This window comes from Mustela putorius, unplaced genomic scaffold (genome assembly GCF_011764305.1).
Source record: "Mustela putorius furo isolate JIRA1106 unplaced genomic scaffold, ASM1176430v1.1 tig00000145_pilon_pilon_pilon, whole genome shotgun sequence".
Classification (NCBI taxonomy): domain Eukaryota; kingdom Metazoa; phylum Chordata; class Mammalia; order Carnivora; family Mustelidae; genus Mustela; species Mustela putorius.
This window is the reverse complement of record NW_025421294.1, coordinates 16,381,000-16,432,161: the sequence shown is the minus strand read 5'-3', so window position 1 is coordinate 16,432,161 and position 51,162 is coordinate 16,381,000. Positions and strand designations below refer to the sequence as shown.

The 51,162-nt window shown below is 40.9% G+C and overlaps 1 protein-coding gene across 1 annotated transcript; it reads right to left on the bottom strand.

Annotated features, from left to right (window-relative positions):
- Nucleotides 1-20,113: 20,113 nt before the first annotated feature.
- On the bottom strand, nucleotides 20,114-40,411 carry GRXCR2 (glutaredoxin and cysteine rich domain containing 2). The gene is made up of 3 exons (XM_004744706.2): nucleotides 40,076-40,411; nucleotides 33,372-33,599; nucleotides 20,114-21,534 (listed from the first exon to the last, which is right to left on the bottom strand). Exons 1-3 carry the CDS (start codon nucleotides 40,409-40,411, stop codon nucleotides 21,352-21,354), a joined length of 747 nt encoding a protein of 248 aa, XP_004744763.1. The 3' UTR covers nucleotides 20,114-21,351.
- Nucleotides 40,412-51,162: the final 10,751 nt, after the last annotated feature.

The window sequence follows — 51,162 nt, the reverse complement described above, 5'->3', positions numbered from 1 at the left end:
GGCATCACTAAGCCAGACTTTTCTTCCCTCAGTTAAAGATGAGACTGATCAGACAGTTTTAAGAAGTTCAAGAAAGCTCAAGGAAATATTTCAGGGCAAGCAGCTCCTCCTAGGTCATCATACCATCATCCCACATGTTAGAGAGGACTTAGAAGGACTATCGCATGCCAGTGCCTGGTGAGAGAAATACGTAAAACATGGAGTACTACAGCAGTAAGGATGCCAAAGAGGAAAAATAAAGTAGGGAAGAAGCATGGTAAGTGGAAGTGGCGTAGAGGGAAAGACCTCCCTGGCAAGCTGCCATTTGAGAAGAAGAGTTTAAGAAGAGAGAGAGCGAGTCATGCCTGTGTTTAGGGGACTATCATTCCAGGCAGAGGGAGTGGCCAGTTACAAGGCCCTGAGACAGCAGTTCTTGGCCAGGCGAGTTTGAGAAATGGGAGGGAGGCCAGTGCGGGTGGAGCAGCGTCCTAGAAGATAAGCACAGACAAGCAGTAAGAATCTAGGCACACAGTCTTCTAGGTCCCTGGGAAGTTGTTAGCTTTATCTCTGTAATGACATACTGAGAACTTTGAGCTGGGCAGAAACATGATTAGAACTCTGCTTTCACAAACCACTCTGGCTAGTAACAGTGAAGTGACCTTGGGAAGAAAGCAAGGGGAAGAAAGAAACCAACTAGGAGGCCATTGTAATAACGTAGACCGGGGGTGACAAGTGACCATGAATGTGCTAAGGGAGCAGTGTTTAGATTCTGGATCTTTCGTGAAGGTAGAGACGACAAAGTATGCTGAAAGATGAGAAGCTGGGAGTGAGAGAAGAGCCAAGGAAGTCTCAGTGCCATATGGAACACAGCCAAACTGGAAAAGGAAATAAAGCCAGATGTATTCGCTTCCCAGGACTGCCCAAACAAAGTACCAGAAACTGAGAGGCTTATGCAGAAATTTGTCATCTCTGGAGGCTCTGGAGGCTAGAAGTCTGAAATCAAGGTGTCAGCAGAGTTGTTCTTTCTGAGGGCTGAGGGAGAATCTGTTCCAGGCCTCTCTCCTGGATTCTGATGGCCTCCGGCATCCCTTTGCTTATAGATGGTGTGCTGCCTGTCTTCATGTCATCAGTGCTCTATGCTTGTCTGTCTCTGTGTCCCAATTTCCCTTCTTATAAGGACACCAATCAGTGGATTAAGACCCACCCTAATGACTCCATCTGTTATGCACTGAATTATGACCCCCCTCAAAATGTATATGTTAAGCCCTAACCCCCATACCTCAGAATGTGAGTCTATTTGGAAATGCACCTTTAAAGAGATAAATAATGTAAAATGAGGTCATATGGGTGGGCCCTCATCTAGTATGACTAGGGTCACTATAAGGAGAGAAGATGAGGACATGGACCTGAACGGATGGAAGACCATGTGAAGACAGAGAGAAAAGACACCTATCTGTAAGCCAAACAGAGAGGCCTCAGAAGATACACATCTCCTCCCTTTTAACATTGGGAGATGTAGTATATATGATTTTGTATCCCTTTGTCTTCTTCCCTAACAAATTGAGAGCATTAGTGCCAAAAATATGATCTTAATGATATTAATCATATTCAATTATATGAATGAACCATCATCGTAAATTATGCTTTTCTATTATTTTTTATAACTACCGCTTGTGAAAATCCTTACAGATAAATTTTTACCACCATATTGTATTGCTCTTTAAAAACAGAGTCCTAGAAGAGTAGTTCCTGGGTAAAAAGAAAGGACCATTTTGAAGGACCATTTCAACCCTGTCAACACCTTGATTTTAGACTGCTAGGCACCAAAACATTTTGCAAATAAATTTCGGTTGTATAAGCCACCCAGCCTGTGGTACTTTTCAAGCAGGAGAGCTAGGTTCTTGTCTCAAGGAGTTGAAGAATGAACCTCTCAGACAAAGGTGAGTGAGCAAAGCAATAGAGTTTTATACAGAAAAAAGGCTCTCAGGAGTGAGAGGGATCCTGACAGGGTTGCCACTGAGGGCTTTTAGGGCTGGTCTTTTATAGGAAGCTAACCAGAGAGCTTAAATCTTTTTGACTTCTCCACTGACTGCACCATTGATTAAGGACTAGTGATAACATTTTTAATGGCTTACTTCTTTCTAGGATCTAGTTATTTTCTGTTGACCACAGGAAACTGTCATAAATAAGACTTCTCCCTCAGATACCTAGGGCAGGGTATGCCCCCTTATCTCGGGTTTCCTTACACCTCAATATTTTGGGGATTTCTGTGAGCCTGATCCTAAAGCCCTCTATCTATCTCTCCCTTACTCACTTTGTTATGGCAGCCCTAATGAATCTTAATTTAAGCATCTGCTAAAATCCTCTTTCCAAATGAGATAACATTCCCAGGTCCTGGGGGTCAGGACTGGAACATCTTCTGGAGGACATACTTCACCTCACAGCACCAGATGCAAAACAAGCAGAGAAAAAAAGATGAAGACAAAGTCTGGTGGCACCAGATCTCCAGTTCTGGCCTGGGAGCACTGCCGGATGCTTGGTTCATGCAGCTCCTTCTGGAATTTTCTGAGCTTCTCCAGGATCCTTCCAGTCAACCTCCTTTTGTGCTTAACTTTATTTAAGTTGAGCTTTCTATCACCTGCAACACAGACTGCTGACTAATCTGATGTGGAAGACAAATTTAGCCATTATGAGTTGATACACCAGAAGGAAAAGAGAAAGGGAGGGGAAGGGAAGGGACGGGAAAGGAAGAGAAAAGGAAAAAAGGAAAGGGACAGGGGACAGGGGAAGGGACAGGGACAGGGAAGAGAAAAGAAAGGAGAGAAGAGAAAAGAGAAAAAGAAAAAGAAAAAATGAGAAGAAAAAGAAACCCTTTACTGTCAGGTCTTTTTCTATCTCCAAGTCAACCCAACTCCTAAGACCTCTGAGAGGTGAGCTGCCTAAGATATTTATAACTTCAATTCTCTATTTTTATACTTCTCATCTTCATTGTTTAGAAATCCAGTAAGATTTTTATTCATTTTGTTTGTTTGGCAAAATTGTATCCTTAAAGGGCAATTCATCTTACAGTGTTACTACAAAACGGGAAATCTTCTCTGTAACAGCAGTAGCAATTAATGGCACACATTTAAAGTAGTCTATTTAAGATATTTCCTGTCTGAGAATACCAACTTTAAAAGACTGATCTCTTGCCAGACTGAAGACCAGAAATTACTGAAGGGAAGCTGTAGTCATAATACAGAGAATGATGATAATAAAACCAAAGGCATGGGGTGCCTGGGTGGCTCAGTCATTAAATGCCTGCCTTCAGCTCAGGTTATGATCCCAGGGTTATGATCCCACATGGGGCTCCCTGCTCAGCGGGAAGCCTGCTCCGCCCTCTCCCACTTCCCGGGCTTGTGTTCCTGTTCTCGCTGTGTCTCTCTGTCAAATATATAAATAAAATCTTTAAAAAATAAAAAATAAAACCAAAGGCACACAGAAAGAATTTCAGATGAAGTACAACTTAGACAGCTAAGGGGTAACATACTGCACCTCAGTGTAAGTTACCAAATCCTTCTCCTTCCCACAAATTTTCCAGGGGAAGAAGGAAGTATGTGCAGTAGGGTACGGAAGAGTTGGAATGGGTGGAGGGTGTTAAAAAAGAAAAACCACAAGCCAAAAAGGGCATCACTTGGGCCAAATCACCAAACCAGAGCTCAATACCAAACCTAACCTCACCTGATTGCCTTTCAACCTCCCCTTGGAAATGTGAATTATAAAGGGTCAGTCAGAATTTTCTGAGAAGCACAGTTAGGTAATCTGTCCATGGAGCCTCTCTTAGCTCCAAAGGAAGATAAAGTGATTTGGATAACAGAAGCAGCTGCAAAGACATACAAATGGCCAATAGACATATGAAAAAATGCTCAACATCACTAGGCATTAGGGAAATACAAATCAAAGCCACAATAAGATACCACCTCACATGATTCAAAATGGGTAAAACTAACAAACCAGAAAACAACAGATGTTGGCAAGGATGTGGAGAAAGAAAGACCCTCTTATACTGCTGGTGGGAGTGCAAGCTGGTGCAGCCACTCTGGAAAACAGCATGGAGGTTCCTCAAAAAGTTGAAAATAGAGCTACCCTATGACCCAGCAATTGAACTACTGGGTATTTACCCTAAAGATACAAATGTAGTGATCTGAAGGGGCACCCGCACCCCAATGTTTATAGCAGCAATGTCCACAATAGCCAAAATGTGGAAAGAGCCCTGAGGTCCATCAACAGGTGATGGATAAAGAAGATGTGGTGTATATATACAATGGAATACTACTCAGCCATCAAAATTGAAATCTTACCATTTGCAACAATGTCAATGGAACTAGAGGATATTATACTAAGTAAAATATGCCAATCAGAGAAAAGACAATTATCATATGGTTTCACTCATATGTGGAATTTAAGAAACCAAACAGAGGATTATAGTGGAAAGAGGGGAAAAAAAAAAAAAGACAAAACCAGAGAGAGAGAGAGACAAACCATAAGAGACTCTTTTTTTTTTTTTTTAAGATTTTTATTTATTTATTTGAGAGAGAGCATGAGAGGCGGGAAGGTCAGAGGGAGAAGCAGACTCCCCATGGAGCTGGGAGCCCGATGCGGGACTCGATCCCGGGACTCCGAGACCGTGACCTGAGCCGAAGGCGGTTGCTCAACCAACTGAGCCACCCAGGCGCCCCCCATAAGAGACTCTTAATCCTAGGAAACAAACTGAGGGTTGCTCAAGGGGAAGGGGATGGGGGATGGAATAACTGGGTGATGGACATTAAGGAGGGCACGTGATGTAATGAGCACTGGGTATTATATAAGACCGATGAATCACTGAACTCCACCTCTGAAACTAAAGATACATTATATGTTAAATACCAATTTAAATTTTTTAAAAAAATTAATTAAAAAAAAAAAGAAAAAAGTAAAATAAACCCTTATACTTAAAGAAAAAAGAAAGACAGACAGACCAGCTGCTACTCTTCTTCTAAGGGAAAGTGACCTGGCCTGGAACAATCCTTTCTCTTGTTTTTTGTTTTGTTTTTTGTTTGTAACTTCCTTACCATCCCCTTTCTTCCTATAAAACTCTTTTACTTTTGGGGCGCCTGGGTGGCTCAGTGGGTTAAGTCTCTGTCTTCATCTGAGGTCATGATCCCAGGGTCCTGGGACCGAGCCCCGCATCAGGCTCTCTGCTCAGCAGGGAACCTGCTTCTCCCTCTCTCTCTGCCTGCCTCTCTGCCTACTTGTGCTCTCTCTTTGTCAAATAAATACATAAAAATACTTTAAAAAAAATAAACTCTTCTCCTTTGTACAACTCCTCAGAGCTCCCATCTACTTGCTAGACAAGATGCCGCCTGATTCATGAAGCATTTAATAAAGCTGATTAGATCTTCAGATTGGTTGTATTTTGCTGTAATGAGAGCAAGCAGGGAGAAGACAGGTGGTGGAGAAGGAGGCAACCATGAATGTCCCCAGGGCAAAGGAAGAATGGGTGGAGGGACAACAAACAAACACTGCATAACTTTGCCTTGAGCTAGTTATTACATTATTTTTCTCAAAGTACTATCTGATTGATGAGATCAAAAAGAAATGAGAACGTTATCAGTCTATGACATACCACCCAAGAATAATGACAGCTCTCAAATACTGAATCCATTCCCGACCCCAAAGAGATTGCTTCCCAAAGGCTTTATATATTCAATCTTGGCCACGGTCTGAAGAAGTGGCATTTGTCTTAGACTGGGCTCCCTGAAACGGACTTTGAGGCACGAACTTAAATACAAGAAGACTGGGGATGCTTCTGAAGTGCAGAATGCAGTGTTCCAAAATCTGGTTCCAGCTGAGACTTTAGCCAATCGTATAGGAAGCTCTGGTGCTGGGTGCCCCACACCTCCACCCACTGAGGTAAGGGGGCTGGGTGAGCCAGTTCCCTTGCAGTGGAGGACAATTTCTAGTAAGGAGCACTGCTTTGGGATGGGGGTGGTAGGGGAAAACTCTGAAGAAGGGAACTTGGAACACTACCACCACACTGATTACCACTATTAGCCACAGTTTACAGATGAATAAACTGAAACTCAGAGAGGCTAATTAACTCATGTACAGGGAGTAAAATCCAATCCCTCCAAATGTCTATCTAAAAAGGCATAAACTAGTAGATACAAAATCACTGAAGGAAACTGGAATGATATGAAGGCAGAACACACAGGAGTGTCCACATTAAAGGCACTGATGTTTCTGAAAAATGAATAAGCCAACCAAAAGAGGTATTGGTGCCTATAGCCATACCACCCTGAACATATCTGATCTCAAAAGAGGCATGGTGGCTTACGAAAGTAAGCATGGGAAAATAAAATCCAAGAAGTAAACATAGATACTGAAGAAATTGCCCCTTGAAAAGTTGATTCAGGGGCGCCTGGGTGGCTCAGTGGGTTAAAGCCTCTGCCTTTGGCTCAGGTCATGATCCCAGGGTCCTGGGATGGAGCCCTGCATCGGGCTCTCTGCTCAGCGGGGAGCCTGCTCCCCCATCTCTCTCTGCCTGCCTCTCTGCCTACTTGTGATCTCTGTCAATAAATAAATAAAAAATCTTAAAAAAAAAAAAAGTTGATTCATGTAAGGACTTTGAATAATTCTTCCCTCAAGAGAAAAGAATATTCTTTTCCTAAAATAGTTAGATCAAGATTAACCTAAGCCATCAAGCAAGTGCCTCCCATCTTTGCTCATAGAGCAGGCTGACCTCACCAATAAGAGCATTTCTAACTGGTGTGGTAATGATATCTCAAAAGAAATAAAGGGGTTCCTGATTTTAGCTTCCCATTAGCTTAAACGACCACTGCAGATGATATTACACAGTGGTTGTGTATACTTGGTCACCCCATGTCTACCTCGAAGACACCTTACAGATGAAATGAAAACAGAGGCCACACATGCAAGTTAAAGAGTTAATTCCAGGAATTGTAACAAGTTCACATAAACCCTAACATTATCCTTACATATGACCAGGCGTAACAGACTTGGTTTTTCATTATAGTTGCTACCATTTCTGTTACATATGGTGACCAGGAAGCTGGGCCAACCTGCAGTTTTTGCATAAAATATCATTTCAATGATGTTCTCAGACCCTCCCTGGGACAAATGATTAAGCAACTGTTGAAGGATGGGGAGATCATTCTTAGTCCTCCTAAGATACTAATTAGTCCATCAACAGCTGCTTCCCTAACATCAGAGCTGGAATAAAGAGGAAGCTTAGATGCTAATTTCTCTGGGCACAGATCTTAAAAGATTGACTCATCTAACAGGATATATGATACCAACCGTCCAAAGAAGCCCTATGACCTGGGAATGAATGATGAATATCATAGTTTATAATGAATCAAGGAGGGGACTCCAGAAGAAAGGGCCTATCCAGACTACTCCTCTGCTAATCCTGGGCTAGCTGGAGTTCACGGTCATGTTACTAAGAGAGAAGGCAATGAAACCAGAAAAAAATGGTTATGCTAGTTCCAGGTTATGCTAGTTCCAAGCATTTCTAGGACTTTAGAGGCTTATGTAAGGGGAATAAATAATTCTTTGGTAAGTCTATTTATCCATTTTTTTCTACTAGTACTTAGCACCTGGCACAGAACATATGAGAACACGAAGAAAAGTGAGATATGGTTCTTCCTTCAAAGGGCAGACTGGGAATTGCTGATTGTTTACTCTGCATTCATTCTGCCCTTCTGTCTTCAAAATAAAGCCCTATTTTCCTTCAACTTTTCACTCCACCCCGGTTCTGGGAGTGGGCCTTATTGCTCTAGGAATGATCTCCATTGCCAGTGATTGGCAACAGAATGAGCATATGGCCCACTTTGGACCAATGAGACACTGAAGAGAGGTTTACTGGGGCCTTCTGTTAATTAGCTTCCATTCTCTTGGAAACTAACAAGGAAGTGTCCCTAACTCTGGCTAGCAAATACCCTATGGGCAGATAGCCCTGGTTTGACACCATCCCTGTGATGGAGGAATCCATCAGACGGGAAAATTTGAGTATTCAGTGAACACTGTGGAGCCCCAGACCCATCACCACTACATAGCACACTGCTTTCATTGCCCCGTACACGAGCTAACAAATTCACTTTATAGTTTAAAGCCAGCTTAAGTTTGATTCTATTACTTGCAACCTAGAGAATCCTAATGGGTAAAAAGCTAAGAATTTGAACTTAGCTCCCCCAAAGAGGTATTTTCTGGAATCCCAAGCCACAGAATAAAAAGCCTTAGATAGTACACTTCTCAGAGATGGGCCTGGGTCTAATATTTCTTCATATTTCTGGCATCCTTACAAATACCAAATGCTTAATCTCTCATGGAATTCAAATAAGATAATGTATAACTAAATTCTCTGGGAGAGGAAATTCTTTTCAAATTAAATAGTAAATAGTCACTAATACAAGATTTTCATAAAAATAGGTAACGTTTCTTGGGCCCTTAATATGTGCCAGGCACTGTTCTTTGTGTAATTGCTTTGAGTAATTTGCATGTATTAACTAATTTAATCTTCACCATAACAGGCACTGTTATTACCCACAGTTTATTGGTGAAGAAGTTGAGGCATACACATTTGCTCAGATACATATTAAAAAGTTTGCTGCCTGTGTGGCTCAGGTGGTTAAGTGTTGGACTCTTGGTTTCTGCTCAGATCATAATCTCAGTGTCATGGGATAGAGCCCCACATTGGGCTCCCTGTTTGGTGGGGAGCTTGCTTCTCCCTCTCTGTCTACCCCTCCCCATGCTCCCACTCTCTCTAAAATAAATAAATAATCTTAAAAAAAAATTCTGCTTAAGAGGATACTTCTTGGTAGTTGAATTACTAATGACTAATAAAAATAAAATTTTCAGGGGCGCCTGGGTGGCTCAGTGGGTTAAAGCCTCTGCCTTTAGCTCAGGTCATGATCCCAGAGTCCCGGAATAGAGCCCTGAATTGGGCTCTCTGCTCAGCAGGCCTTCTTCCCCCTCTCTCTCTGCCTGCCTCTCTGCCTACTTGTGTTCTGTCAAATAAATAAATAAAATCTTTAAAAAAAAACAATTTTCAGACTCCATGTTTCAACCAGTAGGACTTACCTTGTCAGTTCATAGCAAGATTGAGTTTCATCTTCTAGGCAGGATGAAGGGGTAAAGAATACAGATTTGTCTAGTTTGTTTATGCACTTCACATGCTATGTTCGTTTACAAATTCTTGGAAGCCTGTTCTTTAATTTTGCCGCAGTCTAAAGGTTACTGACACGTCTGAAACTCTCCTCCATGTCTTTAAAATCAATAAAGATCCTAAGGAGGGTGCTTGATGGAATGAGCACTGGATGTTACAGGCAACTGATGAATCACTAAATTCTACCCCGGAAACTAATAATACATTCTATGTAACTAAATTGAATTTAGATTTAAAACATTTTTAAATCAATAAATGTCCAATGTGTACTACATGCGGTTAACTCTTTCATTAAACAATTTTGGGGAACCTACTACATGGTAGGCAGCTTTCTAGATGCTAAAGAAATATCACTCAACAAAACAAATGTACTTGTTGCCCTCAAGGAGCTTAACTTGCAGTGGGGGAAAGGGATGTAATACAAATCATCACACAGATAAATATGAAATCACATACTTTGCCTTGAAAGAAAAGGGGACTGCTGAGAGAGAAAAGGTATATCTCATTTAGTCTGTGTGTGAGCCAAAGAAAGCCCTTCTGAAGAAATGCTATCAAACATGAAGAAAAGAGCAGTAGATATCTTTTATTATTTTCTTACCCAGCATCAATTGACATTCTTCTAGAACCACAGTCAGAGCCTTTCTGGACTTGCACACCCTTCCCACGCACACCGCGCTGGTGACAGATCTGCAGCCCCTGGCTGCTGGGGTGGGGCCAAGATTAAGCTGAGCCAATCAGTGTAAGCCAAGCGCGTGCAGATGAACACAGGGCCTCCCTGAAGCCAATCACAGCAGCAAGGTCCCATCTGGGGGCTTTGTTTGAAGCCGGCCTCACCCACAGCACTGAGGAGATGACCTTGAAATGGGGAAGACTTATTTTGAGGTATTTATTTTTTTTAAAGATTTTATTTATTTATTTGACAGAGAGAAATCACAAGTAGATGGAGAGGCAGGCAGAGAGAGAGAGAGGGAAGCAGGCTCTCTGCTCAGCAGAGAGCCTGATGCGGGACTCGATCCCAGGACTCTGAGATCATGACCTGAGCTGAAGGCAGCGGCTTAACCCACTGAGCCATCCAGGCGCCCATTTTGAGGTATTTAAATGATACCCGCCAGAGGTAGTGTGCATTGGACTATGGAGATGGTATGGAACACGGAAAAGAATGGAAAGATTCAAAATATACTTTAGAGCTAGAGAACGATCCGAAATAATTTATCTCTGCCCAGACCCATTGCTTTCTTATTTTGACTTTGTGTTTCAGAGGCCTAGGGGCGGCATGAAAAAATTAGTAAGCTGAGAACCAGACAGCATTTCTGGGGTTAAGTCAGTTAAGTAGGATGTGACAAGTCCTTTGCTTTCTCAGACCTATAAAAACAAGAGTGAGAGTGCCTTTACTTTTTTCCTTTAAGTGCTGACATTCTAAGCCTGATCACAGGAAGCTACCACATCAAAATATTTGAAAGAGATAAGTGTTCCTGACTTGATTAAGGAAATCAAGAACGAAAGCTTACAAGATGCCAGAGTATAGTCATTTTACGAACGGTGAGGGTAAAATAACCCCCAATGGCCTAAGAAGAGGTAGAAGCTTTTGATTCTGATTTTGTGGTGATAGTTTATTCTATGCAGTTCGCAAAATGGCCAAAATCATATATGTGGCACACTGTCAACATAACCCACACTGATCTGGATTCAGATTCTGCTACATTAAATCTGGTCCTCCAGGGGCACCTGGGTGGCTCAGTTAGTTAAGCCGTCAACTCTTGATTTCAGCTCAGGTTGTGATCTCAGCGTCCTGAGAGTGAGCCCCACATTGGGCTCTTGCACTCAGCGCCGAGTCTGCTTGTCCCTCTCCCTCTCCGGAGTGAGTGTGTGCTCTCTCTCTCTCTCTCAAATAAATAAAATCCTTAAAAAATATATCTGTTCCTCCAAATATAATAAACAGACTGAGATGCAGAAAAGGTACGTGAGCAGTACTGGACACAGCTAACTTCAGGCACTTTTATTGTAACCTATTCACTATAGCAGGATTTCCCAAAAGGTGTACTTACATGTTTTTAAATGGACAAATAGGTATTTCATTTTCCTATTTTTTTTAAGATTTATTTATTTGTAAGAGAGAGAGAGAGAGAACTCATGAGCAGGGAGGAGGAGCACAGCGAGAGGGAGAAGCAGACTTCCCACTGAGCAGGAAGCCCAATGAGGGTCTCAATCCCAGGATCCTACGATCATGACCTGGGCCGAAGGCAGATGCTTATCTGACTGAGCCCCGTAGGCACTCCAAGACTTCATATTTTTCAAGTAACCGCTATACCCAACATGGGACTCAAACTTACAACCCGGAGATCAAGAGTCACACACTCTGCCTACTGAGCCAGCCAGGTGCCCTCAAATATGTATGTTAATGGTTATTTCCCTGGTGTTGTGTTTTCTTTACAGAAATATCCATTACCTTAATGTTCCTGCCCCTCTCTGTTTCCTTACTCATTACTGCCCAATTAGTGGGTTTAGAGGAAAAACTAAGTATGGTAGCTCAGTCTTTCCTTCTCTATCCTTTCTGATTCTGTTTCCTTCAGGGAAGACGACTTCTGTGGCATCCTTGGCTGTGAGGTAAATAGGGCCACCCCGCCGGGAAGGCCTGCAAATGGATGTATCAGTCCAAACCTGAGGTCCACCCCTAGGGAACCCATAATTATCCAGCATCTAAGCAACATCTCCCAGTACAGCTTTTATTAGTAATGAACCTGATGTTTTGAGCTCTATTTTCCTGATTCTTTCTTACCTTTCAGGTGGTCCTAAATTTGAGTGAGGGAAAATGACGTTTATTGAGTCTTCTCAAATTTCAACATCTATGTATCCACCTTGATGGATACTGGAAAAACACATGACCAATTAATTAAATCCTATGATTCCATGAATACTATCGTTTAATATGAATCTAATTCTTTTAAGGGAGGAAGTTTGATGTTGATTAAACAAAAAATATTTTAAAGAACAGTAATACAGGTGGTGCAAAACTGTGAATTTGGCAAATATATTAAATAATTATGAATTATCTGAGTAAAAAAGTTTGAAGATTACTCTACCCAAAAGGAAAATGTGATACAAGGCATGTCTTGGCTCCACCGAGTTTCATCATACCAAAAAGATGGTCAATTCAGAAGAAAGGCTTATAGTTGATGAAACCTTATATAAGAAACGTATTGAATAGCAATATAGTAAGTTAAGTTGGTAATTATCAGTGTAAAAGAATAACCTTAATAAGTATGTTTTCCAATCTCAGGGGCCCAGCAGCCACACCAGTACATTCCTGCTCATCACACATTCTTCTTTTTTTTAAAGATTTTATTTATTTATTTGACAGACAGAGATCACAAGTAGGCAGAGAAGCAGGCAGAGAGAGAGGAGGAAGCAGGCTCCCTGCTGAGCAGAGAGCCTGATCCAGGGCTCGATCCCAGGACCCAAGATCATGACTTGAGCCAAAGGCAGAGGCTTTAATCCACTGAGCCACCCAGGCGCCCCTCATCACATACTCTTCTTCTTTTTTTTCCTAACTTTTTTTTTTTTATTCTTAAGTGCACCCCCAAAGCCCAGCTGCTGGTCTTTAGACCTATTCAAAGAAATAGAATCCCTTGGAAGCTAGCAATTCCATGATTTGGACAGAAAAAAAAATTAAGAACATTTCTCCAATATCCTATTGTTGCCAAAAAGCAAGCATGTGTTAAGAATGTTAGGAGAATTGTCTAAAGGATAAAGAAGCCAACAGAAAGAACAGCCCCCACCCTGACTATAAGGTGAACATTTTTTTAAGTAAAATCTTTATTGTTAAGAATAAAGTGAGTGGGGGGAAGTCAGAGGGGGAGACAAACCATGAGAGACTGTGGACTCTGAGAAAAAAACTGAGGGTTTTGGAGGGGAGTGGGGTGGAGGGTTGGATGAGCTTAGTGGTGGGTATTAGGGAGGGCACGTATTGCATGGAGCACTGGGTGTGGTGCATAAATAATGAGTCTTGGAACACTGAAAAATAAATAAACAAATAAAGGTGCTAATCACACACATACACACACACACACTAACAAATGTATGCCCCTGTTAAAAAGTAGAACTTTTTAACACACTAACAAATGTATGCCCCCGTTAAAAAGTAGAACTTCACCACTCATCCCACAAGCTTCTTTTATGAGCCTCATTCTGATCACACCCCCTTTCCTTTCTGTATATCCTCACTTTTATAATAAAGACTTGGTTGTATTTTTTAATGTTTTATCACCCAAATGTGTAATCCTAGACACTACAGTCTTGTCCATTAAAAAAAAAAAAAAAAAGATCTGTCTCTTAAGACAAAGTTACAATCTGAGCATCAAAATTGCTGTCACCATCTTCGCCACCACCACGATTACCGACGTCAGCATGGCTTACAGGAAATAGGATAAGGCTTGCGAAAGCCATCAATTCAAAATGACTCAAAACAGAAAAGCTAATTTGAAGTGTGCCCCAGAAGTCACTGTAATAGAAAATGGTGTATATAAAAAAAACACATTATTTTTATTGGTTTTAATAATCAGGAGAGTTTGACATTTCTTCTGTTAATCCTGTATGTTTACAAAGCACAGTCACATGCTTATCTCTATCCACTTAAGGAGAATAAACATTAGAAATTGTAAGCCCAGTAATCCCAGAAGAAGTAGATGCCAGGAACAGGAAGGACTATTTAGCTTGGGTGGGCGCCCACAATAGCCAACGAGAAAGGGGACTCCACGGTATTTACCAGTAAAATGTATTGGCCACATGACCTACAAAGGAACACTAACTACACAGACTCAATCTCTCAACTCTTAAGAGATTAAATCTCAAGGCTAATAAGGGAGATACACATTTTTAATGCTAAGAGAGAAAATCAATTTGTGATTATGACAGGTATATAACAATGATGAAATGATAATTTAAAAAAAACAATTTCATAGATACACACTAGGATGGAAAGTTAAACCTTAGGCATAAGAGAAGGCCTGAAATAGTCTCATTGACATAACAGATATCATTTATCCAGAGAAAAGCTTACTACAAAAAAGGTGGTTTGGGTTAGAATCACCTTGGGAAAAACAAGCAAGCCTGACCAAGAATTAATCAGTCAATAAACCAAGTCCTATAATCTAGGTGGTTCTGATAAGGTAATCTTTTCTTTGAGATCTGCTAAGAATTTTGTGGCCCAAGGAAAGGAGTAAAAATAATAATGTTGTAGCCCTCGGGGAGTATCACAACTAGCAGGAAAAAAATAAGAACAGAAATAAGAAAGGTATTAAACCCATGATACTGATGCTTTTAGAGTAGATTTAAGTGAACTACGGCAATAAATTCTGTCATCTTTGTTTTACATGTTTATGAATTAAGGTTTTGAAGTGTTTAAAAGGACCAGCCATTCGAAATATATGCTTGCGGTTAAATTGTTTAAACTTATACGTTTAAAATTATATGATTAATACATTGGTAATCAATGTTTAAAGGCCTCCAGAAAAACTGGTTTTCAGTTTTGAGAATTCTATTCATGAACTTAACAAATGGAGCACTAAAGGAATAAATGATTGTATTTCTCTCCATGGGAAAACCCTTTGGAGATAAAAGGATCTGTTGTTTTACTTAAGTCACTCATCTCTCCCTGTGTTACAAATGGTCCCCAAACTCAACATTTATTATCTCACGTTTATCATCTCGCAGGTCAGGGATCCGGTGGGGCTCAGCTGCCTACTTCTGGCACTGGGTCTCTCAGGCTGGAATTAACATGTCAGCCACCCTGAGTCTCGGGCTCAACTAGGGAAGGGGCAGCTTCCAAGCTCACTCACGTGTTCATTGGCAGGATTCAGTTCCCAGCAGGTTGCCGGACTGAAGGCCTCAGTTCTTCCCTGGCTATTGCTGTGCCACGTGGACCTCTGTTCCTTGCCCTGTGGACCTCTGCATAAGGCAGCTCACAACCTGGCAGCTGGTTTCAGCAAGCAGAGGGCAAGAAAAGCCAAAGAAAGAATCGTAGTTTTTTATAACCTAATCTCAGAGGTGACATCCCATCATCTCTGCCACATCTCATTGTGAGAAGCAAGTCATTAAGTCCGGTTTACACTCAAGGGGATTGTACAAAGGCAGGAATACCAAAAGGTGAGGATCATTGGGAGTCATTTTAGAAGCTATCTGTGAAATTTTCCTTAGACATTGGCTTAGAAGGAAACAATACACTGATGGTCCCATGTGTGCAACCAAATGTCACGTTCCTGCAAACACCAAGTCACCAAATATGTATTGAACACCTTCTATACACCAGGCACTATGGTAGATGCAGGGGATACAATGATAGATGAGGCACACTTTCTGCCCTTAAGGATCTCATAGCTGAATGAAGAAGACCAACAACTAATGGTGAGTTAGCCACTCTATTCTGCCTCTTCCTGTAATACTTATCATTTTATTTTGCAAATATTCATATAAATATCTGGTTCCCTGTGAGACTATAATGTCCCTAAGAGAAGATACTATGTCTCCTTCATCTTCTGGCTCCCTGTTTTTTCACATGGCCTTACTCACAGGAGTTCTTCATTAATGTAACACTTTGAACCTATAAAGCAGACATGGTCAATAATCTATTAGCCATTCACATCTTAGTATGAATTAATGGCTCCAATCTTGTGAGAAATCACCATTAGCAGGGGAAGAAGTACTTGGGAACTGGATAAAAGTGATGTTAAGGGACTGAGCAAAGAGGAAGTTCAAACCATTAAAGAAGATAAACTCTAAATCTAGTTTTTTCAAGACTTGATTTAACTGCCCCATTCCTACCACCTTCCCCAACTCCTCTAACCCTAAACAATGCAGAAGTTATACTGTATTATGGTTTCAGGTCTTTTCTTCTCTGGGTTTTACATGTTCTTTAACACAGGCAGTAATTATATGCCATAACTCCAACACTGACAGAATTCCATTTCTCTCACATAATTGCATGAATGTGAACTCTCTATAATTACTGTGTTTAATTAGAAAATGAGATGCAACTAATTAGGACAGGTGATAAAAACAACTGTGAACATTTCTTTCAAATTTACCTTTATCATAAAATTCACTCAGATTAAGCCCTAGTGAACCATAGAAGCTTTGTATAAATGCCACTGGCACCAGACTAAATGAACATTATTATCAGAGTGAATTATATATGTGGAAGACTTAGAATAAGAACAACACCATCTTTCTTATAAACTTAAGCTTAATTGATGTCTTTGGTCAGTTTAATTTGAAAATTTAAATTATGGGTTACACAGTTAATGTTTAATGTGGACTTCAAAAAAATATTTTCAATGTGCAACTCTCTCTTTAAAAGTAATCTTACCTGGAAGCCAAACACAAACAAATAAAAGCAGAGTTGTTCTAATGGAAAAGGTTTAGGGCAGATGAGTTGCCACCCCTTACCCCACAGAATCAATAGGCAGGGAGGGGAATATAAGAGCCCTTGCAAAGCACAGGTGTCTTTCTAGAAGGGTGGACATGTGAAGGGAAACCTTCTGGCCCTGCAGATCTTTGAAAGAGTAGATAGGTCTTGAGACTAAGCCACATTTAGGAAGACGGGCTGTACAGATGAGTTCTTCTCTTTTAACAGAGTTACAAGAAGAGAGGGTACCCTCTTCTTTCCAAGAAGAGATGGAAAGGTAAAAAAGAAAGTTGGAACCGAAAGGATATGGATGGTTGTTAAGTGGCCAGCACACTGGCAAACAGGTCTTGTTAAATTCAGCTGAGCTGTTACTAAGATAGTCTCTGCCCCTTGGTTACCACCCCCATTTTCAGTACAGACTATTACTTTTTGCAAAAGCCTAGTAAGGCAAGACGTTTGCAAAGACTAGTAGAAGGGCTTGCGGGTTTATGGTCTGGGTGGACATGACGTGGAAAGGAGCAGCATGTGTGGGGCTAACAGATGGCCAAAATCGGGACTCATTCGATTGTTAGGACAATCTGTGGAGTAAGTGTCAAGTGCCTAGAACAGCATCCTGCCCATTTATCATGGCTGATATATGACTGTTCCATAAGTAAGTAAATAAATAAATTCTGTAATAAAGCCCCCGTGGTAAGCTCAGCTAACTTGGCCAAGCAGAAGAACAGAATCCTTGGAGTCAGTACCAAGGGCAGTGGCAGTGTCATCCAGAGTTCTACAACGAGATTCATTTATTATGCCAACTCAGAGGCCCAAGATCATTATCTCATTAATGATAAATACTAAGAGTACTTTCATATTTCAATCCAGATGATTTAGTATAAATACTTTCAACATAGTAGAAATCCAGTGAAAAATTCCTCAACGAAGTAGATGGATAAATATTTTGTCTTCTGAAAACCTGTATATTAATTTAAAAAGTTTAAATTGGAGTCTGGATGACAAAATTAAATATTGGGGAGCATTTAAATTATTTTAATTTATAGCATTGCTAGGATTTTTTTTTAAGATTTTACTTATTTCGGTGCTCCTGGGTGGCTCAGTCACTTTAAGTGTCTGCCTTCGGCTCAGATCATGATCCCAGGGCCCTGGGATTGAGTGCTGCATAGGGCTCCCTGCTTCTCCCCCTGCCCCTCCCGCCTGCTCATGCACACTCTCTGTCTCTGTCTCTCTCTCTCACAAAAATAAAAATCTTTAAAAAAAAAATTTTTTTTTTATTTAGAGTGTGTACACTTGAGCAGGGGAGGTGGGGGGGAAGGGCAGAGGAAGAAGAGCGAATCTCAAGCAGAGTCCTTGCTGAGCATGGAGCCCTGTGCAGTGTTCAATCTCACAACCCTCAGATCATGACTTGAGCCAAAATCAAGAGTCGGACACCTAACTGACACCTAAGTCGGACTCTATCCTCACATGACTAGGATATTTTTTAACCATCATAATTGCCTCTAGTTCCAAAGGAATTCTTGTAGTCTTAGGAGTATCCACTGGCCTTGCTCACGAAAGTAAACTCACCATGGCTCTGCCCAAACCAGCCGCAATGTTTATCGCCAATCTAGAAGTGGATATTTTAATGCAAACTTATCTCCACAGAAAGGGTTTGCATATGGAAGGTCATAAGCAATAGTTCTGGATACAAAGGACAGCAGACAGACTCTACGGTTCTACCCTCAAGATATATCCACAATCCAACCACTTACACCATTTCCACTTGCAGCACACTGGCCCAGGCCACTGTTCACTGTCATCAGAATTACTGCCATGGTCTCCAAACTGAGTTCCCAGTTCCACTTCAGCCCCGTGGTATCTTCTCTCAATACAGCAGCCAGAGAAGCTTGCTAAAATACAATCACACTGTGACCCTCCTCTGCTTAAAATATCTGTATTAGTTGGCATTCCATCAGGAAAGCCAGAAACTACTCTTCTGGGGTATTTCAAAGAGAGGGAATATGTATCAGAGGGAATTGATTACAAAGATTAGTAACTACAACCATCCACCACCACCGCTAGGCTGGAGGAACGTTCCACCGAACCTATAGGCAGAGCCGCTGATGTGACTACAGCTGGAAGCAAGCTTCCTGAGCTAGCATTCCCACATGCCAGCTGCTCGTGGGAACGGCTGTCAGGACCCCCCTCAGAAAGGGGGGATCTTCCACCTTCCAGCTCTGCCAGTACCACCTGTTGGCAGAATTAACAGGAAGCCAGCAGGTAAGATTTCTGGGAAGTGGAGTTTGCAGGTCTCCTGCCGCAGCAGTAAGAGCAGGGTATGGAAGGAAAGGGTATGCAGTTGACGGAAAACAGACCCCATCCAGAGCAGCACTTGACTCAGTAAAACCCAAGTTCTTACAAAGGCTCTGAAGGAAGCCGCCCTCTCATGCCAACACGCCCGCGCCTTCCTTTCTGACCTCATTTCCTGACACCTGTCATCTTGTTCCCTGCGCTCCAGCCACACTCCTTTCTTTACTACTCTCCAAACACATCAGGCATCAGGCTCTCCTTCCTATGAGGCTAGCACTTGCTCTTTCTGCTGTCTGGAATAATCTTACCCCACATACTTTCACAACTCACTCCTCAACGCCTTTAGGCCTTTATTTAAAGGAAACCTCTCAGTGATGCTTCCCTGAAAACTAATCTAAGATTGCAGCCCTCCCGACTCTCTATCCCCTTTATTTTTTATGAAAGCCTTCATCTTCTTCTAACACTCCAAACACCTATACATTATATATGTGCGTGCAATTATAGATTTGAATTCTCTGTTGCATACTTTCCAGTTGTCTCTGAATATATACATCATATATTGAATGCATGCTTTCAGTTGCCAGCATCTACCTATCAAAATGGAAGGTCTATGGGGGCGAGGATTTTCTCTGTTTTGTCTACTGATGTATCTCCAAGGCTCAATAAATACCTGTTGTCTGAACAAACAGATGTAATTATTAGTGGACGTATTTATTATGGGATGAAAAGGATTAAAGGTTCCAGAAAGCATGAAAGAAGGAAAAGAAGCAACATTGCTTACACTTCTTCCTCTGGGAAGCCCCTCAAACCCCACTCAGGCTATATGAGATGTCCCTTCTCTGTGCTTCAAACGCTCCTTGTAATTCCCCTGTCCCAGAACATGTCACACAACACTGTAATTATCCGTTTGTAGATCTGTCTCTCCTCCACTGAAACTGTAAGCCCCATGCCCCCCATGCCCTACCGAAGGGTCATGGTGCCCATATGGGCAACAGTGCACATGCAACAGGCAGGGCTCAAATTATTTATCATCAAACGTTCCTGCCGAAAAAGAGAAGAATATATCGAGATTTCCTGTTATCATTCCTTCCTCTGGTACTCCAGAAGAAGAGAAGTGCCCAAAGCTGCGAGAAAACAGACACCAAGTCAGAGAGAACAGTTAAGTGTCGAAGCAAAGAAAGCCGGTGAACCACCATTCTATCATTCTGGCTAAGAGAGAACAGGCAACATTTATCACGGCTTCCAAAAATATTTTAATCTTTTTATTAGAGGTGTTCATATTTCCTGAAAAGCATTCTACTGTTGAATTATTTTAACAGCTATTAGAGGATAACAAACAAATCTTGAAAAAAATTAAGTTATGAAAACCAAAATTATCATAGAAAAGCCATGTGTCTCAATAGATAACAGATTTTACAAGTGATATTCTCAAGGGGTAAGGACAGTGGGTGTTAGAGCTACAAAAGTTCATTAACAAAAGAATTTCTCTAATTTTACAACCAACCTTAAGAGGAAAGAATTACCTTTAGCACGTGTATTCACAGGCGGCAGAAAGATAATTCTTAAAAATCTGCCTTGGTGACAGTTTTTCTTTTAGTCAGTTCCAACAGAGAACTACAAAATAGCCAAGCTTTCCTGAAGAGATTGTGGCTTTATCTTAGATTTAATATACATTTATTTATCTACTAATAATTCAGGGGCTGGAAGAAGTCATATCGTACACACATACTTAAGCACCAAATTTCTCATAAATAGCTTTGACTTGGCTTATAACCCCAGGAGTTTAGAGGCACGCAGGAATGTCTTATCTCATCTGGTCTTAAGAAGTAGCAATGCTCATTGCCTGCATGAACCCTACCCAAGCACTTCACACAGGAGATGGTCAGGACATTGAAAGAAAGGCCTTCTCAGCTTGCCTATCTTCAGCATAAAGCACATACATGTTGTTTTGTTTCCAGTGGCCTGCTCATACATTCCACATAGGGGCATCGCTTTTCTCTTCTGCTTAATTAAAAACTCAATCTGATCAATAACGATTTGAAATGCACTATAAGCTACAGGAATTCAGCTCATCAGAAACCTGCCTTTTTTATTCCTTTCTCGAAGCATAATTTTGCAAAATAACTCCCAACCAGAAAATGATTTCAACTTGCTGCCTGAAATGTACATTTATTTGCTCACTAGTGCAAGGGAAAAGCTGAACTAAGTCAAGTAAGATGCACAGACATGTTCCTGGAAGGATAATTTTAGAACCTGTTTCAAAGCGGACTCTAATTCGAAATTGCCTCTGCCGCTTAGAACCACACGGAGATGCTCCTAGCCTTATGAAATGTTATCAAGCGACTGAGTTTTGCCAGTGGTGGAAGTGGTCGCAAGCCACTGTGGCTTCCTTGCTGGGCGAGGGAAGAGAAGGAGGGGGCAGTTTATTAGAAATAGCTTCAGGAAGGATGCGATCACAGCGGACGTACAAAGCCACGGGCTATTGATTGCAAATCTGGCAAGGCTGCAGGCCATTCTCATTGCAGGCAGGACAGCGCAGGGCCCGATAGGACTCCTTAAATCTGTTGGCCAGCATGGAGAACTTGCTGCCGTGGCACAGAGAGCAGGTGGCACTGCCTGACCCTCGGCAGTGAAAACAGTTGTCCTCGGGAAGCTCCCCTTCCTGCAAGAGACAGGTCAGGGTTTAGTGACAGCAGTTCCAGACCACGGTTCCAAAACAGGGTGAAGCAAACAGGCAGAGCACAAAATGCTTCCCAAAAATGCCAGTGCGGAAGCTGGCCAGAGGCACAGAATACTCACTGGAATTTCTTCAGAGAGGATTTCCCCGATGGAATCTCTAAGGCAGCAGCCCCTGCCTTGCCTTTTGTACCTTTCCCTTCCTCGTCGCCCTTATCACCATCTGACCTGTGATTTCCGTATGCTCTACTAGGATGAGGGCTTATTCTTCCTTGTTGCCAAATACTAACAGCGAACACTTGTAGCATACTTAGTAGGGGTAGGGGCCCGGTATGGTTCTAAGAGCTTTCTCTACATCCACCTATCTAATCCATATGCTATCCTGGTGAGACAGTGCAAGTATTAGCATCCTTCCTGCAGACAGGAAAATGAGAGACTGAGAAGTTCAGTTATCTGGCTGTGGTCACACAGCCTGGAAGAGAGGAGGCAGGTTTTGATCCCAGGTGATGGAGCACCAGAGTTCCTGCCCCTCGGGATTATGCACACAGCCCCTCACTGCAGCTGTCCCAACAGTCGGCATTCTTGTGTGACTGACTGAGGGACTGAGGTCAAGAACTGTAAGAGAGGTTACAATCCTCTAAAGCTTAGCTCTGAATTCTTGCAGTACTTTCTTTGTTTTCTTTGAGAACTGTGATAAAGCTTGGGACAGCAATTAGGCACCTTGGACAGTTCCCTTGACTACTCTGAATCTGTTTTTCTCCAAAATGGGACTGGTGATGCTCGCCACTCAGAGTAGCTGCAGTATGAAATGACAGAGTAGATGAAAAGGCCACAATATATTATCTGCCATATTACAGATTCTCCATAAAATTCAGTTCACTTCTTAGCCTTGCCAGTAAGTCTGGACTTACTAGTCCTTGACTCGCATCTTACAGAAAATGCCCCATCTACTGCCATGCTCCTTCCCTAAAACATCTCAAGGAAACCGGCAGGCTTTATACTCTGCAAAGACTGTGCATAGACCACGAACCTTCCAAGAAATAATGGGTGGTACCAGATCGATAACAGGTGAATCCAGCACCAAGGCCTGTCTATTTTACCAGCTAAACATCTCTCAAATCCACCCAGGTCTCTTCATCCCCGACCAAAATCCTAGTCCAGACGTCCACCAGTTCTGGCATGGATCCAGAGTGGAGCCCTGCCTCTCATCTTGTGGGCTGTTCTCCCCAACCCAGTTGACTCCTATTTAGTTTTAGATGTCAGCTTAGCAGTACCTACCCCCCTGGCCCAGGAGGCCTGACCTGCCTATACTGCCCCAAGCATGACAGGTCTCATAATCTACTGGAAGCTTCTGCTGACCACTCTGTGCTAGTCCCTGTCACCATCACACCCAAGCCTTAAAGTGCAGTGCCTGGCACAGTATCTGTCATTCACATGTTTGCTGAATGGATGAACAAAAAGACAGTACCTACAGAACCCTTCCAATTCTTAAATTCTAGGAACTCACAAGATGGCTGGAGTCCACTGGGTGGCTTCACCCAGCCAACACAGTTCTCTTTTATAACTTAAGAATAAAAATAATCTTGAAAAGGGTGGCATAAATTCTGAAAGTGTTTCCATTGTGCTTCAAAGTACCTAAGAAGGCATTAAATTTCATTTATTCTAGATTTAAGGAACAGAAGTGATTACCCAACTGACAAAAACCTAAATGATGCTATGCATCCTTTTGTTAATATTTTATTGATTGCGGCCATATTTTTATATATTAACAATGGGGAAAGTTGTTTTCTTCCCTTAAAATGTTCAAAAGAGATGTATTTGCCAAAATATTCTTTAAGCAAATTGTCACGGTCCTTTTTTTTCAGCCATATCCACCTGTTTTTGTTTTGTACTGGATCCCAGTGAGATTTTAATGTTGCCAAAGGAAGTATAGTAAAATCCTACCATAATGCCATCCATGTCAACCAAAAATTAATTTGCACAGAATGCCAGGTTCAGATATTAAAAGATTAAGGAAACAACCTGGTGAGCCTGCTGCAGGGAAAAAAACAAATCATCGATCAAGTTTTCTCTACTGCATGTGGTTATACAGTGGAGTATTAGAGGTATCACTGGAGTTTCTACTCTTACCCTGGGATACCACCCTCCTTCAAACCCTTGCCCTCGGCGTGCTGATTGGATCTTTCAATGAGTCATTAAATCAAGTGTTACTGAGCCTCAACTCTGTCCATGGCATGTGAGACGTAAACTTCTGTCTTCCATTCCCAGGTTTTTAAATTCTTCTCAGAAAATAGTGAGAGGACTTAGAACATCGCTGTACTGCACAGCTTAGGTTCTAGAACTGACAGACCTAACCCAAACTACCTCTTACTAGCTCCACAAGCAAGGGGCTCAGCTTCCATGGCAGACTCAAAGGCTAGGGTAAGCCTGAAGGAGCTAAGAAGCACCATCTGGAGGCTGCTCAGCAGGCAGGTTAAGACAATATGATTGGTAGTCAGGTGGACTGGGCTTTGACTCCTGGTTCTGATGACCTCTGGCAAGTTACTTAACTTCTCTGTGCCTTGATTTCCCTAGTTACAGAAGAAGACTGCTAACAACACCTCCCTCAGAGTCCTTGTGAGAATGAAGAGCCTAACGCATGGAAAGCACCGGGCATGGTGCCCAGCGGTCAGAGGCCCTCAATAAATGGCAGCTCTTATTATTATTACTTCAAAGGCAAGATCTTTATAAAGCATAAAGAAGCCCAGATGACTTATGGTCTCGGATCCATAGAACACACAGCCAGATTTTCCCCTTCCGTATTTCCCTGTGGCTCAATTCAATCATTCCTCTCCTTTTCTTTTACAGCTAATACAGAGGGTCAGCATGGTCTGGCTTTGAGCCTTGGTCCACTCTTTCATCAAGGCTCTCATTGCTTCCCTGTTCCATCTAACACAACAAAGTGTCTCCTGGTCGGAAGGGGCTCCTTGATGTTCTCCGACCCTCTTTTATACAATAAAACCTGTCTGGGCATTTATTGCATGAGGGATTTGGCAAACAAATAGCAATTTAAAACAGAGTTTAAAAGACAGGCAAGTCGGGGAGGAGTCAAGATGGCGGAGAAGTAGCAAGCTGAGACTGCTTCAGCTAGCCGGAGATCAGCTAGATAGCTTATCTAAAGATTGCAAACACCTGAAAATCCATCGGCAGATCGAAGAGAAGAAGAACAGCAATTCTGGAAACAGAAAAACAACCACTTTCTGAAAGGTAGGACCGGCGGAGAAGTGAATCCAAAGCGACGGGAAGATAGACCCCGGGGGGAGGGGCCGGCTCCCGGCAAGCGGCGGAGCAACCGCGCACAAAATCAGGACTTTGAAAAGTCTGTTCCGCCGAGGGACATCGCGCCAGAGGCTAAACCGGGGCGAAGCCCACGCGGGGTCAGCGTGGCCTCAGGTCCCGCAGGGTCACAGAAGGATCGGGGGTGTCTGAGTGTCGCAGAGCTTGCGGGTATTGGAACGGGAAAGCCGGCTACAGAGACAGAGCCGACAGTAAGCTCGCAGCTCCGTGTTACCTTGAACCGGTCGCAGGCTCGGTGAGCTCGGAGCGCGGCCGGAGGTCAGGCAGCCGGGAGTAACTGGGCGCTGTTCTCTGAGGGCGCACTGAGGAGTGGGGCCCTGGGCTCTCGGCTCCTCCGGGCCGGAGACCAGGAGGCCGCCATTTGTATTCCCGTCCTCTGGAACTCTACGGAAAGCGCTCAGGGAACAAAAGCTCCTGAAAGCAAACCCGAGCCCCGGGTAAGGGCGGTGTAATTCCGCCTGGGCAAAGACACTTGAGAATCAATACAACAGGCCCCTCCCCCAGAAGATCAACAAGAAATCCAGCCGAGACCAAGTTCACCTACCAAGGAGTGCGGTTTCAATACCAAGGAGAGCAGCAGAATTCCAGAGGAGGAGAAAGCCAAGCACGGAACTCATGGCTTTTTTCCTGTGATTTTTTTTTTAGTCTTGCAGTTAATTTAATTTTTTCTTTTTCATTTTTTTTTTTTCTCACCTTCGGGTAAAATATTTTTTTTTAACTGTTACCTTTTTCTTTTTTAACGATTTTTTTACTAGTTTATCTAATATATATATATATATTTTTTACATTTTTCTTAGGTGTTTTCTTTTTTTAAAAATTCTTTTCTTTTTTTCTTTTTTTTTTTTTTTTTTTTTTTTTTTTTTTCTTTTTTTTTTTTTTTTTCTTTCTTTCTTTCTTTTTTTGAACCTCTTTTTATCCCCTTTCTCCCCACTCACGATTTTGGATCTCTTCTAATTTGGTTAAAGCATATTTTCCTGGGGTTGTTGCCACCCTTTTAGTATTTTACTTGCCCCTTCATTTACTCTTATCTGGACAAAATGACAAGACGTAAAAATTCAACACAAAAAAAAAGACAAGAGGCAGTACCCGAAGGCTAGGGACCTAATCAATACAGACATCGGTAATATGTCAGATCTAGAGTTCAGAATGACAATTCTCAAGGTTCTAGCCGGGCTCGAAAAAGGCATGGAAGATATTAGAGAAACCCTCTCGAGAGATATAAAAGCCCTTTCTGGAGAAATAAAAGAACTAAAATCTAACCAAGGTGAAATCAAAAAAGCTATTAATGAGGTGCAATCAAAAATGGAGGCTCTAACTGCTAGGATAAATGAGGCAGAAGAAAGAATTAGTGATATAGAAGACCAAATGACAGAGAATAAAGAAGCTGAGCAAAAGAGGGACAAACAGCTACTGGACCATGAGGGGAGAATTCGAGAGATAAGTGACACCATAAGACGAAACAACATTAGAATAATTGGGATTCCAGAAGAAGAAGAAAGTGAGAGGGGAGCAGAAGGTATACTAGAGAGAATTATTGGGGAGAATTTCCCCAATATGGCAAAGGGAACGAGTATCAAAATTCAGGAGGTTCAGAGAATGCCCCTCAAAATCAATAAGAATAGGCCCACACCCCGTCACCTAATAGTAAAATTTACAAGTCTCAATGACAAAGAGAAAATCCTGAAAGCAGCCCGGGAAAAGAAGTCTGTAACATACAATGGTAAAAATATTAGATTGGCAGCTGACTTATCCACAGAGACCTGGCAGGCCAGAAAGAGCTGGCATGATATTTTCAGAGCACTAAACGAGAAAAACATGCAGCCAAGAATACTATATCCAGCTAGGCTATCATTGAAAATAGAAGGAGAGATTAAAAGCTTCCAGGACAAACAACAACTGAAAGAATTTGCAAATACCAAACCAGCTCTACAGGAAATATTGAAAGGGGTCCTCTAAGCTAAGAGAGAGCCTACAAGTGGTAGATCAGAAAGGAACAGAGACCATATACAGTAACAGTCACCTTACAGGCAATACAATGGCACTAAATTCATATCTCTCAATAGTTACCCTGAATGTGAATGGGCTAAATGCCCCTGTCAAAAGACACAGGGTATCAGAATGGATAAAAAAAACAAAACCCATCTATATGTTGCCTCCAAGAAACACATTTTAAGCCCGAAGACACCTCCAGATTTAAAGTGAGGGGGTGGAAAAGAATTTACCATGCTAATGGACATCAGAAGAAAGCAGGAGTGGCAATCCTTATATCAGATCAATTAGATTTTAAGCCAAAGACTATAATAAGAGATGAGGAAGGACACTATATCATACTCAAAGGGTCTGTCCAACAAGAAGATTTAACAATTTTAAATATCTATGCCCCCAATGTGGGAGCAGCCAACTATATAAACCAATTAATAACAAAATCAAAGAAACACATCAACAATAATACAATGATAGTAGGGGACTTTAACACTCCCCTCACTGAAATGGACAGGTCATCCAAGCAAAAGATCAGCAAGGAAATAAAGGCCTTAAATGACACACTGGACCAGATGGACATCACAGATATATTCAGAATATTTCATCCCAAAGCAACAGAATACACATTCTTCTCTAGTGCACATGGAACATTCTCCAGAATAGATCACATCCTCGGTCCTAAATCAGGACTCAACCGGTATCAAAAGATTGGGATCATTCCCTGCATATTTTCAGACCACAATGCTCTAAAGCTAGAACTCAACCACAAAAGGAAGTTTGGAAAGAACCCAAATACATGGAGACTAAACAGTATCCTTCTAAAGAATGAATGGGTCAACCGGGAAATTAAAGAAGAATTGAAAAAAATCATGGAAACAAATGATAATGAAAATACAACGGTTCAAAATCTGTGGGACACAACAAAGGCAGTCCTGAGAGGAAAATATATAGCGGTACAAGCCTTTCTCAAGAAACAAGAAAGGTCTCAGGTACACAACCTAACCCTACACCTAAAGGAGCTGGAGAAAGAACAAGAAAGAAACCCTAAGCCCAGCAGGAGAAGAGAAATCATAAAGATCAGAGCAGAAATCAATGAAATAGAAACCAAAAAAAACAATAGAAACAAAATCAACGAAACTAGGAGCTGGTTCTTTGAAAGAATTAATAAAATTGATAAACCCCTGGCCCGACTTATCAAAAAGAAAAGAGAAAGGACCCAAATAAATAAAATCATGAATGAAAGAGGAGAGATCACAACTAACACCAAAGAAATACAAACTATTATAAGAACATACTATGAGCAACTCTACGGCAATAAATTTGACAATCTGGAAGAAATGGATGCATTCCTAGAAACATATAAACTACCACAACTGAACCAGGAAGAAATAGAAAGCCTGAACAGACCCATAACCAGTAAGGAGATTGAAACAGTCATTAAAAATCTCCAAACAAACAAAAGCCCAGGGCCAGACGGCTTCCCGGGGGAATTCTACCAAACATTTAAAGAAGAACTAATTCCTATTCTCCTGAAACTGTTCCAAAAAATAGAAATGGAAGGAAAACTTCCCAACTCATTTTATGAGGCCAGCATCACCTTGATCCCAAAACCAGACAAGGATCCCACCAAAAAGAGAGCTATAGACCGATATCCTTGATGAACACAGATGCGAAAATACTCAACAAAATACTAGCCAATAGGATTCAACAGTACATTAAAAAGATTATTCACCACGACCAAGTGGGATTTATTCCAGGGCTGCAAGGTTGGTTCAACATCCGCAAATCAGTCAATGTGATACAACACATCAATAAAAGAAAGAACAAGAACCATATGATACTCTCAATAGATGCTGAAAAAGCATTTGACAAAGTACAACATCCCTTCCTGATCAAAAACTCTTCAAAGTGTAGGGATAGAGGGCACATACCTCAATATCATCAAAGCTATCTATGAAAAACCCACCGCAAATATCATTCTCAATGGAGAAAAACTGAAAGCTTTTCCGCTAAGGTCAGGAACACGGCAGGGATGTCCATTATCACCACTGCTATTCAACATCGTACTAGAGGTCCTAGCGTCAGCAATCAGACAACAAAAGGAAATTAAAGGCATCCAAATCGGCAAAGAAGAAGTCAAATTATCACTCTTCGCAGATGATATGATACTATATGTGGAAAACCCAAAAGACTCCACTCCAAAACTGCTAGAACTTATACAGGAATTCAGTAAAGTGTCAGGATATAAAATCAATGCACAGAAATCAGTTGCATTTCTCTACACCAACAGCAAGACAGAAGAAAGAGATATTAAGGAGTCAATCCCATTTACAATTGCATCCAAAACCATAAGATACCTAGGAATAAACCTAACCAAAGAGACACAGAATCTATACTCAGAAAACTATAAAGTACTCATGAAAGAAATTGAGGAAGACACAAAGAAATGGAAAAATGTTCCATGCTCCTGGATTGGAAGAATAAATATTGTGAAAATGTCTATGCTACCTAAAGCAATCTACACATTTAATGCAATTCCTATCAAAGTACCATCCATCTTTTTCAAAGAAATGGAACAAATAATTCTAAAATTTATATGGAACCAGAAAAGACCTCGAATAGCCAAAGGGATATTGAAAAAGAAAGCCAACGTTGGTGGCATCACAATTCCGGACTTCAAGCTCTATTACAAAGCTGTCATCATCAAGACAACATGGTACTGGCACAAAAACAGACACATAGATCAATGGAACAGAATAGAGAGCCCAGAAATAGACCCTCAAATCTATGGTCAACTAATCTTCGACAAAGCAGGAAAGAATGTCCAATGGAAAAAAGACAGCCTTTTCAATAAATGGTGCTGGGAAAATTGGACAGCCACATGCAGAAAAATGAAATTGGACCATTTCCTTACACCACACACAAAAATAGACTCAAAATGGATGAAGGACCTCAATGTACGAAAGGAATCCATCAAAATCCTTGAGGAGAACACGGGCAGCAACCTCTTCGACCTCTGCCGCAGCAATATCTTCCTAGGAACAACGCAAAAGGCAAGGGAAGCAAGGGAAAAAATGAACTACTGGGATTTCATCAAGATCAAAAGCTTTTGCACAGCAAAGGAAACAGTTAACAAAATCAAAAGACAACTGACAGAATGGGAGAAGATATTTGCAAACGACATATCAGATAAAGGACTAGTGTCCAGAATCTATAAAGAACTTAGCAAACTCAACACCCAAAGAACAAATAATCCAATCAAGAAATGGGCAGAAGACATGAACAGACATTTCTGCAAAGAAGACATCCAGATGGCGAACAGACACATGAAAAAGTGCTCCATATCACTCGGCATCAGGGAAATACAAATCAAAACCACAATGAGATATCACCTCACACCAGTCAGAATGGCTAAAATCAACAAGTCAGGAAATGACAGATGCTGGCGAGGATGCGGAGAAAGGGGAACCCTCCTACACTGTTGGTGGGAATGCAAGCTGGTGCAGCCACTCTGGAAAACAGCATGGAGGTTCCTCAAAATGTTGAAAATAGAACTGCCCTATGACCCAGCAATTGCACTATTGGGTATTTACCCTAAAGATACAAATGTAGTGATCCAAAGGGACACATGCACCCGAATGTTTATAGCAGCAATGTCCACAATAGCCAAACTATGGAAAGAACCTAGATGTCCATCAACAGATGAATGGATCAAGAAGATGTGGTATATATACACAATGGAATACTATGCAGCCATCAAAAGAAATGAAATCTTGCCATTTGCAACAACATGGATGGAACTAGAGCGTATCATGCTTAGCGAAATAAGTCAAGCAGAGAAAGACAACTATCATATGATCTCCCTGATATGAGGAAGTGGTGATGCAACATGGAGGCTTAAGTGGGTAGAAGAAGAATAAATGAAACAAGATGGGATTGGGAGGGAGACAAACCATAAGTGACTCTTAATCTCACAAAACAAACTGAGGGTTGCCGGGGGGAGGGGGTTTGGGAGAAGGGGGTGGGATTATGGTCATTGGGGAGGGTATGTGCTTTGGTGAGTGCTGTGAAGTGTGTAAACCTGGTGATTCACAGACCTGTACCCCTGGGGATAAAAATATATGTTTATAAAAAATAAAAAATTTAAAAAAAATAAAAAATAAAAAATAAAAGACAGGCAAGTCTAGTATAACCTTTCACAGCAACTTTCTCCTGCACACTTCTATCCTAGTTTATAGTAATAGAGCGAAAACACATGGATCTCTCCAAACTGAATTTAAAGATAATTGTCATGTCAGGCCTGTTGCTGCTTTTTTATTCAGGCCTGCAGCATGACCTGCGTTTTATCATGCCTGGCTCTCTTCTGAAAATATATGCTCCAACAAATTACAGAATGGTGTAAAAAAGAGTAGAATTAATGAATTTTAAAGTGGGAAGGTAATGCTTTGGATCACAATGTTTAGTAGTCTGCCTGCTGTTCTGCTAGGTTCTGAACAGCAAGAGAAGGCAGAAGCACAATACTTCCTACCAGCTGGCTCTCTGGTTCCGAATTCTAATACTCTTTCCACAAACATTTAACTAATATTTACTGCACACCTACTCTATGCCAGGCGCTATTTTTCTTTTTCTTTTCTGTTTTTTTTTTTTTTTTGACATGGGAACTCCTATGCCACATCCAACATAAATACGGCACCTGCCCTTGTGGAGAAAAATTCTAGTGGCTGGAAGTTAACATTAACCAAAGATTTACACAGGGAAATCTACGACTGCAACTGAAAACGAGGATGAGGTGCTCTGAGGAGTCCAGTCTTGGATATTTCATCATCCTAGAAGTGAGGGGAGGCCCTCTAAAGAAGTGATGTTTCCATTGAGATTTCAGGTGCTAAGGGCAAAGCAGTGGGGAATCTGGAGAACATTCTAGGCACAAGGAAGTTGCCTCTGGCAGGAAAGGGCAAAGACCATATGAGTGGTAGCTAGAAGGGCAGTGTGTCTGGCAGAATGAGAAGAGATGTTTAAGAGGAGCCTAAAGAGGTGAACAGGCTATCTACTGTTTTATTCCAAGAAGTGAGAGGTCACTGAAGTTTGCAGTGGGGAAAAAGAGTGATGAAGGGGAGACGTGATCGTATTTGCATTTCAAAAATATCTTATCAAGTGTGAGATCAGGTTGCAAAGAGATATGAGTCCTTGTAAGCAGAACTTTAATAAGAATCTTCTGCTAGAGTCTGGTCATGACCTTCTGGTTTCTGCCCTCTAAACCCTACCAGGGTAGAGACATCACTCACTATGAGGAAGTCCCTTGCCCATTTTGTCACACCAACCCTGAGGAGGTGAGAGCGAGTCCCACAGTAAAGCTGAAACTCCCAAGGGATGAAAACCAAAGAGAGAGAAAATTCATTTCTGCTGCTATCCAAGCTTTTACCCTCTTAGCTTAGATCCATCAAAATTGCTTTTCCCGGGGCGCCTGGGTGGCTCAGTGGGTTGAGCCGCTGCCTTCGGCTCAGGTCATGATCTCAGCGTCCTGGGATCGAGTCCCGCATCGGGCTCTCTGCTCCGCGGAGAGCCTGCTTTCCTCTCTCTCTCTCTGCCTGCCTCTCAGTCTACTTGTGATTTCTCTCTGTCAAATAAATACTTAAAAAAAAAAAAAAAAAAAGTTAAAAAAAAAAATTAAAAAAAAAAAATTGCTTTTCCCACTGCCAATCCCACACTGTGAACTAATGAATATCATCACTCTACCACTTCATCTGAGCATGTCTGAGCAACGGTTTCCAAGGTGAGGAGTTAGCACCTCTGAGAGGTGTGGGCAGAAAATCATTCTAAGTAAGCTTCAATCATACTTTCAAAAGAAACTGGTATGCTGATTTTTAATAAATTAGTTGCTACTGGCCTCTTCACTGGGTCAGGCAGTCCGCAGACAAATATAGGACCCAAGGATCTCTGGAGCAAGCATGATGGAAACTGACCTCATAGCACGTAAAGTGCCAGTGGTGTCCCGGCTCATTCATTCACTTCGAGCATACTGCAGCATAAAGAAGTTCCACTGTCCCTGGTCCAGCGGATGTACAGAGGATAGTGCTTAGTTTTAAGAAAACTAATCTCTACAAAACCCAGACACATGACTTGGTAAGATTCATTAAGGAAATTGGATTGAGGATAACCCCAATAACAGAAACACAAGCAAACCTGTAAGAAGAACAGAGCTGATTTTTTCCATCTTTGGAAACTGTTCTATGCCACACTATATGCAGAGTGAAAACAATAAATACCTAATCAGCTCTCAGAAGTCACCAAAAACAACAAAAATCATGCATATTTGAAACACAGATTATTGCTAATCACATACCATTAAAATGTAATAAACTTAAAATTCCTCGACATTTCTTAACAGTTAGACATCTAAAGTATTTATATTGACGTTTTTCACTTAAGTAGTGCACAGTCAAAACCATGTGGAGACCACTGCTGTAGGGCCAATTCCAAGGAGGACAGTGAACCACTCTGACACACCTGTGGGTACTGGCTATGGGGGAAAGTGCTTTCCGTGTCTGGCAAATGCCCGTCGTTCTGGTCACGGTCTCCATAGATTTCTTCTTTGCTCACCAGAGACTCTTCCTCAGCCTCTTCTTCCTTCTGGAGAATTTTCCTCATGAAATCTCTCTTGTCCATTGGGGTTCGAATGATTTTCAAGTTATTCGTGTAGATGATGATCTTTCCGAAATCTATAATAGGTGGAGACTAGAGAAATGGAGAATGAGCATGGCAACTTACCAGCAGTCACGACATACAGGGCTGCAGAACCTGTTCAACATCCCGGGAAACGGGACAAAGAACTTGTCTAGCACTTAGAATCCCAAAAGACCCTAAAGCTACAATCCGTGCCCGGGTTTGCTGGCTCTCTCTAAAAGCCCTGAAAACCAGCTTCCTTCTCCCTGTTGATGGTAACTGACCATAGCTGAACGAATCCTATGACGGGGCTGCAAGACTCCGCAGGGCCGGAGCCAAAGTTTCTATTCCCATTACATATCACAGTAGCTGAGGCAGAGCTGGGCACAGCAGGTGTTTTATAAACACAGAAGAGTGCTTAAAAAAAAAAAAAAAAAAAAAAAAACAGTTCTCCAAAATGTTTATGTATAAATGATAATATTAGATAAAATTTACTGAATTATTATTTTACTCTAGTGGATAGCATTTTTTGTGTGTCAGACACCATGCTAAGCATTTTACAACATTACCTCACTTTCTCCTCAAACATCCCTTGAGGTGGATGCTATGATTTCTACATTTTACAGATAAGGAGACTGAGTCACAGTGGGGTTAAGAGCCTCCCAAGGTTATCAGTGGCTAGGATTCGAACCCCAGTATAACTCTAAAGCCCATATTCTTTTTTTTTTAATTTTTTATTTTTTATAAACATATATTTTTATCCCCAGGGGTACAGGTCTGTGAATCACCAGGTTTACACACTTCACAGCACTCACCAAAGCACATACCCTCCCCAATGTCCATAATCCCACCCCTTCTCCCAACCGCCCTCCCCCTAAAGCCCATATTCTTAACCATACAGCACTATTCACAAGCATTTCCCCGCAAAAAACCTGTAAGATCACTATGTATACAATGATCATATATATATACATACATATATATATATATATATATAGAGAGAGAGAGAGAGAGAGAAGTGATCTTACATATATGTAATGATCTTATATATGTAATGTTTTTATTATCTGTATAATACGTTAATCTTTTTAGGTCAATAAATATATTTCTGCAGCATCATTACTAATAGCTTATGTTCCTTTACGTGCATTTTTTATGTATGACTTGGTAATTTGCTGAGGAATAATTTAGGCAATACTACAATGCAGCAGAGAAGCATGGAGGAGTAAATGTTTGGCGATTACTTAACTAAGAACCCAGAGATAAGAAAGCTTGGCAACAAACAAGACCAATCTTAATACTGCTGTTCACCAATTGTAAGATACAGGAGAGTCATCTGGCCTCTTAGAACCTCGCTTTGCTCATTCCAAATGGGGTGACATCTAACTGGTAGGCATCACCACAGACAAAATCATTATGAAACCAGGAATGCCTTGGGGCGCGTAGGAGGCTCAGTTGGTTGAGCGTTCAAACTGCTGAGCCCTGTTCAGGTCGTGATCTCAGGGTTGAAAGATGGAGCCCCAAGTCGAATTCTGTGTCCAAACTGGAGTCTGCTTAAGATCCTTTCTCCCTTTTCCTCTGCCCCTCGCCCCCTTCATGCATGCACACACTATCAAGAAAACAAAACAAAAAACAGGAATACTTGGATACTGGGTGGTAAGCAGGTGCTGTCCTGCGACTTCTGTGTGCCCTCCTGTCGCCCTCAGCTCTCTTTAGGGAGCCTCTACCGTCCCCAAACCCAGTAATGTAGCCATTAATGCTTAGGAGCCCAGGTCTCAAGACCCCGTTCCAAAGCTGTGCTGGCTTCTGTGCTGACAGGGCAATGTTCCTGGGGTGCAATATTTTGATGCTCATCCCTGCAGCTAATTATATCAATCTCTAGGGGTGGAAGTACAATGAAGAATATATAAAACAGGGTTTTCTTTTTTTTTTAAAGGTTTTATTTATTTATTTGACAGACAGAGATCACAAGTAGGCAGAGAGGCAGAGAGAGAGGAGGAAGCAGGCTCCCTGCTGAGCAGAGAGCCCGATGTGGGACTCGATCCCGGGACCCCGAGATCATGACCTGAGCCGAAGGCAGCGGCCTAACCCACTGAGCCACCCAGGCTCCCTAAAACAGGGTTTTCTTTTTTTCTTTTTTTTTTTTTTAAAGATTTTATTTATTTATTTGACAGAGAGAGATCACAAGTAGGCAGAGAGGCAGGCAGAGAGAGAGGAGGAAACAGGCTCCCTGCTGAGCAGAGAGCCCGCCTCGGGACTCGATCTCAGGACCCTGAGATCATGACCTGAGCCGAAGGCAGCGGCTTAAACCACCGAGCCACCCAGGCGCCCTAAAACAGGGTTTTCAAAGCTAAAGATACTATGCAAGGTTGTTGCTGTTGCTGGTACTTAACACTGTTCATTAGTACTGCATGCACAATCATGCTACACAGCTAAATACGTCGGCTCCAAATACTCTGCCTGCATTTACGAAAGTGTGGAAACCAAATTCACTGGGATGCCACAATCAAGCAGTCTCCTATATATAGCCATAACACATTCAGTCGCAACCTGGCTGAAACAGGACTTCAGTACTGGGATCCCCTTCCTTGGAACACACAAAGAGTTTTCTATCACATTATTTATGAAGTCAGGAGCTTCCTACTTGGCCCTGTTTTCTCTCCTTCTCTTCAAGGGATCGTGTGGCAGCTTCCCTTTCCTATTGTTTGATGCACACTGGGTTCCTGTTTCACACTCTGGACTATCAGTTTCTGAACATCAGAAGATAAAGATGGTGGCACTTTTAGAAGGTTCCATTTCCACTTCCACTAATAGCCAAAGAGGTTTAGTTACTAGGGAGCTTTTTTTCACAGGTAGAACTGGTTTTTTCAAGGTGAAACTCTCAACCTACTGAAAAAAAAATTGTGGTCATCTGGTCCAACCTCCTGCCTCTAAGCTGGTCTGTATCTGAGACACCCAAGATAGTACATTCATTTTTAATGTACTTAAAAGGAGGGGGGTCCCAAATCACCTGTAAGGTGTGTTTATGTTTCAGTCACCCCAACAGCCAAGTTCTTCCTTGTGTCTAAGGAAACCCTCAAGGCGTAACTAAAATTCACATTATCTGGTGACAACCAGTTGCCCATGAGGAACACATATTCTTGCATTACAGAGGGCCAGGACGAAGCCATGAATTTTTGTGTTTCCTTCCATAGTGCCCAGAATGGCAACCTGGGTGACTGAGCTTCATAAGTGCTCTGACATCCATGGCCACGTGCCTGGAGACTCCTATTCGGGCACCATGAAACCTTTCCACTTAAACAACAGGGACGCCTTCCTGAGTTCTAGAAATGCAAAAGGCTATGGAGGCAGGCAGGCCTGAGGTCAATTTTTCTGTGCAAGATTTGCAAGTTACCAAACCCCATGTGCTATTTTTCCAATTTGTAAAATTCTCAAAGAATTGCCTTGAAAATGCAATGACATATATACAAAAGATGTGTTCAGTAAATGCCATGTCTCTTCCTTCCCTTCCATTTTTTTAAAATGAAACTTATAAACTTCAAATGGTTTCAATTCTTTAAAATATTTATTTGTTTATAACTACTTTCTCTATCATATAAAAAAATTTTTTTAAAGACTCAGTATTTCTTTGATGAGAACCTGGTCATTATCACAAAGGTAGGGATTACTTGCTAAGCACATCCAATGTTCCAGGCACAATGCTGAGTGTTTCTTACATAAAATCTTTTTTTAATCACCACAACAAACTTCATAAGTAGATACTTTTATTTACTCTCATCTCATAGAAAATGACATTGAAGCACGGCAATAATAAGTGGTCTGTCAAGCTCCCACAGTAAGTAGGCAAGGGGACAGCAAGCCCAGGTTTAAAAGACATAAGAGCCCCTGCCCTTTTTTTTTTTTTTTAAGATTTTACTTATTTATCTGAGAGAGAGAGAAAGAGAGAGCACAGGCAGGGGTGGAAAGGCAGAGGGAGCAGAAGAAGCAGGCTCCCTGCCAAGCAGGGTCCCCAAAGCAGGGCTCGATCCCAGGATCAAGACCTGAACCAAAGGCAGACGCTTAACTGACTGAGCCACCCAGGTGCCCACGCCTGCTTTTTAAAAATGGTTATTTTTACTGTGGTAAAATACATAGTACATGAAATTTACCACTTTAACCACTTCTCAGTGTACAGGTCAGTGGCATTATTATGTTCACACTGTTGTGGAGCCCTTACCACCAGTCACTCCCAGAACTTCTTCATCTTCTCAAACTGAAACTGTATCCCCATTAAGCTCCCACTGCTCTATTTTCCGTCTCTATAAATCTGACTATTCTAGGCACTTCACATAGATGGAATCATATAATTATCTTTTTATGACTGGTTTATTTCACTTAGCATAATGTCTTCAAGTTTCATCTGTGCTTTCATGTGTCAGCATAGCCTTCCTTTTTCAGGCTGAATAATATTCAACTGCGTGTATATACATTTTATCTGTCCGTTCATCTACCGATGGACATTTGGGTTGCCTCCACTCGTGAGCAACTGTGAATAAAGCTGCTATGCACATTGATGTATAAACACCTCTTCAAATTTAGAGCCTTTACTTATAATTGTTGTGTTTAACTGCTACCCAGTGTTGCTTCATAACCAATATTTACTAGGGTTTATTTTATAGTTGAATTTGCTACTGAAAAATCATGGCTTTCCAGCTCTCATTTCCTTGAGTTTCATAAATACCACACTGACAACTGGTTTCAGTGGGCGGAGCTGCAAGAATCCATCCTGACCCCCTCTTACCCAGAGACTGGCTAAGATTGGGAGGTAGCATTTGGATCAGGCAGCAAAGGAAACAAGGATAACTGGATCAAACAGGAAACCTGATCAAGCAGGAATCAAACTCTGAACATGGTCTCCGTACTGTGTTTAAACAATGTTGTGGTGCTGCTATGAAGAGTCAGTTGTCTGGTTTTATAAGTCCTTACCAAATCATACATATACATAAGTCCCAAGTTGGACACAGGACTTGTAAAGGTCAGGTGGCCAAATTATCTACCACAGCCTGCACAAGGTCTGTATACCACAGCTTTGTAAAGTCTAAACATACAGGTAAGATTTAGTTTCAAAGAGATACTATAAGTAAAAGACATAGCCAAGAACCTAGGATATAATAAGCACTTGGTAAATGGTAACTATTACTATTAACATCACCAATAATATTAACGGTGAGAATAGAATTGGAATAAAAAGAATAATTTCAGAGAATAAAAAGGAACATCACACACAACCAAAAGCATGAGGAACCAGAAGATCTGGGTCCTTATTCTGACTTTGCACCTAATGACTCTCTAATACTGGGTGGATCCCTTAATAACTTGGCACTCGGTTTTCCTTACCTGCAAAATGGGAATGACCACAGTTTGCCTTTCTCCTCCAGGCTGCGGTAAAGACCCAAGGACAGACTATGTGAAACTGCTTTGTAATGCATAAGTCGCTCCACTAACATGTTCACTCCAGCCCCTTTTATTATCAAAAGGAAACCTGGTATTATCTCTTGATAAATGTGGACTCCCATAATTACACTTTTACCAATGTCAGAAAGGCCAGTGCATTTGTCTGTATAGACGAATTATCTGTTCCCTTAGGAAACTAACAATAAAAATGATTAGAGAGTAATTATCTGAATTTCACACTTTAAAGATGAGAGCATATCCTGGTGTACTATTCATTAATAACCTGGCACATTATATAACTGTATTTAATATAAAAGAAAAAAAGGCATTCATGGTTCCAATGGTAGCCATATACACATCTCCTTTTCATTTTTAGAAATCAGTGACTATTTCCCAAGTTCTTCTAGCTTCAAAGAAAATCATGTAGGGGCTTTTCATTATGCATGGTACTGGGGAAGAGAACTGAAATTAAGAGATAAAATACACATTTCAATTGAACTATTAGCTCAAACTTCTTCCCCAAGTAACATTTCCTCTGTTTGACATGCTTTTTGCCATTTCTTCCCAGGATTCCAACCACTCAGTGTTCACACTAATGAGCAATGGAAAGGCAAAATAAACAAAGAAACAAACATTTTTTAAAAGCAGGCAGCAGGAGGGGGATTGGAAATAAAGTAAGACATGGATAAACCACAAGCTGAGTAACTGGCCGGAGTGAAATGAGCACCTTCGAACAGGAAACAAAACAACCAGTTGTCAACAGGAAACAAAACAACCAGTTGTCACATAATTTTCTAAAACGCAGTCTGGCAAGCTGAAAACCACTGTATCTCTATTTAACTTACTTACCAAGATAACCCAGCCAATGGCCCAATTACCATTTACTACCCTGGATGGTACTGAATACTGTACATGCTCATTGCAAGTTCCAATGAGGAGGCAGCAAGCATGCTATTTTTGTCCCAGAAATATTACTCCAATAGCAGCGTCCCATTTGGAGCACCTACAGCTCTGGTTGGTACTGGAGCATGAGCAAGATAGAAATTTGAATCAGTTAGGTGTTTTCCTATATACGTTTTAGTCCTTAAAGTTCATACACCATGCACAATACCAACCTTATGGTCATTCGCCTTGTAATCATTGAAGAAAGGCTGGCTGCCCGCCAAACTGTAGGCATTGCCCTCTCTAAACACGCTGATCCTTTGAGCAGTCAGCTTAGGGGAGTATGGTTGGGGCTTGGGGGCTTCCCCAGACCCGTAAACACCATCCACTGGTTCAAGGGACTCTTGGAGAAAACTGTGAGGGTATTCCTCCTTTGGCGACTCTAATTCCTGCCCATCCTCAAAGACCTGCTTCAACACTCTGCCACTGTAGGAGGAAGAGATTTTAAATCGTACTTTCCGTGGTTTGCCATCACTCTTCTGGTTCAGCTTCTTCTCAGGGTCCTCCATCAGTAGAAATTTCACCCTGTGGTTTTCAGGCTTCAGTGTAGCCAGTAAAATTTGGGGCTCTGAGGAAAAGGCATTTTATTTTCTCTCCTCTTGCATATAATTAATTCAAGTTGATGCTGGGGTGTGCTCAGTTTACAGCAACTGACACCCACACATTAAATATTGATAGACCCTCATGCCAACGTAGGCAGTTGTGGGTTTACAGAGCGGACGGAGCGCAGTGTAAGACAAGATTGGGTCCCCTTTGAATCCTAAACTCCCCCATAACTTCACCCCCAACACTGGCTTTTCCTAACTTGAGCAAGCGTAGATTTATTTAGACTGAACAAGTATCAACTCAATAAGGCTCAGTTACTCCAACAGCTAGCAAATGTCTTCTTTTTATTCTTACAACAACAATGACCTAGTGAGTACTTAACAGGTGCCACAGATTTTTGCATGCATCGCCTTACTTGGTCCTCACAATAAGCCTACACTGGAAGTATACTGAGCCCTGCTTTACAGGGGGGGACAGTGAGACTCAGAGCAGTTGCTCCATTTGTCTATTCTGTTGCAGCTAGGGTAAGAGACAGAGTAGGGGTTAGAACTCAGCTCTAACTCTCAAACCCACAGCCAGTCCATTAAGCCAAAAGTTTTCAAACCGTGTTTCCCGGAGCCCTAGATAGGAGGGAACCACAGGTCCTGGATTCAAGGCCTCCACCTCTGTATGAATCAGAAAGGCTACATTTCCTCTATACTTTATAGATAAGATTTTATTTGCAAGTGCAGCATGAGGCCCCGCTGCCTACTGTAGACAATTGAGTAAAGGTCTGACAGGGTGCACTAGCTGCTGGGATGAGCATCACTGAAGTAGGAGATGTGGGGCTTGTGAATGACAGTCCTGCAGTCTGGTTCAGGAAACACACCTAACACATACGAAGTAACAGCCTCCTGCTTGCAGCGAACTGTCTGACTCCCAGAATATGTATTCTGGGGAGAGAGTGGTCCCTAAGGAAACAAGGATGCAAAAAGGCTTGAAAAGGAATGGGCACATGAGTAAAGTCTAAAAGGAGACATTGGATTTGAAGAGCTGAAATGGTGGGGTTGAGCCTTTCTCTTTGCTTTTGTTAATGATTCCATTACTCACTCCATTGCCCAGACTGACTTGTCTTGTACTCTTGCCGCCATAGCTATGGATTCTATGACCACTGCCTTCTTTCATCTACCCCCACCAACCTGACCCCAGGTCAAGCCCTCATCACTTCTGCTCTCAAGATTGCAACAATCTCCTCATGACCTCCCCCTCCAACCATTTTCCACAGTGAAGCCAGAGGCATGTTTTAAAAAACTGCAGATGTCAATCTCCTTCATAAAAAGTCCTAGCCCTTCTGTGCAGCAGGCAAAGTTCCCCAAAACTAACCGTACCATCATTTCCACCCTCATCCTCTGTCACTCTTCTAGGTGCTGCCTGAAACTGGTATTCCAGGCACAGTAACAAGCTCACCTGTTTCTTACAACCACAGGTTTCTGTCTCTTATCCAATGCTGTGTTTCCTGACCGAAATGTCAAGCCTTCACTCCTCCTCCAAGATACACCTCAAATGTCACTGCTTCTGGGAAGTCTTCGCACTTGCCCCAAGTCAAAGGCCATCGAACTTTGGATCAATGACCATTAAGCACTTCTTGCTTTCTCTGACCATTCCTGCGTTTCCCTCCACTAAACTGTAAACACTTTAGACTCAGAAACTGCCTTTACCATTTCTCTATCCCCATTGCTTATCGAAGTACCTGCATAAAATAACTCAGTTAATAACTGCTGAGTGAATTGACTCCAGGTAAGAAAAATCAAATAAAAATCAAATAAATCAAACTTTTGGAATAGGGTTAAGCATATTTTATGGAGAACAGGTAGGATCAGAAAGTGGTCAAGAAAAACATTTGTATTTCCACGAAGGAGCGGTTTCACAATTACAAGTTCCTACATAATCAACATAAGGAATAGGTTACACACACACACACACACACACACACTGCATTTTTTTAAAAGAAAGATGGGCTCATCATAACATCAGAATATACATTCTTCTAGGATTCCTAGGGTGCAGAGCTGGCCCTGATGTACCTTGAATGCATTACAGGAGACTGACACATGGCTCCTTCTGCCCTCAGGGCAACCAGCTAGGGCCCAGGCTTCCAGGTGGCCATCCCCGACTACATTAGCCTCATTCATTTACTCCAGTGTACAGAACAAATATCATTATCTTATAGTATTTGAGGAAAAAATTGATTTGAATCAAGCAACACCAAATCAGAAGTGTTCAGGAGTACTCCGCCAACAGGAGCACAGAGGGAAAGACTTTTATAGAGAAAAGGCAGAAACAAAGTCAGGAAACTATTGACTGGCCATTAGTGACCGGCTGCCCTGAGTGTTTTGACTTCATAACCATGAGGTGCGTATGGGCTTAGATTTTGGGTGATACGGATTATACAGGCTGGCACAGCATTAGAGCCACATCAATTTAAAGGCCTCCTTGTTTAATTAATTTAACAGCTCCCCCATTTTGGTCATCCTCTGATACTCAAAAGATTGACCAAACGCCTGGTATTAGTGTGATTCTCAGTCACCATCAATACTAAGTCACTCTTGTCTTGTTATGGAACTCACAGGGAATGACATCAGACCCATGGAAGAATCGTCTTTGTGTTGCTCTCATTGTTCATCTTGGTTGTTTCTCCAAGGGCAGTGTAACCCATTGGAGGGTAACACTAAGAAACTTAAATATACTCATTAGCCAGGTCACCCATGAACCATGCCAGTTGGTATCAAACAAATTTTAAAAATGCACCTAAAAGGGCATCAACCTATTTCCCCAGGCAGCATACTTAGTTGTTTCTTATATTTGCTACAATACCAGAAGTATCGATTCAGTACAGCAGGAATTATTTGCTATGGCACAGACTCTTCTTTGTTCAGCCAGTAAGTAATCTAAAGCAATTGTATTATCTAAAACCACCTTCGCAGGAAAGTCAAGGGACTTTTACTGTGCAGCTATGGCCTTACTAGTACATTCAGTGAGAGTTGCCAGAATTAAGAAGCACTACCCTCCTGTACATTAACAGAAAAACAAATACCAAAAAAGCAAAAGGATGCTGGAGATGAAGATCTTCATCTGTGAACTTGGAAGAGCTGTCCACTCGAGATGCCATCTGCTTCTGAGGAGTAACCTCCCTAATCAGTTTTAATTTTAGATCTCTAGCAGATGTGCAATTCCAAGAGTCTTAAGTCTTTTTAACTGGGAGATATGGATCCAAGATTCAAATTCCTGAAGTTTGACTTACGTATGGTAGCGAGGAGGACCTGGTATAATCTCTTCCAAGAAAGGGTTAAGGCAGTCTTTCTTCTCAGTGATTCCAAATCAGAGGAATGAGAGAAAATTGGAAACTTTAGTATGGACAGTTATAAGCACTAGAATTCAAGATCCATTTCAGCTTATAGGTATATAACAAAACCTTCAGGACAATAAACAGGATTAGAATCTGATGTCTACACATTTGTGTAGAATATCCTAAAAACAAAATGTTTTTCCTCTATGATCACCCTCATCTCTATCAAAGATCATCACAGTAAGACTAATTTGTTTGCAACGCAAGTCTAGTCTCATTAGATTTGGCCTGATTATTCACATAAGTGCAGCAAGCATAGTGATCAATGAGATAGGCTCTTTTTAAATCTTCTTTGCTGAACCTTTTCATAATGACTTTTAGACTGGACTGTTAAAATCCTCTCCAGACTAAGAAACCAAGCCAAGAACTCACCATCAGACTTCATCTGACATTCCTACAGATCTGCATGAATTCTCCCTTTTGAAGCTATCCCGAGGGTTTCTGAGGACCTGCCAGGAAGCCTCCATTACCCACTTGGTAAGTTTACAGAGAACCCTGAAGCAAGGTATCGGGCTAGTTTATCCAAGGGGCTTTTATTGGTTGCATGAAGTCAACCTTAGCTTCTTCAAACTATCTGGTCATACCTGTTTTTCTTTTTTCTTTTTTTTAAGATTTTATTTATTTATTTGAAAGGAGGGAGAGAGAGAGAGCACAAGTTGGGGGAGGGAAGGAGAGGGAGAGAGAGAGGGACAAGCAGATTCCCTGCTGAGCAGGGAGCCCATGTCTAGTTTTATTTGACTATATACATATTCTCAAACATGATATTCCAGTCAAAGCATTGGTAATATAACCAATGTTTACAATTGTGTCCTGCTATAAGGAGAACAGATTCTATTGAACTTATGCAAATACCTATATTGCCATGAAAATAAGAATACTCGAAAAATTTCTGAAGTCAGGAGGGATCAGATAGGAAGAAAAAGTAAATGTTTCGTTTCTGTTTACAAAGGTATACTTTACAAAATTACTGTAAGTCACAGATAGCTTAAGAGAAAAGAGAAAAGGCTTTCCTTAAATCTGGAAGAAAACAAAACTAAGGAAGCAGCAGTGTTTCAAAGAAACAGTTGTAAAAAAAAATTACAATCATCTTCATCAATTCATTCAATTCCATGTTATTAATTTTTGTTCCACTTGAATTCAGTTTTTCCTTTAGTTCTGGAAATTCTTTCCCAGTTCAGTTTTATAATCTTAAAGTGATCAGAAACCTATATTTAAGAGTACTTATCAGAGTCCTTTCTATGAATCTTTCTGAAGATGAAGCACCTTTGCAAAAACATCAGAGTAAAGTAGTAATTGTCTGTAAATGACAAAAAGACTTAACCAAACAGCCATGGTAATAGATCTGACCAGAGTTCATCTGATAAGGAAATGTAGTTATTTCTGTTGCACACAATAATTTAGGCTAATAGTTGGACGATATGAGAATACTGACAAATTTCTAACAACAATTTCTGGAATACAGATATTAGTAACAGACATTTATATACATATAACCTAAGAAGGTTTATCATCACTTATTTGACAGTGCTCCCACATAATTTAACAGACCAGATAACCCTAATTAGTTTAACATCTCTCTTTAACAAGATGAGAGAGCTTCTAACAATCCTCTGGGACATCTCAAAGTTACTGTAAGGTCAAAAAGGCTGCATTTGCAATTTGATTTGGGGAAACTGTCAAAATGTCAAAAGGTGTGAACATCTGACTAAACAGGATCTCAAATCGTTATGAAACACTAAATTGTAGATTTAACCACAGAAGAGTTTAAAGACCAATACAGAAGGTTACATAGTTGTGAACAAAACTTAGATTTTTTAATATTGAGAAAAATTGACCTTTTTTTCCTTCTTTTTTATTTTATTTTATTGAGAGAGAGAGTGACCTAGAGAGAGAGCACAGGAGCAGGGGCAGAAGGAGAGGGAGGAGGAGACTCCTCTGCTGCTCAGGGAGCCCAACATGGAGCTGGATCCCAGGACCCTGGTATCATGACCTGAGCTCAATCATGACTGAGCCACCCAGGCACCCCAAGAACACCGGGTTTTCTTATGTAATCAACAATCTGATCAAAAAAGTGAAGAGGGGCACCTGGGTGGCTCAGTCTGTTAAGCATCTGCCTGCAGCTCAGGTCATGATCCCAGGGTCCCAGGACTGGACTCCCTGCTCAGCAGAGAGCCTGTTTCTCTCTTACCTCCATGCTCATGCTCTCTTTTGTGATCTTTCTCTCTCAGACAAAAAAAAAAAATCTTTAAAAAAAAAAAAGGTGAGGAAACATTATATTATTTTGATAAAACACAAACTCTTTGCTTTTCAGGTTGATTACCCAAAAAGGAAAAAAAAAGTGTGTGTGTGTGTGTGTGTGTGTGTATATATATATATATATATATAGAGAGAGAGAGAGAGAGAGATAGATAGATAGATATAGATATAGCACTGTACTTTTGATACAGAAGCTCATTCTTTAAAAACTTAAAGAAAGGGGTGCCAGGGTGGCTCAGTGGATTAAAGCCTCTGCCTTCAGCTCGGGTCATGGTCCCAGGGTCCTGGGATGGAGCCCCGAGTCGGGCTCTCTGCTCAGCAGGAAGCCTGCTTCCATTCCTCTCTCTCTCTCTGCCTGCCGCTCTGCCTACTTGTGATCTGTCAAATAAATAAATAAAATCTTAAAAAAACAACAACAACAAAAACTTAAAGAAATCTATTCCCATTTTAATCAGCTTAAGCACATACAAAATTCCTTTTCCAAGATTCCTTTCCACAAACCTTCTAAAGAAAGCTCTTTTTATATTCATTTAGGTTTTGGCCTATGTTTTTCTCTTTCTCATTCTGGAATCACTGGTCATTCTACTTTCCCTACCTACTTTTCATACACAGCTGTTTCCTTTTACCCTATAATTTCTAAGTGGTTTTAATTACATGTATTAATTATAATTCTTAAACTTTGGAATCCTTTATTCCTAGTGAAAAGGAAGAAATGAGTAATTCTGGATTGTCTGTCATGCTACTACTCTGTGCATCTGCAAATTTAAAATCCTTCTCATAATTTTTAGAAGTACATGTTTCCTCAGGCAAATTTTTAGTGTGGCACAAAACATTTTTACCAAAAGACCTAAATATCTTTAAAAGGAAGCCAAAGTGGATAACCCTATGTTCAATAATTAATTTTGCAGTCCTTTATCTTATTTGGGAATGATCTAGATATTCAATGAATAGTCATCATTTAATTTATCTCACTCTATCTTTAAAGTTTTAAGTTACCAAAAAGATTCTGGAAACTATTTTTAAGTGGCATACCATAAAGTGTAATTGTTGTTGAAGAGTTTATAAGCTTTTATCTTACTTAGACCTTTTTAATTTACTTGTTCTTAACAATTATGCTTACTCATGAAAATTTCATGAGACATTCAATAGCTGTCACTTTAAGTTATCCTTCTTACTGACAGATTCTATAACAAAGTTAACGTAAGTTTAGTTGACTTTTAGTAAACCTAGGTAGAATAAAAAAGATTATAATTGATGCTGCTAATTCTAAAGACATTTGTTTTAATTAAACCAACCAGCTTAAACTTTTATATACCAAAGATTATCCTATGCCACATGAACTTGAAAAAAAATCTGTTAGTTTCAATATTTTTGAGAGTATACTTGATTAATATAAATGTCTGTCTTTAAGCCATTTAAATAGAGTTCTTTACAAATTAGAGCAATACCATCCAGAGGTACAAAAATATCACACATCTGTAACATACATACATAAACATACATAAGCATACAGACAGATGCAGAGATCTTACAGCTTTCATTTTAAAACATTAGCCATAAGACAGATACGATCACGCAAAATTCACTAGTTTAAGAACAGCTGGGTGCAAATTGTGTCTCTAGCAGATAGAATAAGTAAAGGTTTTATCTCTTGGGTGGCTAGAACTTTACTAGTATTTGTGGAAAAGACTTTTAAGATTTTTTATTCACCTAATTTCCAAATTACTGTCTTTTTTTTCCCTCCTGATCAGATTTACCTACCTGAAGTTCGCATTTCAAGAAAGGACTCTGAGTTCCTAGAGGAGATAGGTAAAACATTTACAACCCAAAGGCAAAGGAAAGGATGTCAGTTTCTTCAAGAATGGAGGGGTTTTTTCCTCCTAAATCCGTATCTTCTACAATATCTGCAAGACTTTTGAGATAAATAGGGGAGGGTTCTGGTGTTAATAAAAAGGACAGGTGGGTTTTGCCTTCTGGAGCCAAATTTCTGTTCTTGTAATGACTCAATTTATAAGATAAATACAGTTGTTCTTGACTCCTCGAAGAATTGGGTTGCAACCTGCATCACTTCAAGAGGCTGACCCAGCCATCTGACTACCTTATCCTCAATTTGCTGCTTTTTATCAGGCAGATCTTCACCTAGGATAGAAATCAAAAGATTCCCCTGTTCTAGATTTAGAGTTGTGTTTCTTTAGAATGTTTTAGTAACTCCTCCCATAATGGCTTCAGAATGTTGTGCTTCCTCCCTGGATACACAGTTGCATTTTAGCTTAAGGGAGAAGGTCTTTTAAAAAGTTGCTATCAGGTATCTTATGGTTCTTGGTGCTATAGTAAATGGAATCGATTCTCTAATTTTCCTTTCTGTATTTTCATTGTTAGTGTATAAGCCACTGATTTCTGTACATTGACTTTATATCCTACCATGTTGCTGAATTGTTGTATGAGTTCTAGTAGTTTTGGGGGTGGAGTCTTTCGGGTTTTCCATATAAAGAATCATGTCATCTGTGAAGAGAGAGTTTGACTTCTTCATTGCCAATTTGGATAACTTTTATTTCTCTTTGTTGTCTGATTGCTGTTGCTAGGACTTCTAATACTACGTTGAACAAGAGTGGTGAGAGTGGGCATCCTTGTTATGTTCCTGATCTCAGTGGGAAGGCTGCAAGCTTTTTCCCACTGAGGATGATATTTGCTGTGGGTCTTTCATAGATTTTATGAAGTTCAGGAATGTTCCTTCTATCCCTATACTTTGAAGCATTTTAATCAGGAATGGATGCTGGATTCTGTCAAATGCTTTTTCTGCATCAATTGAGAGGACCATGTGGTTCTTCTCTTTTCTCTTATTAATTTGTTCTATCACATTGATTGATTCGCAAATGTTGAACCACCCTTGTAGCCCAGGAATGAATCCCACCTGGCCATGGTGGATAATCTTTTTAATGTGCTGTTGGATCCTGTTTGCTAGGATCTTGTTGAGAATCTTGGCATCCATATTCATCAGTTATATTGGTCTGAAATTCTCCTTTTTGGTAGGGTCTTTGCCTGGTTTGGGGATCAAGGTAATGCTGGCTTCATTGAAAGAGTCTGGAAATTTTCCTTCTGCTTCAATTTTTTGAAACAGCTTCAGGAGAATAGGTGTTATTTCTTCTTTGAAAATTTGGTAGAATTCCCCAGGGAATCCGTCAGGTCCTGAGCTCTTGTTTTTTGGGAGCTTTTTGATCACTGCTTCAATCTCATTACTAGATATCGGTCTATTCAGGTTGTCAATATCTTCCTAGTTCAATTTTGGGAGTTTATAGTTTTCCAGGAATGCATCCATTTCATCTAGGTTGCTTAGCTTATTGGCATATAACTATTGATAATAACTTCTGATGATTGTTTCTACTTCCTTGGTGTTAGTTGTGATCTCTCCCTTTTCATGCATAATTTTATTAATTTGGGCTTTCTCTCTCTTCTTTTGGATTAGTGTGGCCAATGGTTTATTGATCTTATTGATTCTTTCAAAAAACCAGCTTCTAGTTTCATTGATACGTTCTACTGTCTCTGGTTTCTACTTCATTGATCTCAGCTCTAATCTTAATTATTTCCCTTCTTATGTGTGGAGTTGGTTTGATTTGTTGTTGATTCTCCAGTTCTTTACAGTGTAGAGACAGCTGGTGTGTTCTGATTTTTCCATTTTTTTGAGGGAGGCTTGGATGGCTATGTATTTCCCCCTTAAGACCCCCTTTGCTGTATCCCATAGGTTTTGGACCGAAGTGTCTTCATTCTCATTGGTTTCCATGAATTGTTTCAGTTCTTCTTTGATCTCTATAAGATACCTGGGAATAAACCTAACCAAAGAGGTAAAGGATCTGTACTTGAGGAACTACAGAACACTCATGAAAAAAATTGAAGAAGACACAAAAAGATGGAAGACCATTCCATGCTCTTGGATCGGAAGAATAAACATTGTTAAAATGTCTATACTGCCTAGAGCAATCTATACTTTTAATGCCATTCTGATCAAAATTCCACTGGTATTTTTCAAAAAGCCGGAGCAAATAATCCAAAAATTTGTATGGAATCAGAAGAGACCCCAAATCGCTAAGGAAATGTTGAAAAACAAAAGTAAAACTGGGGGTATCACATTACCTGATTTCAAGCTACACTACAAAGCTGTGATCACCTAGACAGCATGGTACTGGCATAAAAACAGACACACAGACCAGTGGAACAGAGTAGAGAGCCCAGAGATGGACCTTCAACTTTATGGTCAAATAATCTTCGACAAAACAGGAAAAAATATACGGTGGAAAAAAGACAGTCTCTTCAATAAATGGTGCTGAGAAAACTGGACAGCTATATGTAGAAGAATGAAACTCAACCATTCTCTTACACCGTACACAAAGATAAACTCAAAATTGATAAAAGACCTCAACGTGAGACAGGAATCCATCAGAATCCTAGAGGAGAATATAGGCAGTAACCTCTTCAATATCAGCCACAGCAACTTCTTTCAAGATATGTCTCCAAAGGCAAAAGAAACAAAAGCCAAAATGAACTTTTGGGACTTCATCAAAATCCAAAGCTTCTGCACAGCAAAGGAAACAGTGAAGAAAACAAAGAGGCAACCCACGGAATGGGAGAAGATATTTGCAAATGACAGTACAGACAAAAGGTTGATATCCAGGATCTATAAAGAACTTCTCAAACTCAACACACACAAAACAGATAATCCTTTCAAAAAATGGGCAGAAGATATGAACAGACACTTCTCCAATGAAGACATACAAATGGCTATCAGACACATGAAAAACTGTTCATGATCACTAGCCATCAGGGAGATTCAAATTAAAACCACATTGAGATACCACCTTACACCACTTATAATGGCCAAAATTAGCAAGACAGGAAACAACATGTGTTGGAGGGGATGTGAAGAAAGGGGAACCCTCTTACACTGTTGGTGGGAATGCAAGTTGGTGCAGCCATTGGAGAACAGTGTGGAGATTCCTCAAGAAATTAAAAATTGAGCTTCCCTATGACCCTGTAATTGCACTACTGGGTATTTAACCCAAAGATACGGATGTCATGAAA

Coding starts and splice junctions, on each gene's coding strand:
- GRXCR2 (XM_004744706.2), bottom strand. CDS start 40,411: ATGGAGGACCCTGAGAAGAAGCTGAACCAGAAGAGTGATGGCAAACCA. Junction 33,600..40,075: donor ACAAGGCGAATGACCATAAG/GTTGGTATTGTG, acceptor CCATTTCTCTAG/TCTCCACCTATTATAGATTT. Junction 21,535..33,371: donor CCCATAGCCAGTACCCACAG/GTGTGTCAGAGT, acceptor TGTCTCTTGCAG/GAAGGGGAGCTTCCCGAGGA.